Source organism: Triticum aestivum, chromosome 2A (genome assembly GCF_018294505.1).
Source record: "Triticum aestivum cultivar Chinese Spring chromosome 2A, IWGSC CS RefSeq v2.1, whole genome shotgun sequence".
Lineage (NCBI taxonomy): Eukaryota > Viridiplantae > Streptophyta > Magnoliopsida > Poales > Poaceae > Triticum > Triticum aestivum.
Genome location: NC_057797.1, coordinates 625487173 through 625559261, shown reverse-complemented (window position 1 = coordinate 625559261; position 72089 = coordinate 625487173).

Genomic DNA, 72089 nt, shown 5'->3' with positions numbered 1-72089 from the left:
CATGTAGTTTTGGAGGTGGACTTGCTCACCAGTAGGTTTTTAGTTGCCCAGAATTAGAGGTGGACTTGCTCAGCAGTAGGTTTTGTAGTTTTCCATAATCAGAGGTGGACTTGCTCACCAGTGGGTTTTTAGTTGCCCATAATCAGAGGTGGACTTGCTCACCAGTAGGTTTTGTAGTTGTCCATAATAGGAGGTGGGCTTGCTCTAATTACAGTTGGAATTGCCCATCTGCATAGTTGTAGTTGCCCTATTTTTGTAGTTGCTCATCAGCGGGGTACATTGGAGTTGTATGTTATTCAGTCCAAAGAGTTATTTATAGGGTTTTCCAGTTTTTAGTGTCCTTGTCCATGTAACAAGTGTTTTTGGAGTTGCCCAACAATATGCATGTTGTTGCCCTAATTTAGTCAGGCAGTTGCTAAACCTCACAATAAATATATTTTTTGTTGCCTGTTGATTTTAAATTTTCCCACTTTTTTCGAACTGTTGATTTGTCACACCTGCCCATTAACACAAACAGTTGAAATCTGAGTTCTCAAGGTGTGTTGTAGATAGCCTATTTGGGAGCATGGATCATATCCAGAAGTTTGTTGTTGCCAAGTTGCCCCATAATTATGACATCAATGTATGTTCTTTTCTTTTGCTTTCTAGTATCTGACACTTTTTTATGCGAAGTTGATAATGAAATGTATGTTTTTCTACGTAATCATCATTTCTACCGCTTTTTATTTTGTTTTTTTGCACAAACAGAAGAAATTGACGGTGCTGGTACACAACATGTGCTATGAAATATCTTCCCAAGTGGGGAAGTTTGTGCTAGGTGTTGGCAAGTTGGATGAGGAGGATGATGTGCCCGCCACGGGTGCTTTCAGGGGTCCAGATGCACGTCAACCAATGATGAAGGAAAGGCATAGAAGAGCAGCGGCAACTCCTAAATTGAAAAATGTTGCAAGGAAGAAGAAATGAAAGGGAAACAGAGCTCATGATGAGGAGAGGCTTTTGTTGTCTGATGACGAGGAGGAGGAAACGGAGGATGAGGAACTGATACATTCAGATGAAGAGGAAGAGGAGGAAGGAGATTACGACGACGAATCTGGAGATGAGGACGCATCTAATGGAGAAGGTGATGATGATGACGACGATGAAGATAATGATGATGATGATGATCATGTGATGATGATGATGATGATGATGATGATGATGATGATGATGATGATGATGATGATGATGATGACGACGGTTTAGACAGTTTCACCAATAGCAACAGAACCCGGTGACAATGAGCGCATGGATGTCGACGGGGATGAAAAGGAGGAAGAGGGGGTTGAGGGGGAGGGGGGAAGAGGGGGTGATGAGGAGGAGGAAGAAGAGGATGATGAGGAGGGGGAGAGGATGATAATGATGAGGAGGAGGAGGAAGAGGCAAATAGTGAAGACAAGGACAAAAATGAGGAACACAATAAGGGAAATGAGCAACAAGAAAATGAAGAGGTTGAAAAAGAGGAGAAACAGGGGGATGAAAAGAAGGAAGACGAGAAGGAAGATAAGGATGAACTCGGGAAGGATGAAGGTGAAGATGAAGAAGAGAAGGATGAGGAGGAAGAAGGAGGTGTGGGAGGGAAGAAGGGGAAAGATGACAAGGATGATGGCGGGGTGGGTGGCAATGCTAGTGCTGACAACACCACTAGGACGAGCGATCATGATGGAGGTGCAGAAACCCCGAGGTGGCGCATGGGCAATGATGATGATGAGGTCCCGCTGAGCACTATCATGGAGAAGCTGAAGCGTGCTGCCAAGGATCAGGAGCAATCACAATTGTGTACGTCCACTAGTGGAACACAGGGGAGCATGCAAAGTGTTGGCAGTTTTTTTCGCAGCGAGTTTGTTAAGATGGACATTCGAAAGGAACCATTCGAGGTAGACAGCACGCCCGTTGTGACTGCTGTAGAGGTGGTTAGAATTGGAGATTCAGCTTTCAAGCAGAAGAAGAGAGTGCCTGAGATGCGAGATATCCCTTTATTCTCGCTACCCGTGCTGCCACGTGAAGATTTCTTGCCATGTACGGACTTTTACTGCGAAGAAATGACTGTGGGAGATGGGTTGAAACATTTTACCGATGTCCGAAAAGACGGTAGTGGCACACAGTTTGGAAAAGGAGCCGAGGGGTGGGAAGAAGAAGGTCAAGAAAGTAACCAACAAGACGGTGAAGGCTAGCGTTGCATCCCCGGAAGCAAGGCAGGCAGCTAAGCAGCAAGCTCCCACACATGTGCAGAGTTTGGCAGCCGATTCAAAAAATAAGATAGTCACATCAGCTACAAAACCCAAGGTGTATCAAAAAAAAAGCAGCGAACAAGCAAAAAAGCAACTGTTGACACTTTGCAAACAACTACAGCTACATCTCAAGAAACTATGGTCAGCATGTAGGCAGAAGCCCCTCGCAAGCAACATACAGAGTCAGCGGCGAAGAGTGTGTCGGCATCCTGGGACCGAGGGTACCCAGACTTGCCTACCTGCGACCCATGGCGTGGCTCCATCAGCGGCCTAGTACGACCCAGCTTCAGGATCAACAACCCAAGACCCTCGCGAGGGGTCAAGCCTCGCGAGGCGGACGACACCAAGACCTCCTCGAGGGGAAGCCTCCCCAGGCTGGCTCCCAAGGAGCGGAGATATCTATGCAAGATGCACCTCGCGAGGTTCAGATGTCGTGAGTTGTGACGACCAAGGCCAGGCAACCGCCAGCGGACGCAGTGTAACAGTTTCCTCTTTGGTACTAAGGAGGTAACCGTAGGCGCGGGGTCCCAAGGAATCAAGCAAAGGTTTCCATTTCGGTGCAACAAGACCAAGACCGCCAGGACGGCAGAGCGGAGGTCATCGTCGAGCCCACCATGGCGTCACGATTAAGAGCCTTTGGCGGCGAAGACTACTTTTGTCAGGATAGCGCGTACTAGTTGTCTCCCTTCAAATTTGGTCGTTGTGGGATCCCTTCCAGCCTTACATCCGGGAAGAGGAACAAGGCCACTATAAATAGGAGTTAGCCACCGCCATAGAGGGGAAGGAGGGGGCATTCAGATCATCCTCTCACCCACCAGCTCATCGAGCTCATCGAGCACAAGAACACTTCTCCTCCTGAGGTTGTTCTCCACTATACTAGTTCATCCTCATCCCTTCGAGGCCAATCCACCACAAAGTAGGAGTAGGGTTTTACACCGCAAGGTGGCCCAAACCTGGGTAAACGGATGTGTCTTTTGTTCATCCAATTCGTCGAGGTAGGCTGTGGGCTTACGAGCGGGCAGACTGGGGTGGACGAGTTCTTTGCACGCACCCTAGAGTGTGAACCTCTCAAGGGTCTGCGGAACCCTGAATCCAACATTTGGCGCCCCAGGTAGGGGTGCGTCGGAGCTTCCCTTCTTCTAGTCATCCGCCATCACCCTGCAGTTCTCATGGCTATCGATTCGAGGGCTCATGCCGAGCACTGGGCTGCTTGGCCCGCCCGGGCGGTGCCGTCCACCCAAGAAGACCTCGACACCGCGCTCCAGGTGGCCCGCACGCCGCCCAACACCACCGGACGCAGGCGGCATGGGCCGGCACCGTCCGCCCTCGTGCCGTGACATACGTACGCCACCACACGATCTTCGAGCTACGCCGCGGCTATGGCACCACACACTTGTCGGGAGCAGGCAAACATGCAAGCCGCGCTCATCGTGGCACGAGAGATGTTATGTTGCAGGTTGGCAGAGGGCGGCCACGACGCCCTCCTGGAGCAGGTCGCCGAGCTGCTTGACACCGCCTGCAGGGGTGTGACACCCTTCTGCACCCTGCACATGCCGCAGGTTGTGGCAGGGGCGCACGCCGGACCCCAACATGCCCGCGCGCCCCTCGGAGCGCGTGGGGGATTCGACATCATCAAGGTGGCCCGCAGCGCCGCTCGTCCTACCACGACTGTGCCGCCTCAAGGCGAGGCAAGCTCTGGTGGTCCCTCATGGGGCCATGCCAGGATGTCACCCCACGGTTATCAGAGTCTGGCACTGGATCTTGGGGAACTAAAAATATCATCTTCATCAAACATAGCATCCCCAAGCTTATGGCTTTGCATATCATTAGCATCATGGATATTCAAAGAATTCACACTAATAACATTGCAATCATGCTCATAATTCAAATATTTTTTGCAAACATTTTATTGACTTCTTCTTCTAACAATTGAGCAAAATTTTCTGATCCATCATTTTCACGAAATACATTATAATGATGAACAATATGATGCAACCTCAATTCAATTTTTCTTTGTAGTTTTCTTTTTATAAACCAAACTAGTGATAAAGCAAGAAACTAAAAGATTCCATTACAAGATCTAAAGATATACCTTCAAGCACTCACCTACCCTGCAACGGCGCCAGAAAAGAGCTTCATTGACGGGATGTGAGTGCCGCTTACCTAGCCGCCTCTGCAATGGCGCTAGAAAAGAGCTTGATGTCTACTACGCAACTTTATTCTTGTAAACTCGTGTTGGGCCTCAAGCACAGAGTTTTGTAGGACGGTAGCAATTTTCACTCAATTGGATGACCTAAGGTTTATCAATCCATGGGAGGCATAGGATGATGATGGTCTCTCTTAAACAACCCTGCAATCAAATACAATAGGTGCACTAGTTCGGCGAAGGGATGGTGATAAAAGTTTAATATTGATGGTAGAAATATATTTTTACAATCTGAATAAATAAAAATAGCAAGGTAGCAAATAGTAAACGGGCACAAAACAGTATGGCAATGCTTGAAAATGAGGCCTAGGGTCCGTACTTTCGCTAGTGCAATCTCTCAACAGTGCTAATATAATTGGATCATATAACCATCCCTCAAAGTGTGATGAAGAATCACTCCAAAGTTCCTATCTAGTGGTGAACATAAGAATAAATTGTTTGTAGGGTACGAAACCACCTCAAAGCTATTCTTTCCATTCGATCTATTCAAGAGTTTGTACTAAAATACCACAAAGCTATTTTTTCCGTTTGATCTATCCTAGAGTTCGTAATAAAATAACACTAAAGCAAATTCATATTCATAATACTCAATCCAACACAAAGAACTTCAAAGAGTGCCCCAAGATTTCTACCGGAGAAACAAAGACAAGAACGTGCATCAGCCCCTATGCACAGATTACCCCAATGTCACCTCGGGAATCCGCGAGTTGAGTGCCAAAACATATATCAAATGAATCAATACGATACCCCATTGTCACCATGAGTATTCAATTGCAAGACATATATCAAGTGTTCTCAAATCCATAAAAGTATTCAATCCGATAACAACGAAATCTCAAAGGAAAAAATCAACTCATCACAACAAGATAGAGAGGGGAAAACACCATATGATTCGACTATATTAACAAAGCCCGCGATACATCAAGATCGTGACATCTCAAGAACACAAGAGAGAGAGAGAGTGAAATTAAACACATAGGTAATGGTACAAACCCTCAGCCCGAGGGTGGACTACTCCCTCCTCATTGTGGTGGCCGCCGGGATGATGAAGATGGCCACCGGAGATGATTCCCCCCTCCGGCAGGGTGCCGGAAAGGGTCTAGATTGGTTTTCGGTGGCTATAGAGCCTTGCAGCGATGGAACTTCTAATCTAGGGTTATTTCTGATTGTTTCTCTGTTTATAGGATTTTTTCGCGTCGGTTTCATGCTAATATGGGCCTCGAGGTGAGCACAACCCACCGGGGCAAGCTAGGCCCACCAGGCATGCCCTGGTGGGTTGTGCCCTCCTTGTGGCTCTTCTGGCCCTCCCACGAAGCTTCGGGGGTCTCTTTTGTTCCAAAAACATCGTCAGAATGTTTCAGCTTATTTGGAGAATTTTTATTTCTGCACAAAAAAAACACCACGGTAGTTATACTGAAAACAACGTCAGTCCGGGTTTGTTCCATGCAAATCATACCAAAACCATATAAAATTGTTGTAAACATGGCATGCATACTTCATAAATTATAGATACGTTGGAGACGTATCGGCATCCCCAAGCTTAATTCCTACTCGTCCTCGAGTATGTAAATAATAAAAGAAATAATATATGAAGTGTGAATGCTAGCAAAGTGCATAAGTTTGATCAATGATAATTTCAATCACTTTTCCTAGCATCATAACAACAACTCTTTCTCATAAAATTTGTCATTATAAAGTAGCAATGTAAACGGAATTTTTGTTGTGGAATCCTACATATCATATTCATCATATACTCTTTTGTTTTGCTCTCTTCGTTCCTAAATATAAGTCTTTTTAGACATTTCAAATGGAATACAACATACGGATGTATGTAGACATATTTTAGAGTGTAGATTCACTCATTTTGCTCCGTATGTAGTCATTTGTTGGAATCTCTAGAAAGACTTATATTTGGGAACAGAGGGAGTAGTATGGACATTTGGACTTTTATCTGGTTCAATGCAATAGTCTATTTTTTACATGAAGATTTCAATACTCAAGCATATCAATAAGCAACCATGTCTTTCAAAATATCAACACCAAAGAAAGTTATCCCTAGCCCATCATGCTCAATCATTGATACATTCAGGAAACACACTCGCATATCACCCAATGCTCAAGTACGATAATAGTGCCCCCTAGTTGGTGCTTTATAAGAGAAGATGGAGACTCAAATTAAAAATAAAAATTTCATAAAGTAAGAAAGAAAGGCCCTTCACGGAGGGAAGCAAGGATTTGTAGAGGTGCTAGAGCTCAAAGCGAAAATTGAGAGATAAAAACATTTTGAGAGGCATACTTTTCCCACCAATGAAAACGACTCAGAGCTCAAAACACTTTCCATGCTAGATATATCATAGGCAGTTCCCAAACAAAAAATAAAGTTTATTCCTTTTTGCATCATACTTTCACTTTCCATGGCTAACCGTATCCACGGGTGCCCTCCATACCAACACTTTCCAAGGAATTTATTATTTGACAACATAAAGTAAATTCATTTTTCATTTTGGGACTGGGCATCCCTAATAGCTTTGCCTTACTCTCGTGCAATGACAAGTGAATAAACACTCATCGTGAGAATAACACATCTAGCATGGAAAATATTGGCCACCCCTCACCGCCCCGCGAGTGGTACGAGCACACAAAAGAGAAATTTATTTTGAAAATTAGAGATGGCACATACAAATTTGCTTAGAACGGCAAAACAATACCACATATAGGTAGGTATAGTGGACTCATGTGGCAAAACTGGTTTAAAGGATTTTGGATGCACAAGTAGTGATCATACTTAGTGCAAAATGAAGGCTAGCAAAAGATTGAGAAGCGACCAACCAAGAAACGAATAATCTCATAAGCGAGCATTGAGCATAATTAACACCGAATAATGCACCACAAGTAGGATGTAATTTCATTGCATAACTATTGACTTTCGTGCTTGCATAGGGAATCACAAACCTTAACACCAATATTCTTACTAAAGCATAATTACTCCTCAACAGGACTCACATATCACATCATCATATGTTAAAACTATTACTAAGAATCAAGTTTATTTTGTCAAATGATCTTAATGGAAGTTTTTATTATATCCTTCTTGGATATCTATCACTTTGGAACTAATTTTCATGTGTTGCTTTTGATAAGCTCATACAAATATAAGTGAAGATCATGAGCATATATTTTTTCTCTCTCAAATTAATTTAAGTGAAGCAAGAGAGAATTTTTCTTGAAAACTTTACTAACTCTCAAATAAATCTAAGTGAAGCAAAAGAGAATTTCTTCAAAAATACTAAAGCACACCATGCTCAAAAAGATATAAGTGAAGCACTAGAGCAATCCCATAGAAAAGAGCTTCGTTGATGGGATGTGCGTGCCGCTTACCTAGCCTCCCTGGCAACTATTTGAGGACTCTAATTTATTAAAAAAACTTTCAGATCTAAGTATTTTATTAAAACACAAAATAAAATGACATTTCAAGTATAGCACAACTCATGTGAAGAAGCAAAAACTTAGGCTCAACCGATACTAACCGATAATTGTTGAAGAAGAAAGGTTGGGCCTACCGGGGCATCCGCAATCTTAGATGCTTGAGACTTCTTGAAATATTATCTTGGGGTGCCTTGGGAATCCCCAAGCTTGAGATTTGGTGTCTCCTTAATTCCTCTCATATCACGGTTTTCCTAAATCTCAAAAGCTTCGTCCACACAAAACTTAACAAGAACTCGTAAGATAAGTTAGTATAAACCAATGCAAAAACCTTATCATTCTATACTGTAGGAAATCACTAAAATCATTATTCAACATTTAATACTAAATGCCTATGCATATTTAATACTCCTGTCCTCAAATAGAATAATTAAACAAGCAAACATATGCAAACAATGCAAATATAAGAGCAATCTGCCAAAACAGTACAGTCTATAAAGAATGCAAGAGTATCAATACTTATTCAAATGAAAAGATTATGAAAATTTACCACAATGTAGAAAATTTATTAGATCTTATTTTACAAAAAAATTCAACATTTTATTGCATTCTGACTTTTCTAGGGAATTTTTGCAACAACAGTCAACTTTCTATTTTCAAACAGCAACATGTATAGTTGCAAAATAAGCATGGCAAAGGCTATCATTCCCACTTTTATTGAAATAAAAGATGCAAAAAATTATTCTAAATAACAGCAAGCAAATCCTAACAAAATAAAATGATTCTCCAAGTAAAACTCATATCATGTGATGAATGAAAACATAGCTCCGAGTGAGGTTACTGATAATGTTGGAGACGAAAGAGGGGATGCCTTCCGGGGCATCCCCAAGCTTAGTTGCTTGGATATTCCTTGAATATTATCTTTGGGGTGCCTTGGGAATCCCCAAGATTAGGGTCTTGTCACTACTTATTCTACTCATATCGACATCTCACCCAAAACTTGAAAACTTCAATCACACAAAACTTAATGGAACTCTGTGAGATAGGTTAATATGATAAAGAGCAAACCATTTCACTTTTGGTACTGTCAAAGACAAGATTCATAATTGATCTCACACAATGCCTACTTTAGCATATCATTTCCACAATTTATATTGAGCAATATAAGCCATGGAAACTAGAAAACAAGCAAACCATGCATTGAAAACAGAATCTGTTAAAAACAGAACAGTCTGTAGTAATCTGTACTCCGACCATAACTCTGCTACTCCAAAAATTCTGAAAATTTTGGAAAAACCTGGGAAATTTTTCTATTGATCTTATTCAAGAAGAATCAGTATTTTATCACGCTTCTGTTAAAAATGAGAATTGTTTTCCTGAGCGCAAAAGTTTCTCTTTTCATCAAGATCAAATCAACTATCACTGTAAGCCATCCCAAAGGTCTTATACTTGGCACTTTATTGAAAGAAAAGCAATAAAACATGATTACTACAGTAGCCTAATCATGTGAACACACAAAAATAGTAGGTAAAAGTGTTGGGTTGTCTCCTAACAAGCGCCTTTCTTTAATGCCTTTTAGCTAGGCAAGATGAGTTTAATGATGCTCGCATAAAAGATAAGAATTGAAACATAACAAGAGCATCATGAAACGCATGACAAGAACATTTAAGCCTAACCCACTTCCTATGCATAGGAATTTCGTGAGCAAACAATTCATGGGAGCAAGAATCAACTAGCATAGGAGGACAAAACAAGCAAAACTTCAAGATTTTCAACAAATAGAGAGAAAACTTGATATTATTGCAATACCTACAAGCATATGTTCCTCTCTCATAATTATTTTCAGTAGCATCATGAACGAATTCAACAATATAACTATCACATAAATCATTCTTTTCATGATGCATAAGCATAGAATTTTTTTTACTCTCCACATAAGCAAATTTATTCCCATCAATAGTAGTGGAAGCAAACTCAACAAAATAACTATCATGTGATTGAAATTAAAATCATGATGACAAGTTTCATGGTTATAATTATTCAATATAGCATACATGCCATCACCATAATCATCATAGATAGGAACTTTGTTGTCATAATCAATTGTGACTTCTTCCAACATAGTGGAATCATCATTAAATAAAGTCATGACCTCTCCAAATCCACTTTCATCAATATAATCATCATAAATAGGAGTCATACTTTCATTATAACAAATTTGCACTTCAAATCTTGGGGGACTAAAAATATCATCTTCATCAAACATATCATCCCCAAGCTTATGGCTTTGCATATCATTAGCATCATGGATATTCAAAGAATTCATACTAACAACATTGCAATCATGCTCATCATTTATACCAAACATTCTATAGAATTCTTCCTCTATCAATTGAGCACAATTTTCGAACCATCATTTTCAGGAAAGATATTATAAAGATTATCAATAATATGATGCAACCTCAATTCCATATATTTTAAGTTATTTTTACAAACCAAACTAGTGATAAAACAAGAAACTAAAAGATTCAATTGCAAGATCTAAAGATATACCGTCAAGCACTCACCTCCCCGGCAACGGCGCCAGAAAAGAGCTTGATGTCTAATACGCAACTTGTTCTTATAGACTTGTGTTGGGCCTCCAAGCGTAGAGTTTTGTAGGCCAGCAACAATTTTCCCTCAAGTGGATGACCTAAGGTTTTTCAATCCGTGGGAGGCGTAGGATGAAGATGGTCTCTCAAACAACCCTGCAACCAAATACAAGGAATCTCTTGTGTCCCCAACACACAAAATACAATGGTAATTTGTATAGGTGCACTAGTTCGGCGAAGAGATGGCGATAAAAGTGTAATATGGATGGTAGAAATATATTTTTATAATCTAAATAAATAAAAACAGCAAGGTAGCAAATAGTAAACAGGCAAAAACCGGTATTGCAATGGTTGAAAATGAGGTCTAGGGTTCATGCTTTCACTAGTGCAACCTCTCAACAATGCTAATATAATTGGGTCATATAACCACCCCTCACAATGCGATGAAGAATCACTCCAAAGTTCCAATCTAGCGGAGGACATAAGATAGAATTGTTTGTAGGGTACGAAACCACCTCAAAGCTATTCTTTCCGTTCAATCTATTCAAGAGTTTGTACTAAAATAACAAAAATATATTATTTTCGTTCAATCTATCCTAGAGTTCGTACTAAAATAACACCAAAGCAAATTCATATTCACAATACTCAATCCAACACAAAGAACCTCAAAGAGTGTCCCAAGATTTCTACCGGAGAAACAAAGACAAGAACGTGCATCAACCCCTATGCATAGATTACCCCAATGTCACCTCGGGAATCCACGAGTTGAGTGCCAAAACATATATCAAGTGAATCAATACGATACCCCATTGTCACCACGAGTATCCAATTTCAAGGCATATACCAAGTGATCTCAAATCCATAAAAGTATTCAATCCGGTAACAACAAAATCTCAAAGGGAAAAACTCATTTCATCACTACAAGATAGAGAGGGGAAAACACCATATGATCTGACTATATTAACAAAGCCCGCGATACATCAAGATCATGACATCACAAGAACACGAGAGAGAGGGAGATTGAACAAATAGCTACCGGTACAAACCCTTAGCCCTGAGGGTGGACTACTCCCTCCTCATCTTGGTGGCTGCCGGGATGATGAAGATGGCCACCAGAGATGATTCCCCCCTCCGGCAGGGTGCCGGAATGGGTTCTAGATTGGTTTTCAGTGGCTACTAAGCCTTGCGGCGGCGGAACTTCGGATCGAGGTTAACTTCTGATGGTTTCTCTATTTATAGGATTTTTTGGCGTTGGTTTCATGCGAAGATGGGCCTTGAGGTGAGCACAACCCACCAGGGCATGGACCGGGGCCCAGGCGCGCCCCGGTGTCTTGTGCCCTACTCCTTTACCTTCTAGTCCTTCGACGAAACTTCGGGGGTCTCTTTTGTTTCAAAAAAATTGTCAAAAATTTTCCGCTCATTTGGAGATTTCATTTCTGCACAAAAACAACACCACGGTAGTTCTGCTGAAAACAGCGTCAGTCCGGGTTAGTTCCATGAAAATCATACCAAAACCATATAAAATTGTTGTAAACATGGCATGCATACTTCATAAATTATAGATACGTTGGAGACGTATCACGCGCGGGCGCGGTGCTGTATGCCACGAGCTTCTCGGGGAGGTGATGGGTGTGCTGAGTCCGCTTGGAGAGGAGCTTGCTGACGTCGACGCCCGCCTTGAGATGGAGGACCTTCGCCTGGTGCACAAGTGGCACCAGTTGAAAGTCGCCATCAACCTTGGGCATCTTCAGCATGAGCGCACCGATGCGAAGGCCGTGGTGTCCCTTGCGACCTTGCACGAGGCTTGTGCCCGGGCCTTGGAGGAGGCGAGAGCAGCCGACCATCACCGTGAGGCTGCCGAGGAGCGTGAGCGGGAACTCCAAGCCTCGAACACTTCCCTTGAGCAACAGATTGAAGCGCACAGGGCCGCCTTGGCCGCATCACTAAGGGGAGCACCTTCCGAAGAGAAAGAGATCCAGAAACGTAGCCTAGAGCTTGAGCACCTGGAGGTGAGGGAGCGCCAGGTGGCCATGGCTGAGGACGCCGTCACCATGCAGGAAGCCAAGATCTAGGAGGAGGCTGATCGGAGGGTGGCGAAGGCTCATGCGGATATTTGCGATGAGCAACGCCTAAAGATGGAGTTCCTGGAAGCCAAGGTTAAGGGCAGGAACGCCGCCCTCAAGACAAAGTTGGACGAGGTATAGCAGCACGAGAGGGCCGCCAAGGAAGCTCAGGCCTTCGCCCAGGCTGACTTGGCTTCCACCCGCGCCGACTTGCTCTCACTCCAGTAGCAGATCGATGGTGCCGCGTCCCTTGCGAAGAAGAATGTGGATGAGGCGTGTCGTCGGCAGACGCTGCAACGTGAGCATGCTTCTATGCTCCAGGCTCTTAGGGTGAGAGCCAACTAAGCCTTGAGCACCATCTGCGAGGAGAGCTCCCCTCACCCACGCGAGGAAGATTACGCCATCCACCTCCGCTTCTTCACCGAGGTTGTGACCCACCTGGAGGATCGGGCCGCGAGGGCTCTCGAGCCCGTTGAAGATAGAAGCCGGTGCCTTCTTGGGCGCGCGCTCTCACGTGTCTTCAGTCACCTCCTGAACCTTGATCCCCACTTCGACTTCGACGCCGCCATAGCCCCTATGCCCAGGGTCATCCAGGACAGCATGGCGACCTGGGTGGATGACAACGTGGACGCGCTGGTCGCGGAATTCGCTCCCGAGGATGAGGCAGCCATGATCGCGACCGATGGGGATGATGCAGAGGGAGACGATGAAGAGGACGATGGTGACGACGCAGATGGTGTGGATGAAGACGGTGAGGATGGTGCGGAAGGCAGCGCCTGCGCCTCTGGCTAGACCTATATTTCCTTTTTCCTTAACCTGTATGAAAGAAAAACCTTGGGCACGGCCCTATGGGGTCTGAGAGCATTTTTTGAAGGGGGGCCCTTACAATGTATGAAATGAAATGTACAAACTGGTGAAATGCCTTTTAAGGACAGAGCTAGGACGCGTTGTCGCAGGCCCACGGGCCCCCGAGCGGGGTAACTGTTGCCACTTATCTTGGTTCTGTAGGTCTTGAGCGAGCCCTGACGTCCTGGTTGAACCTTCCTCCCGAGGTGAGCCCTTCGGGGCCGCGCTAGATTCCAGGTCTCCCGAGAAGCCTGCTGCCCGTCCAAGAGAGCCTCGCGACGAGCGAATGCCGGACTATGGCAAGGTATGCGTGCGGTGATCCTGCGGCGATTGCATCCTTGACCCTGGAGGGGTCCTGTCCCCGCCCGGGCTGGCCCAAACGTGTGTGGCGCACACATATCACACCCAGCCCCCGCTCGCGGGGCATTCGCTGGGGGGTAGCAGGTGTGATCCCCTCATAAAAACGCACAACCAGAAAGCGAGAAGCCGACACAAATCAAGAAAAAATTCACCCCATTTCTAATAAACACAAGGAACTTCAAATCTCAGTCCAAAAAGGCGGCAAGTTGAGCATAGTCATTGGGGGACAGTGTCGACGGCCAGCGCGGAGCATGGTGCTTTCACTGGGTGTGAGCATAGTCATTGGGGGATAGTGTCGACGGCCAGAGCGGAGCATGGTGCTTCCACTTGGATGTGGGCGGGAGCCCCCGTTAGGCCCGAGGGCGGCACTCAGGAGACTTCGGGGCGTGTACAGCCCCACTCATTATTACGTGAGAGTGTCACGAGCGGAGACCTTCATAGGCATGGGCCTTGCTTCATGTCGCCTGACGAGGGCCCCGCCCCGCGCCTCCCTCAACCACTGTTGGGGCATCCGGAAACCAGGACGGGGCCAAGGGGCAAGGGGGACGCTGGCGGCGCCCTCGACGACCTCGGCCCCCCCGCCGGGGGGAAGGTCTCGCCGGCGCCTTCTGATACGTCTCCAACGTATCTATAATTTATGAAGTATGCATGCCATGTTTAAAATAACTTTATATGGTTTTGGTATGATTTGCATGGAACTAACCCAGACTGACGTTGATTTCAGCAAAACTACCATGGTGTTGTTTTTTGTGCAGAAATGAAAGTTCTCCAAATGAGCTGAAACTTTTTGACGATTTTTTTGGAACAAAAGAGACCCCCGAAGCTTCGTGGGAGGGCCAAAAGAGCCATCACGAGGGCACAACCCACCAGGGTGCGCCTGGTGGGCCTGGCTTGCCCCAGTGGGTTGTGCTCACCTCGAGGCCCATCTTAGCGTGAAACCAACGCCAAAAATCCAATAAATAGAGAAACCATCAGAAATAAGCCAAGATCAGAAGTTCCGCCGCTGCAAGGCTCTGTAGCCACCGAAAACCAATCTAGACCCTTTTCGGCACCCGACAGGAGGGGGGAATAATTTCCGGTGGCCATCTTCATCATCTCGGCGGCCACCACAATGAGGAGGGAGTAGTCCACCCTCGGGCTGAGGGTTTGTACCATTACCTATGTGTTTAATTTCTCTCTCTCTCTCTCTCGTGTTCTTGAGATGTCACGATCTTGATGTATCGCGGGCTTTGTTAATATAGTCGGATCATATGGTGTTTTCCCCTCTCTATCTTGTTGTGATGAGTTGAGTTTTTCCCTTTGAGATTTCGTTGTTATCGGATTGAATACTTCTGTGGATTTGGGAACACTTGATATATGTCTTGCAATTGAATACTCATCGTGACAACTGGGTATCGTATTGATTCACTTGATATATATTTTGGCACTCAACTCGCGGATTCCCGAGGTGACATTGGGGTAATCTATGCATGAAAGAAGTCCACTTAACCCCTAGGATTTCACAAACCGGCCAGTTTACCCCCTAAGGCCTAAAACTGGGTATTTAACCCCCTTTTCCTTCCTATACCAGGAGAATCACCCCTAGCACCGATTAGAGTGGTTTTTCAGGCGGTTTTGAAGGTTGCAACAACTACTGTTGCTCATTTGCATTGCGGCCATGAATTACAGGCTCAGGTCATCCCACCCAAACCACATGCATTGTTGAGGTACTAGTCGGTAGTAGCACCAACCAGCAGCCAGCCATGAGGAATCTTAGCCCGGCATGGTTCAGAAGCGCCTTTCATAGAGCTCTGCCTGTGTCTGCCTCTGGTAAAAAAAGATGGCGTGTCAATGGGATGGCAAATTGGCAAGGCTCCCAGTTCCTTTGGGAAGCACCAGCTCCTCGTTCGGCATCGGGCTCTAGAAAGCATGCACATGCGACTATGGTTTGGCTCGCATGCAATCTCCATGACTGAGCCTCTCGTGCACGGTTGTCGCCGTAGTCGCCTCAGTAGTGCTCTCACCGGCCACGTCCACTTCATCCTTCATGGACAACATATGCACCGTGTATCGAGCTGGCGCCCGTGTCGCCAGCGCTACCACCGGTAGCTGTCGGGGTCCAGTGTTAGTTATTAAACATGATTAGCTTAGTCATCTCCATCTCAGACATGGTGGCACGTATTGTGTGTATGTGCGTGCTTGTCCAGGAGGGAATTGATCCAACAGTTCTATACTTGTGTATTGTCTTCTTTGGAGCTTGCGTTCATGCGTGATCTCGACCTTGTGTCAACATCCAGAAGTATGTGCGCCTCGCCGGCGACTCGCTCTAGCTCCTCGCTGCTTCCCGTATCCTTGTCCTGCTTATCACCATCGTCAACAACCTCGACCGCCCCACCATCATTCACCTCAGAGAGCTTCAGTATGGTAGCCGGTAGTGTAGGACGATCCCTTGCAAGAACTTGCTTGGTTGGCGGGTTGTGCCGGTGGGTGCACCCCAGCACGGGAGCCACAACTGCGCAACACAAACATGACGGCGTAGACATCTGGAAGGATCCCTCAAACCGCGGTGGCATATGCTGGGACACCCGGAGACCTGGAGGGTGACGTCGAGATGCGCACAATTAGAATAGAGGGACTAGGCGAGAGCTAGCTATTGGAACAACGCCGCTCGTGCTCGGAGGAGGATGGACGAGGCTGGGTGCACAACTATAGATCAAAAATGAGCTGCATCTTGCTATGTCCAACAAAACCGCTTGAAAAACTACTCTAATTGGTGTTAGGGGTGATTCACCTGGTTTAGGAAAGATCAGGGGGTTAAATAGCTCGTTTTAGACCTTAGGGGGTAAACTGGCCAGTCTGTGAAACCCCAGGGGGTTATGTGGACTTCTTTCTCTATGCATATGGGTTGATGCATGTTCTTGTCTTTGTTTCTCCGGTAGAAATCTTGGGGCGCTCTTTGAAGTTCTTTGTGTTGGATTGAGTATTATGAATATGAATTTCCTTTGGTGTTATTTTAGTACGAACTCTAGGATAGATCGAACGGAAAAACTAGCTTTGTGTTATTTTAGTATGAACTCTTGAATAGATCGAACGGAAAGAATAGCTTTGAGGTGGTTTCGTACCCTACAAATAATTAATTCTTATGTTCTCCGCTAGATAGGAACTTTGGAGTGATTCTTCATCGCACTTTGAGGGATGGTTATATGATCGAATTATATTAGCACTGTTGAGAGATTGCACTAGCGAAAGTACGGACCCTAGGCCTCATTTTCAAGCATTGCAATACTGTTTTTGTGCCTGTTTACTATTTGCCACCTTGCTGTTTTTATTTATTCAGATTATAAAAATATATTTCTACCATCAGTATTACACTTTTATCACCATCTCTTCGCCGAACTAGTGCACCTATACAATTTGCCATTGTATTGGGTGTGTTGGGGACACAAGAGATTTCTTATATTTGATTGCAGGGTTGTCTAAGAGAGACCATCTTCATCCTACGCCTCCCACAGATTGATAGACCTTAGGTCATCCACTTGACGGAAAATTGCTACTATCCTACAAAACTCTGCGCTTGGAGGCCCAACACAAGTCTACAAGAATAAAGTTGCGTAGTGGAGGCTAGGTAAGCGGCACTCACATCAATCTCTTTTCTGGCGCCGTTGCAGGGAGGCTAGGTAAGCGGCACTCACATCCCATCAACGAAGCTCTTTTCTAGCGCCGTTGCCGGGGAGGTGAGTGCTTGAAGGTATATCTTTAGATCTTGCAATTGAATCTTTTAGTTTCTTGTCTTATCACTAGTTTGGTTTATAAAAAGAAAACTACAAAGAAAAATCGAATTGAGGTTGCATCATGTTTTTCATCTTTATAATGTATTTCGTGAAAATGATGGATCGAAAAATTGTGCTCAATTGTTAGAAGAAGAAGTCAATAAAATGTTTGGCAAAAAATATTTGAATGATGAGCATGATTGCAATGTTATTTGTGTGAATTCTTTGAATATCCATGATGCTAATGATATGCAAAGCCATAAGCTTGGGGATGCTATGTTTGATGAAGATGATATTTTTAGTCCCCCGAGATTTGATGTGCAAATTTGTTATAATGATTGCATGCCTTATATTTATGGTGATTATAATGGTAAAAGTGGATTTGGAGAGGTCATGACTTTATTTAGTGATGAATCCACCATTTTGGATGAGGCTTCAATTGACTATGATAACAAAGTTGCTATCTATGATGATTATGGTGATGACATGTATGCTATAAAGAATAATGATAACCATGAAACTTGTCATCATGATTTTAATTTTCAATCTCATGATAGTTATTTTGTTGAATTTGCTCCCACTACCATTCATGAGAATACATTTTCTTATGTGGAGAGTAATAAAAAAATTGTGCATGTGGATCATGAAAAGAATGCTTTATGTAACAGCTATATTGTTGAATTCATTCATGATGCTACTAAAAATTGTTATGAGAGAGGAACATATGCTTCTACATATTGCAATAATATCAAGTTTCCTCTCTATGTGTTGAAAATCTTGAAGGTGTGCTTGTCTTGCCTTCCTATGCTATTTGATTCTTATTCCCATAAATTATTTGCTCACAAAATCCCTATGCATAGAAAATGGGTTAGATTTAAATATGCGTGCCATGTGATTCGTGATGCTCTTGTTATGTTTCAATTCTTATCTTTTATGCGAGCATCATTGAAATCATCATGCCTAGCTTAAAAGGCATTAAAGAAAAGCGCTTGTTGGGAGACAATCCAACATTTACTCCTACTGTTTTTGTGTGTTCACATGATTAAACTACTGTAGCAATCATGTTTTATAGCTTTCGTTTCAATAAAGTGACAAGTAAGATCTTTGGGATGGTCTATGGTGATGGTTGATTTGATCCTGCTGAAAAATAGAAACTTTTGCGCTCAGGAAAATAATTCTATTTGTAAAAGAAGCGTGATAAAATACTGATTCTTTTTGCAGAATATTAGTAGACAAACTGCCCAGGTTTTCATATTTTTTCAGAATTTTTGGAGTAGTAGAAATATGGTTGGAGTAAAGATTACTACAGACTGTTCTTTTTTTTACAGATTCTGTTTTCAATGCATAGTTTGCTTGTTTTGTAGTTTCTATGGCTTATATTGCTCAATATAAATTGTAGAAATGATATGCTACAGTATTAATTGTGTGGAAACAATTATGAATCATGTCTTTTACAGTACCAAAGTGAAATGGTTTGCTCTTTATCATACTAACCTATCTCATGAAGTTCCGTTAAGTTTTGTGTGACTGAAGTTTTCAAGTTTTGGGTGTGATGTCGATATGAGGAGAATAAGGAGTGAAAAGACCCTAATCTTGGGGATTCCCAAGGCACCCTAAGTTAATATCTAAGGAAGATCCAAGCAACTAAGCTTGGGGATGCCCCAGAAGGCATCCCCTCTTTCGTCTCCAACATTATCGGTAACCTCACTTGGAGCTATGTTTTCATTCATCACATGATATGAGTTTTGCTTGGAGCGTCAATTTATTTTGTTAGGATTTGATTGCTGGTATTTAGAATAATGTTTTCCATATTTTATTTCAATAAAAGTGGCAATGATAGCCTTTACTATCCTTATTTTGCAAGCCTACATGTTGATGTTTGAAAACAGAAAGTTAACGATGTTGCAAAAATTCCCTAGAAAAGTAAGAATGTGATAAAATATTAAAACTTTTTGCAAAATGAGATCTAGTAAATTTTATACAGTGTGGCAAATTTTCATAACTTTTGGAGTTAGGGAGGTATTGATACTCTTGCATTCTTTACAGATTGTATTGTTTTGTCAGATTGCTGTTATGTTTGCATTGTTTGCATATGTTTGCTTGTTTAATGATTCTATTTGAGGATAGGAGTATTAAATATGCAGAGTCATTTATTATGCAATGTTGAATAATAATTTTAGTGATTTGCTACAGTAGATAATGATAAGGTTTTTGCATTGGTTTATACTAACTTATCTCACGAGTTCTTGTTGAGTTTTGTGTGGATGAAACTTTTGAGATTTAGGAAAACCGTGATATGAGAAGAATTAAGGAGACACAAAAGCTCAAGATTGGGGATGCCCAAGGCATCCAAGGTAGTATTTCAAGAAGTCTCAAGCATCTAAGCTTGGGGATGCCCCGGTAGGCATCCCACCTTTCTTCTTCAACAATTATCGGTTAGTATCGGTTGAGCCTAAGTTTTTGCTTCTTCACATTATGTGTGCTATTCTTGGAATGTCATTTTACTTTGTTTTGCTTGATGTTTTAATAAAATGCTTAGATCTTAAAGTTTTTGAATAAGAGAGATTCCTCAAATAGCTACCTATTTACTTAACTACTCGCTTGATCTTCATTTATATGTTTTTTGGAGTAGCCTGTCATTTGCTCTAGTGCTTCACTTATATCTTTTTGAGCATGGTGTTCTTTAGTATTTTTGAAGAAATTCTATCTTGCTTCACTTAAATTAATTGGAGAGAAAGAAATATTATGCTCATGATATTCACTTATATTTATTTGAGCTTATCAAAAGCAATACATGAAAATTAGTTCCAAAGTGATAGATATCCAAGAAGGATATAATAAAAACTTTCGTGAAGATCATTGGACAAAATAAACTTGATTCCTCATAATAGTTTTGAGATATGATGATGTGATATGTGAGTCATGTTGATGAGTAATTATGCTTTAGTAAGAATATTGGTGTTAAGATTTGTGATTCCCTATGCAAGCACGAAAGTCAATAGTTGTGCAATGAAATTACATCCTACTTGTTGTGCATTATTCGGTGTTAATTATGCTCAATGCTCGCTTATGAGATTATTCATTTCTTGGTTGGTCGCTTCTCAATCTTTTTCTAGCCTTCATTTTGCACTAAGTATGATCACTACTTTCATATCCAAAATCCTTTAAACCAGTTTTGCCACATGAGTCCACTATACCTACCTATATGCGGTACTCTTTTGCCGTTCTAAGCAAATTTGTATGTGCCATCTCTAATTTTCAAAATAAATTTCTCTTTTGTGTGCTCCTACCTGTCGTGAGGCAGTGAGGGGTGGCCAATATTTTCCCTGCTAGATGCGTTATTCTCATGATGAGTGTTTATTCACTTGTCATTGCACGCGAGTAAGGCAAAGATATTAGGGATGCCTAGTCCCGAAATGAAAAATGAATTTACTTTGTGTTGTAAAATAATAGATTCCTTGGAAAGTGTTGGTATGGAGGGCACCCGTGGATACGGTTAGCCATGGAAAGTGAAAGTATGGTGGAAAAAGGAATAAACTTTATTTTATGTTTGGGAACCCGTGGATACGGTCAGCGCACCCACCCCCTCCCAGAAAAGCTCGTGGCGTATAGTGCCGCGCCCGCGCATAATATGTCTCGAACGTATTTATAATTTATGAAGTATGCATGCCATGTTTACAACAATTTTATATGGGTTTGGTATGATTTGCATGGAACTAACCCGGACTGACGCTATTTTTAGCAAAACTACCGTGGTGTTGTTTTTGTGCAGAAATGAAAGTTCTCCAAATGAGTTGAAACTTTTTGATGATTTTTTTTGGAACAAAAGAGACCACCAAAGCTTTGTGGAAGGACCAGAAGGTGAAGGAGTAGGGCACAAGACACCGGTGCGTGCCTGGACCCTGGTCTGTGCCCCGGTGGGTTGTGCTCAACTCGAGGCCCATCTTCGCATGAAACCAACGCCAAAAAATCCTATAAATAGGGAAACCATCAAAATTTAACCTAGATCAGAAGTTCCGCCGCCACAAGGCTTTGTAGCCACCGAAAACCAATCTAGACCACGTTCCGGCACCCTGCAGGAGGGGGAATCATCTCCGATGGCCATCTTCATCATCCCGGCAGCCACCATGATGAGGAGGGAGTAGTCCACCCTCAGGGCTAAGGGTTTGTACCAGTAGCTATGTGTTCAATCTATCTCTCTCTCTCTCTCGTGTTCTTGAGATGTCATGATCTTGATGTATCACGGGCTTATATTCGGATCATATGGTGTCTTCCCCTCTCTATCTTGTTGTGATGAAATGAGTTTTTCCCTTTGAGATTTCGTTGTTATTGGATTGAATACTTTTATGGATTTGAGATCATTTGATATATGTATTGCAATTGAATACTCGTGGTGACAATGGGGTATCGTATTGATTCACTTGATATATGTTTTGGCACTCAACTCGTGGATTCCCAAGGTGACATTGGGGTAATCTATGCACAGGGGTTGATGCATGTTCTTGTCTTTGTTTCTCCGATAGAAATCTTGGTGCACTCTTTGAAGTTCTTTGTGTTGGATTGAGTATTATGAATATGAATTTTCTATGGTGTTATTTTAGTAAGAACTCTAGGATAGATCGAACGGAAAGAATAGCCTTGTGTTATTTTAGTACGAACTCTTGAATAGATCGAACGGAAAGACTAGCTTTGAGGTGGTTTCATACCCTACAAACAATTTATTCTTATGTTCCCCACTAGATAGGAACTTTGGAGTGATTCTTCATCGCACTGGAGGGGTGGTTATGTGATCCAATTATATTAGCATTCTTGAGAGGTTGCACTAGTGAAAGTACGGACCCTAGGCCTCATTTTCAAGCATTGCAATACTGTTTTTATGCCCGTTTACTATTTGCCACCTTGCTGTTTTTATTTATTCAGATTATAAAAATATATTTCTACCATCAATATTACACTTTTATCACCATCTCTTCGCCGAACTAGTGCACCTATACAAATTACCATTGTATTTGGTGTGTTGGGTACACAAGAGATTTCTTGTATTTGGTTGCAGGGTTGTTTGAGAGAGACCATCTTCATCCTATGCCTTCCACAGAATGATAAACCTTAGGTCATCCAGTTGAGGTAAAATTGCTACTATCCTACAAAACTCTACGCTTGGAGGCCCAATACAAGTCTACAGGAACAAGTTGCGTAGTAGACATCAGCGTGCAAGCTCCAGCGCATGGCCAAGCCCATCCTTCTCACCGGGGGTTGTTGGGGAAGCTTGGGGTGGCCCACCTACCCCTGGCAGGGGGCTGAAGGCCGGTGCCTTCCCCGCCACCTTTCGGATCTCGGCGGATGTGCTGGGTGGCATGGCCTTGCTGCTTGAAGATGAAGCTGGTGTTGGGATTACCCAGCCACCAGCGATGAGCAATGGAGGAGCCCTCAGCAAGCCTTCTGCACCCCAGGTCGGACCATGAAGGAAGGGCGACAGGAACACAGGATCGAGACCCCCCATCGGCGCATCCGCCTCTTGGACAGACCCCGTGCCTTGTGCAAGGGTCCAGCATGGGGAGCTTGAAACCAAGAGTGAGCCAAGGACTGGTGGAGACCGCTCCTCAGGAGACCTCACCGCCACAGTCGAACGGATCCTGAAGAGCCATTGTCAAGAAAGGATGCAATGCGTAGGGAATCAAGAAGATAAGGTACTTACTCGTCTATGGCTATGTACTTCCTCTGCTTTAGCGGTCGGTATGCACCACCATTGCAGCTCAGAGGCCCCTTCCTCTTGTGGAGTACTTCAAGGTTCAGGCGAAGATGGCCGAAGTCCGGAGCGTGATCGTCAGCATCGGGGACACTCGGTGGAACCCCTGGAGTGGCAGCCTCGGGAGCCTCGAATCGCGCCATCTCTCCGGCCGACCCATCAGGAGAGCTCGCCCGAGCCTCGGGGGCTGCCATCTCGGGAGCGCCGGACCGTGTGATCTCTTCAGCAGCCGCCCTGGCAGCACTCGGCGATGCTCGCCCCCTGCATCCACCTATGGGGCACGCGCCGTAGGGTCAGCGGGCAAAGGGACCACGAGGACGGGGTTCTCACGGGGCCCTTCAAGGCCGGCCGGGCACAACCCCCACTCATCAAAAAGGGGCATCTGCCTCACGAACTCCTCCTTTTTCGAGCAACAGTACAGGAGGCATCCCTCCTCCAGAAGTGTGCCTGGCGCCGGGTCACCCGTCAAGAGCTTGAGCACCATGCACAGCGTCTCGGGAGGAAGCACAGGCACCTGGAACCTCATGGGGTCCCCGTGGCCACTGAAGGCCCACATTTGTCGAGAATGACACTGAAGCAGAGCAACGCGACACCGGATGAACTCCTTCACCACCATGGGTGCCGTCAACCCGAGCTTCTTCAACCTGGCCAGCCGGCGCGAAACGTGAGCAAGCCGATGGTCGACGAGCTCTGCGTGCCCCTGGTCGGAGCTAGGTACAGCCGACACCCATGGGAGTGAGAGCAGGGATTTGAGCACGCCGGCATCCACGAACACCCACCGCTTCTGGAATCCACTTACAACTCGCGAGAGCTCGAAGTCGATGCCCGTGTCGGCCGTCGCCGCCACGGCCTGAAAGGCCATGCACCCTGAGTGCTGGCGGGCATCGACCAGGTGAAGCGAGAAGAAATGGCGAAACAAGGCCATGGAAGGGGCAATGCCCACCATGGCCTCGCAGACGAAGGCGAAGACAACAGGTAGACTGATGGATTGAGGATCCAGATGCAACGCGTGGACTTGGTAATGCGAGAGTATGGCTTTGAAGAAATCGGAGAAAGGAGGGATCATGTCGGCCAAGACGGCGTGAAGATGGATGGTGATCTCAGTGGATGCCATGTCGACCATGGCCCGGGAACCAGGCCAAACCATCGTCGCCTTCCACTCATTAGAATCGGCGCGAGTGCCGGACGGATCTTGTCCAGGCCCTCTTGGTTGACCACCGTTGACTGCTCGAGGACAGGCTCAAAGGCTAGCAGAGGTTCGACTGGAGCGCAGGTTTTCCCCTTCTTCCTCGACCTCGGCGCCATAGCAGCAAGGGAAGACCGGCACCGGCGTCAAATCCAAGAAGAGAGCCGTTGTCTCTCGGATAGATGAAGAAGCCAAGGGTGAGCACGAAAAATGGTGAAGGCGGGGCTGCGTTGGCAACAGGCGGCCGCCGAGCCAGGCGGATATCAAGTTTTTGTGGGGAAGTGGAGGCACCCACATCCCATCAATCACATGCATCAACCGAGGCCACAGGCGGTTAGGGCCCGTGGTGCTCCACACTTGCCCCCTGGCTTCGTCTGGAAACCAAATTCGAGCGCGCCTTAGGCCCAGGGGCTACTGTCGGCGTCATGGGACCAGGGGTACCCAGACTTGCCTACCTGCGGCCCATGGCGTGGCTCCATCAGCGGCCTGGTATGACCCAACTTCAGGATCAACAACCCAAGATCCTCGCGAGGGGCCAAGCCTCGTGAGGCGGACGACACCAAGACCTCCTCGAGGGCCAGCCTCCCCAAGCTGGCTCCCGAGGAGTGTAGATATATATGCAAGATGCATCTCGCAAGGTTCAGATGACGTGAGCCATGACAACCAAGGCTAGGCGGGCGCCAGCGGGCGTAGTGTACCAGTTTCCTCTTTGGTGTTAAGGAGGCAAGCGCAGGCGCGAGGTCCCGAGGAATCAAGCAAAGGTTTCCATTTCAGTGCAACAAGACCAAGACCGCCAAGAAGGCAGAGCGGAGGTCATCGTCGAGCCCACCACGGCGTCACGACTCGGAGCTTTTGGCAGGCAAAGACTACTTTTGTTAGGATAGCGTGTACTAGTTGTCTCCCTTCAAATTTCATCGTTGTGGGATCCCTTCCCACCTTACATTTGGGAAGAGGACCAAGGCCACTATAAATAGGACTTAGACACACCATAGAAGGGGAGGAGGGGCATTCAGATCATCCTCTCACCCACCAGCTCATCGAGCACAAGAACACCTCTCCTCCTGAGGTTGTCATCCACTGTACTAGTTCATCCTCGGCCCTTCGAGGCTAATCCACCACAAAGCAGGAGTAGGGTTTTACACGGCAAGGTGGCCTCAACCTGGGTAAACTTTTGTGTCTTTTGTTCATCCAGTTCGTCGAGCTAGGCTGTGGGATTAGCATGCAGGCAGACTGGGGAGGACGAGTTCTTCGCACGCATCCCAGAGTTTGAACCTCTCAAGGGTCTGCGAAACCCTGAATTCGACAGAGTGCACTTGTATCTGGACAGGATAAGCATGGAGGGAAAGGTCCGAAACAAGCAGAGCCCAGCAAAACACGGCCAACATAGACTTGCGAGTAGTCGAAACAACCAGGAGTCACCAACAGTGCCAAAGAGGATATCAAGGGGAAAGCAACTGCAGTGCTGAAGGAAGCAACTCTTGTATTAAACCAGACATCTATAGAGGAAGTTGCAGCCCAGACAACAAAGAAGCCTCATGTTGTTCCCACCAAGCAAGCGTGCTTTGGACAAAGGAAAGAAATATCATTTGTTGTTATCAGGGGCATGAACCAGCTGCTGGAAAAGTGTGTGAATCCAGGGTCAATGCCATCGCTCATGAGAAGTAAGTCTGCCGACACTATACCAGTAATACAGGCATTTCCCAATCTTAATCAGGCAGCAAGCAAAGAACTTTCTGATTCAAGCGAAGCACCACAATCACTCCAAAGATCCAAGTCTGGAAGCGCTGTTTGGGATAATTATTGCCTAGCCCCACCTTTCGATCTTGGAATAGATGAAATGACAGAAAACAAAGTGGGGGACGACAAGGAGGTGTCAAAGGAAAAGGGGTGGCAAACGAACCTGCCACTACAGACTTTGAGTGGGGGATTGATTGGGCCAACTTGGATTTTGATGGAGTTGTTGAAGGGGTAGAGAAAAGTGTTGCAGGTGAGGGGTCGGGGCACATGTCACCTTCCAAATTTGCATTCTAATTGGAGAGGCAAAAAATTCCGGTGAAGGGGAGTCTAGCCAAGGTAGTGCTAGCAACCACGGTGAGCCCATTGTACAGAAGCATGAGAGGAGAATACTAACACCACCTCCATCAGAAAGGTTGCTGTATGTGAACTTAGAAGTAAAAAAGGACTTCAATTGCTCAGCAGAAGTAAACAGGTTGTATGCATTGGTTCTGTTGCTCGGAGGAGTAGGAACGGGGGCAACAAGGACATCAAGTGAGGAGGATAAAATGTGTGTTTTCCTTTTTCAGTAACAACATGTTTTGGCATCACACTATCTTCTCTGTTGGTCTTTCTGAAATACAGCCTTTTTCTGTTTCTACATGCCGCGTATCATAAATAACCATGGCTATTTTGCACAATGAAGGAGCTAGCTCAATCAATGAAGAGGAATGGGTGGCTGAAGACCCATGTCTTTGAGCTAGTGATCGAGGCAATCATGTTCAATAGATGACAGGGTCCAAGAAGTAATTACGCCTCTAAGGTTTTTGGTAAGAATAATAAACTTCTAGTATCTTTTTTTAATTCTTGATTTATTTTATTTGGCACTGATATTTTATTGGTCCTTGCTTTTCCCAGATTGCACTTCAAAAAGTTGATTTGAGCGGGGCTGAGTTGACGAACATGTTTAAGGCAGAAAACCTTCTGGATGAGCAAGACATGGTATGTTTCCACACAGAGGTGCTTACCACCACAGCAACAATTCTTCTTTTTTTAGATATTTAAGTTGCTTTCAACTACATCCAGAGTTGCTTTTGTTAAATACCTAAGTTTCCTACAACCACACCTAGAGTTGCTCAAAACCAGACTCAAAGAAAATTAGTAGCTGGTCACAGCTACCTTCAGAGGTGCTTACAACCACACTCAAAGATTGTTTGCTAGTTGCTTATAACCACACTCAAATTCGAAGCACAATCAATGTAAGTTTCATAGGGATTTGCTACATTTTTTGTTTATCACTTGCTCTTTTTAATTATTAAAATTGCCTATGACCAGTCTCAGAGTTGCCTCAAGTTTTGTTGATTATAACCATTTTTTCTTCTACATGTCATGATCCCTATGCTTGAAAACCTAGAACCAGAGAGACCTAATGGCACAGGCTATTGGGAATCATTGCATGGAAACCAAAAAAATTCTATGCACACGCAACGATCTATCCATGGAGATGCATAGCAACGAGAGGGGGAGAGTGTGTCTACATACCCTCGTAGACCGTAAGAGGAAGCGTTTGTTAACGCAGTTGATATAGTCGAACTTTCTTCGCGCTCTTACCAATCTAGTAAAAGCATGGCACCTCCATGTTCTGCACACGTTCAGCTCGGTGACGTCCTCCGCCTTCTTGATCCAGAAAGATAGCGAGGTAGTAGATGAGTTCCGGAAGCATGATGGTGTGGTGACGGTGATGGTGATGTGATCTCTGCAGGGCTTTGCCTAAGCACTACGAAAATATGACCGAGGGAGTAAATGGTGGACGGGGGCGCCGCACACGGATAAGACAATGTTGTTGTGTGCTAGGCGCCCCCTCCCACATATATGTAGGTGAGAGGGAGGGAGGAGTAGCCAAAGGGGGCGCCCAAGTTAGAGGAAGACTACTTGGGGTCCCTCCCAAGCTACCCCTGCCAAATATAGGTGCGGGGGAAAGGCATGGGAGGGTGGTCCCCCTTTCCTTCCTCACTTGAGGAGGGAAAGGAAGGAGGGGCCACCACTCCCCTTTCCTTCCCGTAGGACCTACTGTCCGAAGAAAGGGTGCACTAGGGGCTGGTCTGTCCCCCCACCTTCGGCCCATTAGGCCCATACACTTATCGGGGGTGTCCGGAACCCCTTCCGGTGACCCCATGACTACATGCTGCACTCTGAAACTCTTTCGGTGTCTGAATACCATCGTCCTATCTATAAATCTTTACCTCTCGACCATTTCACGACTCCTCGTCATGTCTGTGATCTCCTCTTGGACTCCGAACAACATTCGGTCACCAAATCATATAATACTATATCGTCAACAAACATTAAGCATGTGGACCCTGCGGGTTCGAGAACTAAGTAGACATGACCGAGACACCTCTTCAGTCAATAACCAATAGCGTAACCTGGATGCCCATATTTGCTCATTCATATTCTACGAAGATCATTATCGGTCGAACCTTATGACAACATACGTAATTCCCTTTGTCCACCGGTATGTTACTTTCCCGAGATTCGATCGTCGGTATATTCATACCTAGTTCAATCTCATTACTGGCAAGTCTCTTTACTCATTCCGGAATACATCATCCTTCAACTAACTCATTAGTCACTTTGCTTGCAAGGCTTCTTATGATGTGTATTACTGAGAGGGCCCGGAGATACCTCTCTGATACTCGGAGTGACAAATCCTAATCTCGATCTATGCCAACTCAACAAACATCTTCGGAGATACATGTACAACATCTTTATGATCATCCAGTTCTGCCGTGGCGTTTGATATCACACAAGGTATTCCTATCGTATCCGGGAGTTGCATAATCTCATAGTCGAAGGAATATGTATTTGACATGAAGAAAGCAATAGCAATAAACTGATCGATCAATATGCTAAGCTAACAGATGGGTCTTGTCCATCACATCATTCTCCTAATGATGTGGTCCCGTGATCAAATGACAACTCATGTCTATGGTTAGGAAACCTTAACCATCTTTTATCAACGAACTAGTCTAGTAGAGGCTCACTAGGGACACGATATTTATTTATGTATCCACACATGTATTTAAGTTTCCGGTCAATACAATTCTAGCATGAATAATAAACCTTTATCATGATTAAGGAAATATAATAATAACCATTTTATTGTTGCCTCTAGGGCATATTTCCATTAGTTTCCCACTTGTAATAGAGTCAATAATCTAGTTCACACCGCCATGTGATTAATACCCATAGTTCACATCACCATGTGACAAACACCCAAAGAGTTTACTAGAGTCAATAACCTAGTTCACATCGCCGTGTGATTAACTCCCAAAGAGTACTAAGGTGTGATCTTTTTTTGCTCGTGAGAGAAGTTTAGTGAACAGGTCTGCTACATTTAGATCCGTATGTATCTTGCAAATTTCTATGTCTCCATCCTTGACTTGTTCACGAATGGAGTTGAAGCATCTCTTGATGTGTTTGGTTCTCTTGTGAAATATGGATTCCTTCACCAAGGCAATTGCTCCAGTACTGCCACAAAATATTTTCATGTGCTGCTTTCGAAGCATCTATGTACTATGCTTCACATGTAGATCCTGCCACGGCGCTTTGGTTGGAACTACACCAACTGACAGCTACACCATTCAATATAAACACATATCTAGTTTGTGACTTAGAGTCATCCGGATTAGTGTCGAAGCTAGCATCGATGTAGCAATTTACGACGAGCTCTTCGTCACCTCCATAAACGAGAAACATATCCTTGGTCCTTTTCTGGTACTTCAGGATGTTCTTGACCGCTGTCCAGTGATCCACTCCTGGATTACTTTGGTACCTCCCTGCGAAACTAATGGCAAGGCATACATCAGGTCTGGTTCACAGCATAGCATACATGATAGATCCTATGGCTGAGGCATAGGGAATGACTTTCATTTTCTCTCTATCTTCTGCAGTGGTGGGGCTTTGAGTCTGACTCAATTTCACACCTTGTAACAGAGGAAAGAACCCTTTCTTTGACTGGTCCATTTTGAACTTCTTCAAATCTTTGTCAAGGTATGTGCTTTGTGAAAGTCCTATTAAGCGTCTCGATCTATCTCTATAGATCTTGATGCCTAATATATAAGTAGTACTACTTCTTGAGCATGCGTTGGTTTTCCCTTGAAGAGGAAAGGGTGATGCAGCAAAGTAGAGATAAGTATTTCCCTTAGTTTTAGAACCAAGGTATCTATCTAGTAGGAGTCAATGCACAAGTCACCGAATACCTGCACAAACAAACAACAACTTGCACCCAACGCGATAAAGGGGTTGTCAATCCCTTCACGGTTACTTGCAAAAGTGAGATCTGTTAGAGATAGATAAATGGTAACGTAAATATTTTCGGTATTTTTGGTCTATAGATCGGAAAGTAAAAGATTGCAAAGTAGTAGATTGGAAACTTATATGATGGAAAATAGAACTTGTATGATGGAAAATAGACCCGGGGGCCATATGTTTCACTAGAGGCTTCTCTTAAGATAGAAAATAATAGGGTGGGTAAACAAATTACTACTGAGCAATTGGTAGAAAAGCGCGAAGTTATCAGGATATATAAGGTAATGATCATGAATATAGGCATCATGTCTGTGTCAAGTAGACCGAAACGATTCTACATCTACTACTATTACTTCACACATCGACCGCTATCCAGCATGCATCTAGAGTAATAATTTCATAAAGAACGGAGTAACACATTAAGAAAGATGACATGATGTAGAGGAATTAACTCAAGCAATATGATGAAAACCCCATCTTTTTATCCTCGATGGCAATACAATACATGACTTGCTGCCCCTATTGTCACTAGGAAAGTACCCCGCAAGATTGAACCCAAAGCTAAGCACTTCTCCCATTGCAAGAAAAACTAATCTAGTTGGCCAAACCAAACCGATAGTTCGAAGAGAATTACAAAGATATCAAATCATGCATATAAGAATTCAGAGGAGATTCAAATAATATTCATAGATAAGCTGATCATAAATCCACAATTCATCAGATCTCGACAAACAAACCGCAAAAGAGTATTACATCGAATAGATCTCCAAGAACATCAAGGAGAACATGGTATTGAGAATCAAAGAGAGAGAAGAAGCCATCTAGCTACTAGCTATGAACTCATAGGTCAGAGGTAAACTACTCATGATTCATCGGAATGGCAATAGAGGTGATGTAGAAGCCCTCCATGATCGAATCCCCCTCTGGCAGGATGCCGAAAAAGGTCCCTAGATGGGATCTCACGGGTACAGAAGGTTGTGGCGGTGGAAAAGTGTTTTCGTGGCTTGTTCTGGTGGTTTGGGGACATAAGAGTATAAATAGGTGAAAGAATTAGGTCAGGAGGTGCACGAGGGGCCCACAAGGGAGGAGGCGCGCCCAGGATCTCCAAGTCTCCTGGTTGTCTTCTGGTCCAAGAAAAATCATCGCGGAGGTTTTATTCCATTTGGATTCCGTTTGGTATTCCTTTTCTGTGAAACTCAAAAACAGGGAAAAACAGGAACTGACACTTGGCTCTAGGTTAATAGGTTAGTCCCAAAAATAATATAAAATAGCATATTAATGCATATAAAACATCCAAAACAGATAATATAATATCATGGAACAATCAAAAATTATAGATACGTTGGAGACGTATCAAGCAGCTTCACCGAGGCCATTCATTGAAAAATTCTTATTCAAGTATCCTTTTATGCCATCCAAAACTTATATATCATTTCCAATCAACAATATGTCATCCACATTTAATACTAGAAATGCTACAGAGCTCCCACTCACTTTCTTGTAAATACGGGCTTCACCACAAGTCTTTATAAAACCATATGCTTTGATCATCTCATCAAAGCGTATATTCCAACTCTGAGATGCTTGCATCAGTCCATAGATGGATCACAGGAGTTTGCACACTTTGTTAGCACCTTTAGGATCGACAAAACCTTCTGGTTGTATCATATACAACTCTTCTTTAAGAAATCCATTAAGGAATACAATTTTAACATCCATTTGCTAGATTTCATAGTTATAAAATGTGGCAATTGCTAACATGATTCGGACTGACTTAAGCACCGCTATGGGTGAGAAGGTCTCATCATAGTCAACCCCTTAAACTTGTCGAAAACCTTTCGCGACAAGTCGAGCTTTGTAGATGGTGACATTACCATCAGCGTCTATCTTCTTCTTGAAGATCCATTTATTCTCAATGGCTTGCTGATCATCGGGCAAGTCCACTAAAGTCCACACTTTGTTCTCATACATGGATCCTATCTCAGATTTCATGCTCTCAAGCCATTTATTGGAATCTGGGCTCATCATAGCTGCTTCATAGTTTGTAGGTTCACCTTGGTCTAGTAACATGACTTCTAGTATAGGATTACTGTACCACTCTGGTGCGGATCATGCTCTAATTGACCTACGAGGTTTAGTAGAAACTTGATCTGAAGTTTCATGATCATCATCATTAGCTTCCTCTCTAGTTGGTTTAGGCATCATGGGAACGGATTTCATTGATGTGCTACTTTCCAATTCGAGAGAAGGTACAATTACCTCATCAAGTTCTACTTTCCTCCCACTCACTTCTTTCGAGAGAAACTCCTTCTCTAGAAAGTTTCCATTCTCGGCAAGAAATATCTTGCCTTCGGATTTGTGATAGAAGGTATACCCAATTGTTTCCTTAAGGTATCCTATGAAGACGCACTTCTCTGATTTGGGTTCGAGCTTATCAGGCTGAAGCCTTTTGACATAAGTGTCGCAACCCCAAACTTCAAGAAACGACAACTTAGGCTTCTGGCCAAACCATAGTTCATACAGTGTCATCTCAACGGATTTAGTTGGTGCCCTATTTATCGTCAATGTGGCTGTCTCTAATGCATAACCCCAAATCGATAGTGGTAAATCGGTAAGAGACATCATAGAACGCACCATATCTAATAAAGTACAGTTACGATGTTCAGACACACCATTACGCTATGGTGTTCCAGGTGGCGTGAGTTGTGAAACAATTCCACATTGTTTTAAATGAAGGCCAAACTCGTAACTAAAATATTCGCCTCCGCAATCAGATCATAGAAACTTTATTTTCTTGTTACGATGATTCTCTACTTCACTCTAAAATTCTTTGAACTTTTCAAATGTCTCAGACTTGTGTTTCATTCAGTAAATATACACATATCTACTTAAATCATCTGTGAAGGTCGGAAAATAACGATACCCACCGCGTGCCTCAACACTCATCGGACTGCATACATCGGCATGTATTATTTCCAATAAGTCATTAGTTCGCTCCACTGTTCCAGAGAACGAAGTTTTAGTCATATTGCCCATGAGGCATGGTTCGCAAGTATCAAATGATTCATAATCAAGTGAATCCAAAAGTCCATCAGCATGGAGTTTCTTCATGCGCTTTACACCAATATGACCTAAATGGCAGTGCTACAAATATGTTGCACTATCGTTAACAGCTTTGCATCTTTTGGCATCAATATTATGAATATGTGTGTCACTACTATCGAGATTCAACAAGAATAGACCACTCTTCAAAGGTGCATGACCATAAAAGATATTACTCATATAAATAGAACAACCATTATTATTTGATTTAAATGAATAACCGTCTCGCACTAAAGAAGATCTAGATATAATGTTCATGCTCAACACTGGCACCAAATAACAATTATTTAGGTCTAAAACTAATCCCGAAGGTAGATGAGGGAGTCCTGGATTAGGGAGTCTCCGGACAGCCGGACTATATCCTTTGGTCGGACTGTTGGACTATGAAGATACAAGATTGAAGACTTCGTCCCGTGTCCGGATGGGACTCTACTTGGCGTGGAAGGCAAGCTAGGAAATGCAGATATGTATATCTCCTTGTTTGTAACCGACCTTGTGTAACCCTAGCTGTCGGTGTCAAAACCGGCGGATCTCGGGTAGGGGGTCCCGAACTATGCGTCTAGGCGGATGGTAACAGGAGGCAGGGGACACAATGTTTTACCCAAGTTCGGGCCCTCTTGATGGAGGTAAAACCCTACGTCCTGCTTGATTAATATTGATGATATGGGTTGTACAAGAGTAAATCTACCACGAGATCAAGGAGGCTAAACCCTAGAAGCTAGCCTATGGTATGATTGTATGTTCGTCCTACGGACTAAAACCCTCCGGTTTATATAGACAACGGAGAGGGCTAGGGTTACACAGAGTCGATTACAATGGTAGGAGATCTACATATCCGTATCACCAAGCTTGCCTTCCACGCCAAGAAAAGTCCCTTTCGGACACGGGACGAAGTCTTCAATCTTGTATCTTCATAGTTCAGGAGTCCGACCAAAGGTATAGTCCGGCTATCCGGACACCCCCAAATCCAGGACTCCCTCAGTAGCCCCTAAACCAGGCTTCAATGACGACGAGTCCGGCGCGCAGATTGTCTTCGGCATTGCAAGGCGGGTTCCTCCTCCAAGTACTTCATAGAAGATTTTGAACACAAAGGTAATGTCCGGCTCTGCAAAATAAGTTTCCACATATTGCCATAGAGAGAATAATATTTACACAAATCTAATCTACTGACGTATTCCGTAGCGTGACATCACACCACGACCAAGTCTTTATTCGAATCGTTTTACTGTCCCACCTCAGCGCGTTTAGCAATGCGGTCTCCTTGGCATGTCTTGTCAAAGAAGAGATCGTGTCCCCTTATTCCGGGATTCTCATCAATACAGGCGTGGGTAACCCAACCGCGCCATTGGTTACGTCGCTTGGGAGATAAGCGAGTTTTTTACTAGGCTGGTGGGGATGCATAGTCGCGTCCACCCATATAAGGGGAAAAGGATCCACCTTTTCATCCACGCCTTCTTCCTCCTTTGCCTATCCATTTCCGCGCACTCGAGCTCCAGCGCCCAAGTCCGCACACCCCACCTCAACCTTCTCCAGCCATGTTCGGAGCGGGAGGCAAGTGGATGGTCTCCTCCATTACGGAGGGACACATCAAAAAACTGAGGAAGGCCGGATACTTGTCTAACGACATTGCGCACCGGCTTCCCAAAGAGGGGCAGCTCATCCCCACCCCTAGGCCCCATGAGAGGGTGGTGTTCCTCCCCCATTTCCTCCGCGGACTGGGTTTCCCTCTCCACCCATTTGTCCGGGGGCTCATGTTCTACTATGGCCTGGATTTCCACGATCTGGCCCCGAACTTTGTCCTCAACATCTCGGCGTTTATCGTCGTGTGCGAGGCTTTCTTCTGCATCCGCCCCCATTTCAGCCTATGGCTCAAGACTTTCAATGTCAAGCCGAAGGTGGTGCGCGGCACCCAGGCGGAGTGCGGGGGCGCCATGGTGGGCAAGATGCCCAACGTCCTATGGCTCGAGGGCTCCTTCATGGAGTCCCTAAAGGGGTGGCAATCGGGGTGGTTTTACATCACCGAGCCGCGCGACCCTGAATGGGTCGCAACCCCCGAGTTCCGGTCTGGACCCCCTACACGGCTCACCTCCTGGAAAGAGACGGGCCTGTCGTGGGGTAAAAAGGAGAGCTAACCGGACTCCAAACATGCGTCCAAACCCTGGTGGACAAGAAGCTTAAACTTGTCAACGTAGTCCAGGTTATGCTCATCCGCTGGATCCTCCCGTGTCCACAACGGGCTTTCAACCTGTGGGAGTTCGACCCAGCATGGCACCGAACTCTGAGCAGGCTCTTCAACACGACGTACGAAGATGCCTGGAAGGTGCTCTTCAAGGGCGCCGAGGCCCACGCATCTGCTACCGAGGATCGCGGATTCAGCACGCAGCGTAACGCTCGTGCGGTAAGCTGTTTTTACCTTTTACAGGGTATTAGTTTTTCATAGTTTGACTCCATGCGGGATCTAAGCTCCCTTACCTTTGACAGGATTGGCAGGAGACGTCCGGACAGATCAACTGTCCGGCTCCTTTGCCCGAAGGCCCAGTGGACGCTCGTTTGGCGAAGCTGCTAGTGCCGACACCCTATGTGGTGCCGGAGAAGAAGGCCAAGAAGAAGGCCACGGGGACTCGAAAGAGTGCCCGGCGCCAGGAGGTGTCGGATTCATCATCCGACGACTCCAAGACACACTCCTCCATGAAGACGAGGAGGAGGAAGAAGAGACCTCTCCCCCTCCAGCGGGGGGAGGGAAGAAAAGGAAGGTCGCCCCAACTGGGGAGGCCGAAGGGTCCAAGAAGGGGAAGGCCCCTCCTCCGGACTACTCCACCAACGTCGACGACGGCGAAGAGGAGTGGTCGCACAGGGCCAAGCCCCTGGCGAGATCATAAGTATCAGGATACCAGAGTGATTCATAGTCTTCCCCCATTGCACAGCTTTTCCTTACGTCGAACATGTTTATACAGTCCACCCAAAGACCGGCTCGACGTGTCGTCGAGCGGTTCCCTGGATTCGTCGGATGTGAATTCGCTTCCGACGGCTACCTCCCCCCATCCTATGGACGACGCCGCGGTGGCGTCCCAACAGGTTGCAAGCCAGGAGGAGGTGGTCCTAGAGGCGCCGCAAGGCGACCTATCGGACTCCAGGCATAAAGGGGATAGAACCCCCAAGGGCTCCAAGTCCGGCCTTGAGTCGGACACCGCGCCGGAACCTTCAACGGTTCCGGACTCCGGTAGGCAGCCTCCTTCCAAGAGGAGCAAGCCTACCGAGCCGGCGACCTCCCTCCAACCGGAGGCACCGGACAATTTGCTGGAGGTGCTTAACGGCGCCTCCATCAACGAGGAGCACCGCACTATTATGAGTGCGGTGATCCAGAAGGTTCAGTCCGCCAAGAGCGGACTAACTGAAGCCTATGCCAGCCTTCTAACAGGCTTTGAGGTAAGTAAAGAATATGTAAAAATATTACCACATAGACAGTAGCCCCTGATGCTCTGTTCGGCGTTCAGAAAGAAAAGCCGAAGAGAGGATCTAATAACATTCGCAGGAGTCTAACATAATCAAGTCAATATGCGTATACAGGCTTCGCTGCTGGCCTCCGCCGCACTGACTGCGGAGGTGGACGCTGAAGCAAAACCTTGCGCGGTCCGAGAACGAGCTCGGCCATGCCAAGAGGCAACTCGAGGAGAAGGAAGGTAAGTAATACCTTGCACAAGTATATAGAGAAGATGTGGTTGCAAAAAATGACAGGATCAACGTGCTATTATAGGGTCCACGACCGAGGTGGCAACCCTTAAGAAAGCGCTGTCCGAGGCCGAAAACAGAGTGGCCGCGGAGCGCACAGAGAGAGGGAAGCAGGAGGCGCGGGTGGAGGAGGTGCAGAAAGAGCTCTAGGCTCTCGTGAAAAAACACGAGAGTTTGGAGCTTGACTCAAGGATGCAAGTGTCCGAGCTTGCGGCAGCCCTTGAAAGCGCGAAGTCTGCCAAGGACGAAGCCCAGAAAGCCCTCCAAGAAATTGAAGAGATGAAGAAGATAGCGGCGGGTAAGGCATTCAATATGCAAAGCAAGCACGTGAAAGTGAATTACTTGTTACTTACCCGAGTCCGGAGCTCTCCAGGAGCATTCGCAGATTTGCCCCGTAGTGCGTCTGATGCCGCCGCCTACTACCGATCCGAGGAGGGGAGCTCGATGGAGAAGGTGTTCTGGTCTCAGTATGCTGAGGCCGGAGACCTAGTGCCTTCGAGCGACCAGCTGAAGCAAATGGTCGAGCTCCACAAGGTGGCCGAACAGGCCATAAAGGGCCTCTTAGTTCGGCTTTGGCCTGGAGAGGCTCTGCCTGCGAGCTACTTCGGGCTGGTGAGGCGGCTGGTGGATGCCTGTCCACGGCTTGAAGTAATCAAGTGCTCCGTTTGCATCGAAGGTGCCCGTAGGGCGCTTGCCCGTGCTAAAGTGCACTGGGGCAAGATGGATGCGGAGAAGCTGGTGAAGGACGGGCCACCGCCGGGCAAGGAGCATCACGTCCTGGAAGCGTATTATGAGGGCGTCCTGAAGGTCGCCTGCCTTATAGCGGATGAATGCTCCAAAGATGTAATTTTTGAGTAAACTCGCATTTGTGATCCTGTACGCTAAATAATTGTTCATATGCGCTAAGCAACGCTTTGGAATTTAAAATATTACCTTTTGTGCGGCCGTTTATCAAATTTGAGAGATGGCGAGTCGCCGGCTTCTACCCCCATGCCACGAGTGCTGGGGTGTTCGGGATAAACATGAGCGCTCTTTTTCCCATTCTTGGGTCCTTCGAGGGAGGCGCTCAACACAACGAACAAGGAAATCAGACTATAATGCTTGAACACTCTCACTTAGCCATAGAATTCTATAATTTTAAATTTCGGCGAAGCCCCTAGTGTTCGGAAGACCGAGTTTGGGGCGCTATCCACGCCTAGGCCGGACAAAGCCGACTCCTCGCTCTAAGCGGCATAAGTCTTTAGGGACTCGAAAACCTCTCGAACAGCGACCAGCTCTCGCCTCATCATGACGGTCAGTTTTAGCTTTCTCTACTGAGGTGCTTAGCCCAGCTCAACTGGGGCACAATCGCAGTAGTTCTCCTAGTGCTACCTTAGCCGATATAACGGAACGTAAGGTACCAAAACATAGGAGCCAGGCAAACCCAACTATTGACCCAAGACATGATTCGGAGCCGATGCATATAATGCTATAAGTTCGGGGTGCCGCACTTGTGAAAGTGTTTGGACTTCTCACACCGTATTGTGGGGTACTTAAGCCCCTGGCGTATTGGCCGTACCAAAGTGTACGGGTGCAACATGTCATTAATGAACATATATTCGTAAAAAAGAGTAATGCAATAATAGACGGAAGCTATGCATTGTTTATTTAAAAAAGGTGCGATCAAAGCAGAACGATACAAATAGTGCAATAAGCAAAAGATGGGACTATTTAACATGTCCTCTCCAGGGGCGAGCTACGGAATGTTATGTGAAACAGGTATACTGCTCGTTATAGAGACCACCTTAGAGTTCCATAGTGCGGCGTAGCTTTCTGCTTCCCTGGTTGTATCGTTTGTGCGGCAATTGTACTACTGGACAAGCCTTCCGAAGAATGGAGTCCTGAAAATAAGAGAAAATTAAGAAATCGGCAGCCCCTAGTGTGGTTTAAGCCACGTTTCGGGCGTGCCATGATGGTGCCCCTCCCCCTATGCCCATGGTATTTCCAGAGCGTAGTTATGTACGCGCAACACTGGTTTCGCAAGTTCGCGAGGGCTGGGGTTGGGGCCGCATTTCTATGCTTGCTCGGAACGTGCCTGGCGGTCTTATTGTAGGTTACTCCGGGCGCGCTTGATGGTGTCCAGACGTTTAATGGCCGGACTGGAGAATTGCCTTGAGAGGCTACTTTGTACTTCCGCTGCGATAGCCGCCGTATGCTCCTCCGTTCGGAGAGAGTGTTCGGTGTTTCCATTGACCGTGATGACTCCTCGAGGGCCTGGCATCTTGAGCTTGAGGTATGCGTAGTGAGGCACCGCATTGAACTTGGCAAATGCGGTTCGCCCGAGCAGTGCGTGATAGCCACTGCGGAACGGGACTGTGTCGAAGATTAACTCCTCGCTTTGGAAATTATCCAGAGATCCGAAGACCACTTCAAGTGTAACTGAGCCTGTTCAATGCCCATTTGGTATGACGCCTTTAAAGGTCGTTTTAGTGGGTTTAATCCTCGAGGGATCGATGCCCATTTTCCACACTGTATCCTGGTAAAGCAGGTTTAGGCTACTGCCGCCGTCCATAAGGACTCTAGTGAGGTGAAATCCATCAATAATTGGGTCTAGAACCAATGCGGCGAATCCGCCATGACGGGTGCTAGTGGGGTGGTCCCTTCGATCAAAAGTGATCGGGCAGGAAGACCATGCGTTGAACTTTGGGGCGAATGGCTCCATCGCGTATACGTCCCTTAGCGCACGCTTCCGCTCCCTCTTGGGGATGTGGGTTGCGTATATCATGTTCACCGTCTGCACTTGTGGGGGAAAACCTTTCTGTCCACTGTTGTTCGGCGGCCGGGGCTCCTCCTCGTCATTGCTATGCAGCCCCTTGTCTCTGCTTTCGGCATTTAACTTGCCTGCCTGCTTGAACACCCAACAATCCCTGTTGGTGTGATTGGCTGGTTTTTCGGGAGTGCCATGTATCTGGCATGAGCGGTCGAGTATTCGGTCCAAACTGGACGGGCCCAGAGTATTTCTTTTGAATGGCTTTTTCCGCTGACCGGGTTTAGAGCCTCTGAATCCGGCATTAACTGTCGTATCCTCAGCATTGTCGCCGTTAATGCGGCACTTTTGCTTGTTGCGACGCGACCTGCCACTGTTGTCCTTGGTATTCGAATTACCAGGGCTCTTGGTCATGTTATTGCTGCGAGCTAGCCAACTGTCTTCTCCCGCGCAAAAGCGGGTCATAAGTGTCGTGGGGGCTGCAATAGATTTCGGCTTTTCCTGTCCTAGGTGTCGTGCAAGCCACTCGTCGCGGATGTTATGCTTGAAGGCTGCTAGGGCCTCTGCGTCCGGATAGTCGACGATTTGATTTTTCTTGGTTAGGAACCGTGTCCAGAATTGTCTGGCCAATTCCTCTGGCTGCTGAATTATGTGGCTAAGGTCATCGGCGTTTGGTGGTCACACATAAGTGCCCTGGAAATTGTCGAGGAATGCGGTTTCCAGGTCCTCCCAACAACCAATTGATTCTGTTGGCAAGCTGTTAAGCCAATGCCGAGCTGGTCCTTTAAGCTTGAGTGGGAGGTATTTGATGGCGTGTAGGTCATCACCGCGGGCCATGTGGATATGAAGGAGATAGTCCTCGATCCATACCGCAGGATCTGTTGTGCCATCGTATGATTCAATGTTCACGGGTTTGAAACCCTCGGGGATTTGATGATCCATTACTTCATCTGTGAAGCATAGTGGGTGTGCGGCACCTCTGTATAGGGCTATATCACGACGCAGCTCAAACGCGCTTTGTTTACTGTGTTCGGCCCGGCCGGATTTACTGTATCCGGAGTGACGATTACCGTCTCATGCCGTGGGGCGCCCACGCGATCCGTAGATCGATCTTGTTTGCCTTGCCTTGTCCTCCAATATATCTCGCAGGTTTGGCGCATTTTCCCGTGCCTTGGTATTTTTTGAGCGGCGTCGGGGTGCGGCTTGAGTGGAGGGCCAAGAGGCCTCTCTGTCACGGCCACGGGGTGGCCGGTCGGTCGCATCATGCGCTGGTGATGTAGGTTTAGGTGCTTCCTCCTCTAATCGGGGTAGCAACCTATGCTTTGGGTAGCTCTTGGAGGGGCGTTCGAGTTCATACTCTTCGGCTGCAAGGACTTCAGTCCATCTGTCGGCTAGCAAATCTTGATCAGCTCTAAGCTGTTGCTGTTTTTTCTTGAGGCTACTCGTCATGGCCATTAGGCTGCGTTTGAAATGCTCTTGTTCAACGGGATCCTCCGGCACGACAAATTCGTCATTGTCAAGGCTTGCCTCGTCTTCGGAGGGAGGCATATAATTATCGTCCTCGACCTCTCTGTCTGCCACTCTCTCATGAGGGCTGGCTTCTCCATCCTCCTGTGCTGAATCTTGCTGGAGGTGGTTGTCTTTGGCACTGTCCGGGGTGTTATTATCTCCCGTGCCGGAATCACCATTTTTGCTTTGGCGGGATTTAGAGCGGCGCCGCTGACGCCGGCGCTTAGGCTGCTTCTTGGAGGGGTCATCCTCCACTGTTCCATCGCCATTGCCTTATTTTGGGGTGTCCACCTTGTATATATCATACGACGAGGTGGCTTTCCAGTGCCCTATAGGCGCTGGTTCTTGATCGTCTCCTGCATCGGCGTCCATACCGTCGATGTCTTCGGAGTCGAAGTCGAGCATGTCGGTTAAATCATCGACAGTGGCTACGAAGTGGGTGGTGGGTGGGCTTTGAATTTCTTCATCATCCGCATCCCAACCTTGCTGACCATAGTCCGGCCAGGGCTCTCCTGATAAAGAGAGAGACTTTAGTGAATTCAGAATATCGCCGAAGGGTGAGTGCTGAAAGATGTCCGCGGCGGTGAACTCCATGATCGGCACCCAATCGGGTTCGATCGGTAGGGGCGCGGAGGGCTCGGAGTCTGGAGAGGAGTCCGGCTCCTTGGAGTCACGGGCTTCGCAGGGAATAGGGTTGGTGTTTGGCTCGATCGCCGTAGAGATTGCAGCCCCTGAGGCGGTGTCCAACCACCCATCCTCGATTGGCGTAGTTGGCTCCGAATTAAGGGTCAGAGCTGATGCGGGTGCGGCCTCCAGGGCACTGTTCGGCGGCAGAGCTAGATCATGCCCATCGTGACAGTGCGGCGTGCTCGGCTGCGGCTCGGATCCGTCGAAGATCAAGTCTCCGCGGAGGTCGGCCGTGTAGTTCAAACTTCCAAATCTGACCTGATGGCCACGGGCGTAGCTTTCGATCTGCTCCAGATGGCCAAGCGAATTGGCCCGCAGTGCAAAGCCACCAAATACGAAGATCTGTCCGGGGAGAAAAGTCTCACCCTGGATCGCATCGTCGTTGATGATCGGAGGAGCCATCGGGCCTAAAAGTGAAGACACAGAGGAACTCTCAATGAAAGCACCAATGTTGGTGTCAAAACCGGCGGATCTCGGGTAGGGGGTCCCGAACTGTGCGTCTAGGCGGATGGTAATAGGAGGCAGGGGACACAATGTTTTACCCAGGTTCGGGCCCTCTTGATGGAGGTAAAACCCTACGTCCTGCTTGATTAATATTGATGATATGGGTAGTACAAGAGTAAATCTACCACGAGATCAAGGAGGCTAAACCCTAGAAGCTAGCCTATGGTATGATTGTATGTTCGTCCTATGGACTAAAACCCTCTGGTTTATATAGACACCGGAGAGGGATAGGGTTACACAGAGTCGGTTACAATGGTAGGAGATCTACATATCCGTATCGCCAAGCTTGCCTTCCATGCCAAGAAAAGTCCCTTCCGGACACGGGACGAAGTCTTCAATCTTGTATCTTCATAGTCCAGGAGTCCGGCCAAAGGTATAGTCCGGCTATCCGGACATCCCCTAATCCAGGAGTCCCTCACTAGCCCCCTCTGGTGTCTATATAAACCAGAGGGTTTTTGTCCGTAGGACAACATACAATCATACCATAGGCTAGCTTCTAGGGTTTAGCTTCTTTAATCTCGTGGTAGATCAACTCTTGTAATACTCATATCATCAAGAACAATCAAGCAGGACGTAGGGTTTTACCTCCATAAAGAGGGCCTAAACCTGGGTAAACATTGTGTCCCCTGCCTCCTGTTACCATCCGCCTTGGACGCACAGTTCGGGACCCCCTACCCGAGATCCGCCGGTTTTGACACCGACATTTGGTGCTTTCATTGAGAGTTCCACTGTGTCGTCACCATAAGGCTTGATGGCTCCTTCAATCATCGCTAGCAATGCGGTCCAGGGTGAGGCTTTCCTCCCCGGACAAATCTTCATATTCGGCGGCTTTGCACTGCGAGCTAATTCTCTTGGCCATCTGGAGAAGATTGAGAGCTACGCCCCTGGCCATCAGGTCAGATTTGGAAACTTGAACTACACGGCCGACATCCGCGGAGACTTGATCTTCGACGGATTCGGGCCCATGTCGGACGCACCGTACAGTCTTGACGAGCATGACGTAACTCTGCCGTCGGACAGTGTTCGGGAGATCGCATCCGCAACTACTCCGTCCATCAATCCGGAGCAAGTCGTGCCATCCGAGAGCGGAGGGATGGACCCCGCCACGGAGGCCGCACTCTCAGTGGTGATGGAGCCGGATACTGACTTCACCCCTTACGAGAGCCGTGTCGCTGAACCACTGGATTCATCTCCGGCCACGGACTCCGAGCCGCTCATATCCATGCCCATCGAGTCCGACTGGGCGCCGATCATGGAGTTCACCTCCGCGGACATCTTTCAGCATTCACCTTTCGGAGATGTGCTAAATTCATTAAGGTCTCTCTCCTTGTTAGGAGAACCTTGGCCGAACTATGTCTGGCTAGAATGGGATGCAGACGACGAAGAAATTCGCTGCCCACCCACCACCCACTTAGTAGCCACTGTCGATGACTTAACCAACATGCTCGACTTCGACTTCAAAGACTTCGACGGTATGGACGGCGAAGCCGGAGACAAACAGGAAACACTGCCCTCGGGGCACTGGACCGCCACTTCATCACATGACGTATACAAGGTGGACACCCCAAACGAAGCCAATGGCGATGAGAAAGCGGAGGATGGCCCCTCCAAGAAGCAACTCAAGCGCCGACGTCAGCGGTGCCACTCTAAGTCCCGCCATAGCAAAAACAGCGATAATAATAGTCCACACGACTCTGGAGGAGACGACAACTGCACCAGCCCGGTGGCAGAACACGATCAAGATGCAAACTGCAAAAATAGTACGGATTCGACATCCTAACACGATGACGCCAAAGATAAGCCTCATCAATCCCAGTCTAGGGAAGAAAACAGTCCGGACGAAGACGCACCCATCATCCCAGAAACACACTTGGAGCAAGAGAACCTCCGCAGAAGGCTTATTGCCATAGCAAGAAGCCTGAAGAAATAGAAGCAAAGGCTCAAGGTCGCACAAAATACGCTCAACAACAAGTGGAATGAAGTAACAAAGTATGGTGGAAGTTACCATCCAAATAGATATCCGAAGCGCAAGCTATTACCAGAATTCGACGATGAGGCCTTAGAGCCCATACAGCCGAAAAGTGATACAGCCGACCGGCTGGATCCACCACCATGTGAACGCGATAGAGCGGCTAACAAAGTCACGCATAAGTCAACACACGACCTACGTGAGAACTTGCGTCAAAAATCCGGCGCGACCAGATCTATCTATGGATCTAGGAAGCGTGCTACGGTACACAACCAACACCGAATACTACAACCGTCCGAACACCATGGCGCATCCCAATATAGGGGTGCTGCACACCCCTTATGTTTCACTGATGAGGTGCTGGACCATGAATTCCCAGAGGGATTCAAACCGGTGAACATAGAGGCGTACAACGGAACCACAGACCCTAGAGTCTGGATAGAGGACTTCATCCTCCACATCCATATGGCTCGTGGAGACGATCTCCATGCCATTAAATACTTGCCCCTCAAGCTTAAAGGGCCAGCTTGGCACTGGCTGAAAAGCCTCCCCGAAAACTCAATTGGAAGTTGGGAGGAGCTCGAGGACGCTTTCCGGGCCAATTTTTAAGGGACTTATGTCCGACCTCCGGATGCAGACGATTTAAGTCATATAATCCAACAGTCCAGAGAGTCCGCCCAAAAGCTTTGGAACAGGTTCCTCACCAAGAAGAACCAAATTGTTGACTGTCCAGACGCCAAAGCCTTAGCAGCTTTCAAACACAGCGTCTGAGATGAATGGCTCGCCAGACACCTCGGTCAAGAAAAACCAAGAACAATGGCAGCCCTAACAAGCCTCATGACCCGCTTTTGTGCGGGTGAGGACAACTGGTTGGCCCGTAGCAGCACCAGCGACCCAAGCACATCCGAAGTCAGGGATGGCAATGGTAAACCACTACGCAACAAAAACAAGCGTCGAAATAAAGAAGGTAGCCCAGATAACACGGCGGTAAACGCCGGATTCAGGGGCTCTCGACCAGGTCAGCAGAAAAAGCCTTTCAAAGGCAGCAGAGATGGACAATCTGGCCTAAACAAAATTCTTGACAAACTCAGTCAGATTCACTGCACCCCAGGCAAACCTGCAAATCATACCCATAGAGAATGTTGGGTCTTCAAGCAGGCCGGTAAGCTAAACGCCGAACACAAAGGGGAAGAGACACCAAGTGAAGACGAGGATGAACCTCGCCAGCAAAGCGCTGGAGGACAGAAAAAGTTCCCACCAGAGGTTAAAACAGTAAACGTGATCCAGGTGACAAAGAGGATAAGCAATCACACACTCCAATGCACATGCGCCATAGAGCCCGTCACCCTAGGCCCAACCCCTGGTCGGCCTGCCCGATCACTTCGATCGCAGGGATCACGATACACATATCCGGCGCGAAGGACTGACGACCTTGGTGTTAGACCCAATAATAAATGGTTACCATTTCACACGGGTCCTCATGGACGGTGGCAGTGATCTAAATCTGATATATCAGGACACAGTCCGCAAAATGGAGATAGACTCGACACAAATAAGCCACAATAATACTACCTTCAAGGGAGTAATACCAGGCCAAGAGGCCCACTGCACGGGCTCTCTACTACTAAAGGTGGTATTCGGTTCTCCCGATAACTTTCGAAGCGAAACATTAACTTTTCACATCGCTCTATTCCTAATTGATTTTCAAGCACTACTCGGAAGGGCGGCTTTCACTTGTTTTAACGCAATACCGCATTATGCTTTTCTCAAGCTCAAAATGCCCATTCCACGAGGCGTCATTACAGTTAGCAGAAATACCAACTGTTCTTTACGTGCGGAAGAGGACGCGGTGGCTCTAACAGCCGCACACTAGACGGCCTCACCAACCAGAAAAAATGGCAGATCATCAAGACCACGGACACAGTTAGACGAGTCCGGCGTTCCATCATACATGCATGAGATTGGTTTTCGAACCCTCATAAAATGATACCAGGGGCTTCCTGCGTGTAATCAGGGGCTCAACTAGGCCTCTCTGGAATTTTGATAATTCACTCTTCTTTGTGGCACGACAACTTTCACCTAAGTTCTTTCCTTTTGTAGGTGACAATCGTGCTACACCCGTCCAGGACATGGCACAACGGAGACACAGGCGCAGACGTGCAACAGGGACCCGCCCAAAGGTTTCTTTTTAGATTAAGGCCCTGCGTAAACCTTTTTTACTGTCTCTTGTTGCTCACATCCTCCGGATACTCCACATAACCGAGAAGGATGCCAGCGTTATTGGCATGTGGCCACGCCAGGATTTTGCACGTACCTGGACACATGGGGTTTCTTATAAAGGGCATTGTTTAGCCCGGTATATGTTATAAAGACCAAGCACCTTAGGGAGTATTCGGCGTCGCGAGTTTGGCCCTATATGCATCAGCTCCGAATCATGTCTTTGGTCAAATGTTGGGTTTTCCCGGCTCCCACGTTTTGGTACCTTATGTTCCGTTATATCGGCTAAGGTAGCACTGGGAGAACTACTGCGATTGTGCCCTGGTTCATCTGGATGACCACCTCAGTAGAGAAAGCCGAAAACTGACTGTCATGATATAGCGAGAGACTGGTCAACCACTCGATGACTAATCGGAATCTTCGGGATTCCTCCACATTAACGAAGGGCCGTTTCCTGGTCATGTACGTACGCGCCCCGTATTCGGACGAGCGCAGAAGTACCAGGGGCTATATAGTAGCCCCACTGTCAAACTCCTATGGCTAAGTGAAAGTGTTAAAGCAATATAGTCTGATTGCCTCGTTCGCGACGCTATCACCTCCTTAACGGACCAAGACGTTGGATCAAGTGTGGATATGCATCTTTTGCGAACACCCCCGCATTATATGCGTGGGGGCGGAAGCCGACGACTGCAAACTTTCAGGTTATATACATATATACATAAACGGGTGCACAAGAGGCATCATATTACTGTCGGGCAAAAGTATAAATACAGCCTTGATTAATTTAGAAAAACAGTGTTTGTACAATGGGACTACATGTCACTGGAAAATAATATTCTTCGAGCACTGAGCCTCTATCGTATGAGCGCCTTCAAGGACTTCTTCAAAGTAGTGCTCGGCAGCCACTCGGCCTATGGCCGAACCCTGTGCCGCAACAGTGGTGGCCTCCATCTCCGCCCAGTATGTTTTGACACGGGCAAGGGCCATCCGCGCACCTTCTATGCACGTTGATCTCTTTACAGCATCGATGCGTGACACAGCATCAACGAATTGTTGCACTAAGCTAAAGTAGCTATTCAGCCTTGGCCCTCCCGGCCACAGGTGATCCACAACGAACCTCATGGCAAGTCCAGACAACCTATGGAGCTTGGCCCAACCGGTCAATCGCTCATTCAGCAGCAGCAGACGGACTGGAGCGTGAAACTGTGACTAGAACAACTTTTCCACTTTGGGACCTTTCTGATCCCTGAAGTACTCGGCTGCATCAGCAGCACTTGCAGCCAAATCCATGTACGCGTCCGCAGAACTCCATAACCGGTCCAGAGGAGCATACTTCGGATCTCCGAACTTAGTTCGCAACAAGAAGGGCTTCCCAGACACGATATCTGTAGCTTGATTCAGCTCCTCCTTCGTCGCTCTAATTTTGGAGTGGGCTTCCTTGGTAGCCACCCGGGCCTTCTCCAGGTCCGTTGCCTTCGCCCGGTTTTCTTCTTCAAGAAGCTGGTAACGGTCAGTAGCATCTTTTAACTCTACAGCCATCTTGGCTATTTTTTCCTTGCTCTGGCAATGCGCGGCCTGTTCGGCCCTTAACTCTTCGGCCACCTTTAAAGTGGCCGCATTGCTACTCCTTGCTTACTCCTTGGCTCGGGCAAGCTCTGCCCGAAGGGTCTCCATGGTGGTAGCTCCATCTGCAGTCACAACATATTAAAGATACTGGCATCATGCTGCTCTTATTATGTGATGATCACCAGAAAAATCACTCACCCTGTGCCTCGTCAAGCCGCTTGTTGACAAGCACGATGTCGGCATCTGCCGCATCGAGTTGCTGCTTTAGTTCGGCAAACCCATTAGTCCGGCTAGCCACCAGAGCTTCAACCACCTGCACATAAAGGCGGTCTGGTTATTACCTGGGACTATGATCCTCTGTTTGCCGCCGTTCTCGACGACAACCAGAGTCTCGGAGGCTACTATCTGCATGGGCATACCTAACGTATGTGGCACTGTTAAAAGCATACATTATTTCACGTACCTCGATGCCTTTCAGCAGACTCATAAAAGCTTCATGCAAACCGCTTTCAGTGGATGAAATCCTTTCAATTACCATTCCCATTAGCGTATGATGCACTTCCGAGATGGAAGCTTGCCCCAGAAGATCCTTCAGCGCATCCGACCGCACACCGTACGGACCCTTGATGTTGCTCTCCTTAGGAGCCGGATACTGGGGATTCCGGGCAGCCAAAGGGTTCTCCTATGGCCCTAGTGGATCCGGAGATACCCTTCGCGACGACACTTGAAGGTCACCCGCTTCTTGAGCTGGGGAGTCCGGGGGAGGCGTTTCGCTCTCCATCATCTCCGGAAGAAGATCCCCCGAAGATGAACTCTGTCAAGAAGGGCTGCGATACGGACTACAATTTATAAGCATTGGTTATTGTCTTCGGAAGTAAGGTAGGATATCTTCACCAGTAAGTACTTTTTGATTACTTACAGCTTGGTAGAGGGCTGATCCCCGCGCAGACATTGTGCGGCAAGAATACCCTCCGAGGCAGGACCCTATGGCGGAGATTTCTTCTCCCATTTGGAAACCTTAGTTTCCGGATCTTCAGAGGTAGTCCTCTTCCTTCCCCCGGGGGGAGAGAATGTCAGATTCTTCCCCTGTGTTATCCTCCCTCGCAGAGGCACTCATTCCCTCGGTTGGAATAAGTAGCGAAGGAGGCCCGCTTTCGCCCTCTTTATTCCCCCCTTCATCTTCCTTTGAGGGCACTAGACAAGGTGCTGGCTCGAGCATCTTTTCCAGCACCGGATTGTCCAAGCCCTCAGGAAGGGGGGCCGAACACCGGATCATCTTCGCCTTTGTTATCCAGTCGTGGTCCAAGAGCGATTCTTCAGAATGATGTCATAAAAGGACAGTGTGTTCGGCCATGGGATTACTTACTTGGGCAGCGGGGCGGTTGCAACTTAGGCCCACGTCCTCGGTGGTGTCCGGACACTCTATTTGGGGTCCGAAAAATGGTTTGTACATCTCCTCGTATGTCATGCCGAGGAAATACTGAATAGTGCGCGGTCCTTCCGGGTTGAATTCCCACATGCGGAGGGGTCGGCATTTGCAAGGCTGGACTCGACGAACCAGCATAACTTGCATTACCATAACCAGACTGAAATCTCCCTCGAAGAGATCTCGGATACGGCTCTGCAGTATTGGCACGTCCTTGGCTGGACCCCAGCTCAGCCCCCGGCTGATCCATGACATCAGTTGTGGTGGGGGGCCCGAGCGAAAGGTGGGGCAGCTGCCCATTTGGCACTTCGAGGAGCTGTGATGTAAAACCACTCCCGCTGCCACAATCCGGACACCTCTCGAAAGGAACCCTTTGGCCATGGAGCGTCAGCAATTTTTCTTATTAAAGCACCTCTGCACGCTGCGTACTGCCCCTCGATTGTCTTCGGCTTCACCTCAAAGGTCTTGAGCCACATGCCAAAGTGAGGGGTAATGCGGAGGAAGGCCTCACATACGACAATGAATGACGAGATGTGAAGAAGGGAATCCGGGGCCAAATCATGAAAATCCAGCCCGTAATAAAACATAAGACCCCTAACAAAGGGATCCAGAGCGAGGCCTAGTCCTCGGAGGAAGTGGGAGACGAACACAACACTCTCGTTGGGTTCGGGAGTAGGGACGACCTGCCCTCGGGCGGGCAGCCTATGTGAAATTTCGGCGGTCAGATATCAGGCCTCCCTCAACTTCTTGATGTCCTCCTCTATGATGGAGGAAGGCATCCACCGGCCTTGAAGGCTGGATCCGGACATGATTGAAGGTCTGAAGCACCTAACCTGAGCTTTGGGTGTTAGAACTCGTGCCTGGGGAAGGATTCGATTGAGCGCGGGAGGGGAAAAGAAAAGGCCTTGTCCCCTTTATAAAGAGGGTGAATATCATGCGTCCTCCTCATGGCCGTTTGAGACTTACCTAAGATCTAGGAGTCATACCAACAGGCACGGTTGGGTTACCCACGTTTGTATTGATGAGAATCATGTGATAAGGGGAACACGATCTGTGCTTTGACAAGATGTGTCAAGGAAACCGCCTCGCGTTATGTGCGGGGCTGGTTAAAGAAAAACGGTTCAAATAATTACCGGGCCATGGCGTGATGTCATGTTGCCAAAACGTGTCAGGAGATTAGATTTTTGGAGATATTATTCTCTCTACGGTGGTATCTGGAACATATTTTGCAGGGTCGGACACTATCCTTATATTCAAACTCTTCCGTGGTGTATTCGGAGGAGGAACCCGCCTTGCAATGCCGAAGACAACACTGCACGCCGGACTCATCGTCATTGAAGCCTAGTTCAGGGGCTACTGAGGGAGTCCTGGATTAGGGGGTCTCCGGACAGCCAGACTATATCCTTTGGCTAGACTATTGGACTATGAAGATACAAGATTGAAGACTTCGTCCCGTGTCCGGATGGGACTCTACTTGGCGTTGAAGGCAAGCTAGGCAATACGGGTATGTATATCTCCTTTGTAACCGACCTTGTGTAACCCTAGCACCCTCCGGTGTCTATATAAACCGGAGGGTTTTAGTCCGTAGGACTACATACAATCATACCATAGGCTAGCTTCTAGGGTTTGGCCTCTCTGATCTCGTGGTAGATCAACTCTTGTAATACTCATATCATCAAGAACAATCAAGCAGGACGTAGGGTTTTACCTCCATCAAGAGGGCCCGAACCTGGGTAAACATCGTGTCCCCTGCCTCCTATTACCATCCGCCTTAGACGCACAGTTCGGGAACCCTACCCGAGATCCTCCGGTTTTGACACCGACAGTAGATGTAAAGGTAGTGTGCCCACGGCAATTGCTACGTCTTGAGCTTGCGTTGGTTTTCCCCGAAGAGGAAGGGATGATGCAGCAGAGTAGCGTAAGTATTTCCCTCAGTTTTTGAGAACCAAGGTATCAATCCAGTAGGAGGCCAAGCTCAAGTCCCTCGTACCTGCACAAAACGATAGCTACTCGCAACCAACGTGATTAGGGGTTGTCAAGCCCTTCACGGTCACTTACGAGAGTGAGATCTGATAGATAGAATATTTTTGGTATTTTTGGTATAAAGATGCAAAGTAAAAAGTAAAGGCAAAGTAAATAGCAAAACAATATTAAAGTGATGGAGATTGATATGATGAGAATAGACCCGGGGGCCATAGGTTTTACTAGTGACTTCTCTCAAGAGCATAACTATTCTACGGTGGGTGAACAAATTACTGTTGAGCAATTGACAGAATTGAGCATAATTATGAGAATATCTAGGCAAGATCATGTATATAGGCATCACGTCCGTGACCAGTAGACCGAAACGATTCTGCATCTACTATTATTACTCCACTCATCGACCGCTATCTAGCATGCATCTAGAGTATTAAGTTAAAAATAGAGTAACGCCTTAAGCAAGATGACATGATGTAGAGAGATAAATTTATGCAATATGAAATAAACTCCATCTTGTTATCCTCGATGGCAACGATGCAATACGTGCCTTGCTACCCCTTCTGTCACTGGGAAAGGACACCGCAAGATCGAACCCAAAGCTAAGCACTTCTCCCATGGCAAGAACTACCAATCTAGTTGGCCAAACCAAACGGATAATTCGAAGAGACTTGCAAAGATAACCAATCATACATAAAAGAATTCAGAGAAGATTCAAATATTATTCATAGATAGACTTGATCATAAACCCACAATTAATCAATCTCAACGAACACACCGCAAAAAGAAGATTACATCGAATAGATCTCCACGAGAGAGCGGGAGAACTTTGTATTGAGATTCAAAGAGAGAGAAGAAGCCATCTCGCTACTAACTATGGACCGGAAGGTCTGAGGTAAACTACTCACACTTCATCGAAGGGGCTAGGATGATGTAGAAGCCCACCGTGATGACAGCCCTCTTCCGGCGGAGCTCCGAAACAGGCCCCAAGATGGGATCTCGTGGATACAGAAAGTTGTGGCGGTGGAATTAGGTTTTTGGCTCCTGTTCTGATCGTTTGGGGGTACGTGTGTATATATAGGAGGAAGGAGTACGTCGGTGGAGCAACGAGGGGCCCACGAGGCAGGGGGCGCGCCCTAGTGGGGGCGCCCCCACCCTCGTGACCGCCTCTTTTGTTCCTTGGAGCATGGTCCAAGTCTCCTGGATCATGTTCGGTGAGAAAATCACGTTCCCGAAGATTTTATTCCGTTTGGACTCCGATTGATATTATGTTTCTCCGAAACACTTAAATAGGCAAAAACAACAATTCTGGGTTGGGCCTCCAGTTAATAGGTTAGTCCCAAAAATAATATAAAAGTGGAAAATAAAGCCCAATATAGTCCAAAACAGTAGATAATATAGCATGGAGCAATCAAAAATTATAGATGTGTTGGAGACGTATCAGGCATCCCCAAGCTTAATTCCTGCTCGTCCTCGAGTAGGTAAATGATAAAAAGAGAATTTTTGATGCGGAGTGCTACTTGGCATAATTTCAATGCAAATCTTCTTAATTGTGGTATGAATATTCAGATTAGAAAGATTCAAGACAAAAGTTTATATTGACATAAAAAAAATAATACTTCAGGCATACTAATAAAGCAATTATGTCTTCTCAAAATAACATGGCCAAAGAAAGTTATCCCTACAAAATCATATAGTCTGGCTATGCTCTATCTTCACCACACAAAGTATTTAAATCATGCACAACCCCGATGACAAGCCAAGCAATTGTTTCATACTCTAACTTTTTCAAAACTTTTTCAATCTTCACGCAATACATGAGCGTGAGCCATGGACATAGCACTATAGGTGGAATAGAATGGTGGTTGTGGAGAAGACAAAAAGGAGAAGATAGTCTCACATCAACTAGGCGTATGAACGGGCTATGGAGATGCCCATCAATAGATATCAATGTGAGTGAGTAGGGATTGCCATGCAACGGATGCACTAGAGCTATAAGTATATGAAAGCTCAAAAAGAAACTAAGTGGGTGTGCATCCAACTTGCTTGCTCATGAAGACCTAGGGCAATTTGAGGAAGCCCATCATTGGAATATACAAGCCAAGTTCTATAATGTAAAATTCCCACTAGTATATGAAAGTGATAACATGAGAGACTCTCTACTATGAAGATCATGGTGCTACTTTGAAGCACAAGTGTGGAAAAAGGATAGTAACATTGTCCCTTCTCTCTTTTTCTCTCATTTATATATATATATATATATATATATTTATGGCCTTTCTCTTTTTTATGGACTTTCTCTTTTTTTTATTTGGGCTTCTTTGGCCTCTTTTTTTATTTTTCGTCCGGAGTCTCATCCCGACTTGTGGGGGAATCATAGTCTCCATCATTCTTTCCTCACTTGGACAATGCTCTAATAATGATGATCATCACACTTTTATTTTTCTTACAACTCAACAATTACAACTCGATACTTAGAACAAAATATGACTCTATATGAATGCCTCCGGCGGTGTACCGGGATATGCAATGAATCAAGAGTGACAAGTATGAAAATTATGAACGGTGGCTTTGCCACAAATACTATGTCAACTACATGATCATGCTAAGCAATATGACAATGATGGATGTGTCATGATGAACTATATGATGGAAAGTTTCATGGCAATATATCTCGGAATGGCTATGGAAATGCCATAATAGGTAGGTATGGTGGCTGTTTTGAGGAAGGTATATGGTAGGTGTATGATACCGGTGAAAGTTGCGCGGTATTAGAGAGGCTAGCAAAGGTGGAAGGGTGAGAGTGCGTATAATCCATGGACTCAACATTAGTCATAAAGAACTCATATACTTATTGCAAAAATCTAAAAGTTATCAGAGCAAAGTACTACGCGCATGCTCCTAGGGGGATAGATTGGTAGGAAAAGACCATCGCTCGTCCCCGACCGCCACTCATAAGGAAGACAATCAATAAATAAATCATGCTCCGACTTCATCACATAATGGTTCACCATACGTGCATGCTACGGGAATCACAAACTTCAACACAAGTATTCTTTAAATTCACAACTACTCCACTAGCATGACTTTAATATTATCACCTCCATATCTCAAAACAATTATCATGCTTCAATATTTTCTTAGTATTCAACACACTAAAAAGAAAGTTTCACAAATCTTGAATACCAAGCATATTATTATTAAGCAAATTACCATGCTATTAAGAGACTCTCAAAATAATTTAGGTGAAGCATGAGAGATCAATAGTTTCTTTAAAACAAATCCACCACCGTCCTCTAAAAGATCTAAGTGAAGCACATAGAGCAAAATTACTTAGCTCAAAAGATATAAGTGAAGCACATAGAGAAAAATTACTTAGCTCAAAAGATATAAGTGAAGCACATAGAGCAAAATTATTACGCTCAAAAGATATAAGTGAAGCAACAAACTATAGCAAGTATAATGGTCTAGAATTCAAATTTTAATTCATGTATGGCTCTCTCAAAAGGTGTGTACAGCAAGGATGATTGTGGCATACTAACAAACAAATACACAAATAATACAAGACGCTCCAAGCAAAACACATATCATGTTGGTGAATAAAAATATAGCTCCAAGTAAAGTTACCGATGGAAGTGGACGAAAGAGGGGATGCCTTCCGGGGCATCCCCAAGCTTTGACTTTTTGGTGTCCTTGGATTATCTTGGGGGTGCCATGGGCATCCCCAAGCTTAGGCTCTTGCCACTCCTTGTTCCATAATCCATCAAAATTCTTACCCAAAACTTGAAAACTTCACAACACAAAACTCAAAATAGAAAACTCGTGAGCTCCGTTAGCGAAAGAAAACAAAAGACCACTTCAAGGTACTGTAATGAACTCATTCTTTATTTATATTGGTGTTAAACCTACTGTATTCCAACTTCTCTATGGATTATAAACTATTTTACTAGCCATAGATTCATCAAAATAAGCAAACAACACACGAAAAACAGAATCTGTCAAAAACAGAACAGTCTGTAGTAATCTGTATCTAGCGCAAGATCTGGATCCCCAAAAATTCTAAAATAAATAGTTGTACGTGGGGAATTTATCTATTAATCATCTGCAAAAAGAATTAACTAAATAGCGCTCTTCAAATACAAATGACAGCAGTTCTCGTGAGCGCTAAAGTTTCTGTTTTTTACAGCAAGTTCAACAAGACTTTCCCCAAGTCTTCCCAACGGTTCTACTTGGCACAAACACTAATTAAACACAAAAAACACAACCAAAACAGAGGATAGATAATTTATTTATTACTAAACAGGAGAAAATAGCAATGAATAAAAATAAAATTGGGTTGCCTCCCAACAAACGCTATCGTTTAACGCCCCTAGCTAGGCATAACAAGCGAGGATAGATCTAGGTATTGCCATCTTTGGTAGGCAATCCATAAGTGGCTCTCATGATAGTTTCGTATGGTAAAATAATTTGATTTTATTTCTTGGAAAGTGTTCCATGCCCTTTTTTAATGGAAATTTAAATCTAATATTCCCTTCCTTCATATCAATAATCGCACCAACCATTCTAAGGAAAGGTCTACCAAGAATAATAGGGCAAGAAGGATTGCAATCTATATCAAGAACAATGAAATCTACGGGAACATAATTCCTATTTGCAACAATAAGAACATCATTAATTCTTCCCATAGGTTTCTTAATAGTGGAATCCTCAAGATGCAAGTTTTAGAGAGCAATCATCAAAATTACGAAAATCTAGTAAATCACACAAAGTCTTGGGAAGAGCAGAGACACTAGCACCCAAATCACACAAAGCATAAAACTCATAATCTTTAATTTTAATTTTAATAGTTGGTTCCCACTCATCATAGAGTTTTCTAGGGATAGAAACTTTCAACTCAAGTTTTTCTTCATAAGATTGCATCAAGGCATCAACAATATGTTCGGTGAAGGCTTTATTTCGACTATAAGCATGTTGAGAATTTAGCACGGATTGCAACAAGGAAATACAATCAATTAAAGAGCAACTTTCATAATTAAATTCCTTGAAATCCAATATAGCGGGTTTAGCAACATCTAGATTTTTATTTCTTTCAATCCCACTTTCGACAATTTCATCATTAAGATCTAAATACTCCGAATTTTTAGAACGCCTTCTAGGTAAAGGAAGATCATATTCAGTTTAATCAAGATTCATATTGCAAAATAAAGATTTAATTGGAGACACATCAATAACTTTTAGATCTTCCTCTTGATTTTCATAGGAATTGGAAGAACACGCTTTAATAAAGGCATCTTTGGAAGCACGCATCCTAGCGGTTCTTTCTTTACACTCATCAATTGAAATTCTCATGGCTTTTAGAGACTCATTGATATCATGCTTAGGTGGAATAGATCTAAGTTTTAAAGCATCAACATCAAGAGCAATTCTATCAACGTTCCTAGCCAAATCATCAATCTTAAGCAATTTTTCTTCAATCATAGCATTAAAATTCTTTTGCGAAGAAATAAATTCTTTAATATTAGATTCAAAATCAGAGGGCATCTTATTATAATTTCCATAAGAGTTGTTGTAGGAATTACCATAATTATTAGAAGGATTACTAGGATATGGCCTAGGATTAAAACTCCCTCTATAAGCGTTGTTACTAAAATTATTCCTACCCACAAAATTCACATCCATAGATTCATTATTATTCTCAATCAAAGTAGACAAAGGCATATCATTAAGATCAGAAGAAACACTCTTAGTAGCAAATAATTTCATAAGTTCATCCATCTTTCCACTCAACACATTGATTTCTTCTATCGCATGCACTTTTTTATTAGAAGTTCTTTCAGTATGCCATTGAGAATAATTAACCATAATATTATCTAGGAGTTTAGTAGCATCTCCTAAAGTGATTTCCATAAAAGTGCCTCCCGTGGCCGAATCTAAAAGATTTCTAGAAGCAAAATTCAATCCGGCATAAAAATTCTGTATAATCATCCACAAATTCAAACCATGAGTAGGGCAATTACGTATCATTAATTTCATTATCTCCCAAGCTTGTGCAACATGTTCATGATCAAGTTGTTTAAAGTTCATAATATCGTTTCTAAGAGAGATGATCTTAGTGGGAGGAAAATACTTAGAGATAAAAGCATCTTTGCACTTGTTCCATGAATCAATACTATTCTTAGGAAAAGACGAAAACCAAGCTTCAGCACGATCCCTAAGCGAAAAAAGAAATAGCTTCAGTTTAATGACATCATTATTGACATCTTTTTTCTTTTGCATATCACATAAATCAACGAAGCTATTCAGATGAGTAGCGGCATCTTCACTGGGAAGGCCGGCGAATTGATCTTTCATAACAAGATTCAACAAAGCAGTATTAATTTCACAAGATTCAGCATCGGTAAGAGGAGCAATCGGAGTGCTAAGGAAATCATTATTATTGGTATGGGTGAAGTCACACAATTTAGTAGTATCTTGAGCCATCGCGACAAACAAGCAATCTAACACACGAGCAAACAAGAGCAAACGGGCAAAGGAGGCAAACAAAGAGGGAGGATAGAGAGAAAGAGGGCGAATAAAACGGCAAGGGTGAAGTGAGGGAGAGGAAAACGAGAGGCAAATGGCAAATAATGTAATGCGAGAGATAGGGATTGTGATGGGTACTTGGTATATTGACTTTTGCGTAGACTCCCCAACAACGGCGCCAGAAATCCTTCTTGCTACGTCTTGAGCTTGCGTTGGTTTTCCCCGAAGAGGAAGGGATGATGCAGCAGAGTAGCGTAAGTATTTCCCTCAGTTTTTGAGAATCAAGGTATCAATCCAGTAGGAGCCCACGCTCAAGTCCTTCATACCTGCACAAAACGATAGCTACTCGCAACCAACGCGATTAGGGGTTGTCAAGCCCTTCATGGTCACTTACGAGAGTGAGATCTGATAGATAGAATATTTTTGATATTTTTGGTATAAAGATGCAAAGTAAAAAGTAAAGGCAAAGTAAATAGCAAAACAATATTAAAGTGATGGAGATTGATATGATGAAATAGACCCGGGGGCCATAGGTTTCACTAGTGGCTTCTCTCAAGACCATAAGTATTCTATGGTGGGTGAACAAACTATTGTTGAGCAATTGACAGAATTGAGCATAATTATGAGAATATCTAGGCATGATCATGTATATAGGCATCACGTCCGTGACAAGTAGACCGAAATGATTCTGCATCTACTACTATTACTCCACTCATCGACCGCTATCCAGCATGCATCTAGAGTATTAAGTTAAAAACAGAGTAACTCCTTAAGCAAGATGACATGATGTAGAGAGATAAATTAATGCAATATGAAATAAACCCCATCTTGTTATCCTCGATGGCAACGATGCAATACGTGCCTTGCTGCCCCTTCTGTCACTGGGAAAGGACACCGCAAGATCGAACCCAAAGCTAAGCACTTCTCCCACGGCAAGAACTACCAATCTAGTTGGCCAAACCAAACGGATAATTCTAAGAGACTTGCAAAGATAACCAATCATACATAAAAGAATTCAGAGAAGATTCAAATATTATTCATAGATAGACTTGATCATAAACCCACAATTCATCGATCTCAACAAACACACCGCAAAAACAAGATTACATCGAATAGATCTCCACGAGAGAGGGGAGAACTTTGTATTGAGATTCAAAGAGAGAGAAGAAGCCATCTAGCTACTAACTATGGACCCGAAGGTCTGAGGTAAACTACTCACACTTCATCAGAGGGGCTAGGATGATGTAGAAGCCCTCCGTGATGACGGCCCTCTTCCGGCGGAGCTCCGGAACAGGCCCCAAGATGGGATCTCGTGGATACAGAAAGTTGCGGCGGTGGAATTAGGTTTTTGGCTCCTATTCTGATCGTTAGGGGGTACGTGTGTATATATAGGAGGAAGGAGTACGTCGGTGGAGCAACGAGGGGCCCACGAGGCAGGGGGCGCGCCCTAGGGGGGTGGCGCCCCCCACCGTCGTGACCGCCTCTTTTGTTCCTTGGAGCAGGGTCCAAGTCTCCTGGATCACGTTCGGTGAGAAAATCACGTTCCTGAAGATTTTATTCCGTTTGGACTCCGTTTGATATTCTGTTTCTCCGAAACACTGAAATAGGCAAAAAAACAACAATTCTAGCTGGGCCTCCGGTTAATAGGTTAGTCCCAAAAATAATATAAAAGTGGAATATAAAGCCCAATATAGTCCAAAACAGTAGATAATATAGCATGGAGCAATCAAATATTATAGATACGTTGGAGACGTATCAGCGATCACATCGACCTTAGAACCATTCCCAACGCGCATCGTAACCTCGTCCTTAGACAATCGTTGTTTAATCTGTAGCTCCTGTTTCTTGTTACAAATATGAGCAACCGAACCAGTATCAAATACCCAGGCGCTACTACGAGCATTAGTAAGGTACACATCAATAACATGTATATCAAATATACCTTTGTTCACTTTGCCATCCTTCTTATCCGCCAAGTATTTAGGGAAGTTCCACTTCTAGTGACCAGACCCTTTATAGTAGAAGCACTCAGTTTCAGGCTTGGGTCCAGCTTTGGGCTTCTTCCCGAGAGTGGCAACTTGCTGGCCATTCTTCTTGAATTTCCCTTTCTTTCCATTGCCCTTTTTCTTGAAACTAGTGGTCTTGTTTAACCATCAACACTTGATGCTCTTACTTGATTTCTACCTTTGTCGATTTCAGCATCGCGAAGAGCTCGGGAATCGTTTTTGTCATCCCTTGGATATTATAGTTCATCACAAAGTTATAGTAGCTTGGTGATAGTGAAGAGAGAACTTTGTCAATCACTATCTTATCTGGAAGATTAACTACCACTTGATTCAAGCGATTGTAGTACCCAGACATTCTGAGCACATGCTCATTGGCTGGGCTATTCTCCTCCATGTTGTAGGCAAAGTACTTGTCACAAGTCTCATACCTCTCGACACGGGCATGAGTCTGAAATACCAATTTCATCTCTTGGAACATCTCATATGTTTTTTGGCGTTCAAAACATTTTGAATTCCTGGTTCTTAGCCGTAAAGCATGGTGCACTAAACTATTAAGTAGTCATCATATCGAGCTTGCCAAAATGTTCATAGCATCTGCATTTGCTCATGCAATAGGTCTGTCACCTAGAGGTGCATCAATGAAATAATTCTTCTATGCGGCAGTGAGGATAATCCTCAGATCACGGTGAAGGAAATATGCCCTAGAGGCAATAATAAAGTTATTATTTATTTCCTTATATCATGATAAATGTTTATTATTCATGCTAGAATTGTATTAACCGGAAACATAATACATGTGTGAATACATAGACAAACAGAGTGTCACTAGTATGCCTCTACTTGACTAGCTCGTTAATCAAAGATGGTTATGTTTCCTAACCATGAACAAGGAGTTGTTATTTTATTAACGAGATCACATCATTAGGTGAATGATCTGATTGACATGACCCATTCCATTAGCTTAGCACTCGATCGTTTAGTATGTTGCTATTTCTTTCTTCATGACTTATACATGTTCCTATGACTATGAGATTATGCAACTCCCGTTTGTCGGAGGAACACTTTGTGTGCTACCAAACGTCACAACGTAAATGAGTGATTATAAAGGTGCTCTACAGGTGTCTCCAAAGGTACATGTTGGGTTGGCGTATTTCGAGATTAGGATTTGTCACTCCGATTGTCGGAGAGGTATCTCTGGGCCCACTCGGTAATGCACATCACATAAGCCTTGCAAGCATTGCCACTAAAGAGTTAGTTGCGAGATGATGTATTACGAAACGAGTAAAGAGACTTGCCGGTAACGAGATTGAACTAGGTATTGAGATACCGACGATCGAATCTCGGGCAAGTAACATACCGATGACAAAGGGAACAACATATGTTGTTATGCGGTCTGACCGATAAAGATCTTCGTAGAATATGTAGGAGCCAATATGAGCATCCAGGTTCCGCTATTGGTTATTGACCGGAGACGTGTCTCGGTCATGTCTACATTGTTCTCGAACCCGTAGGGTCCGCACGCTTAAGGTTTAGATGACAGTTATATTATGAGTTTATGAGTTTTGATGTACCGAAGTTAGTTCGGAGTCCCGGATGTGATCACGGACATGACGAGGAGTCTCGAAATGGTCGAGACATAAAGATTGATATATTGGACGGCTATATTCGGACACTGGAAGTGTTCCGGGTGATTTCAGAGAAAACCGGAGAGCCGGAGGGTTACCGGAACCCCCCCGGGAGAAGTAATGGGCCATATGGGCCTTAGTGGAGAGAGAGAGGGGCAGCCAGAGGTGGGCTGTGCGCCTCCTCGCCCCTGGTCCGAATTGGACTAGGAGAGGGGGGCGGCGCCCCCCCTTTCCCTCTCCCTCCCCACTTCTTTCCCACTCCTAGTAGGAGTCCTACTCCTACTAGGAGGAGGACTCCTCCTGGCGCTCCTCTAGGGGCCGACCGGCCTCCTCCCCTTGCTCCTTTATATACGGGGGCAGGGGGGCACCCCTAGACACACAAGTTGATCTTCATGATCATTCCTTAGCCGTATGCGGTGCCCCCCTCCACCATATTCCACCTCGGTCATATTGTAGCGGTGCTTAGGCGAAGCCCTGCGATGGTAGTACATCAAGATCGTCACCACACCGTCGTGCTGATGGAACTCTTCCCCGACACTTTGCTGGATCGGAGTCCGGGGATCGTCATCGAGCTGAACGTGTGCTAGAACTCGGAGGTGTCGTAGTTTCGGTACTTGATCGGTCGGGCCGTGGAGACGTACGACTACATCAACCAAACGCTTCCATTGTCGATCTACAAGGGTACGTAGATCACACCCTCCCCTCTCGTTGTTATGCATCACCATGATCTTGCGTGTGCGTAGGAATTTTTTTGAAATTACTACGTTCCCCAACAGTGCCATCCAAGCCTAGGTTTTATATGTTGATGTTATATGCACGAGTAGAACACAAGTGAGTTTTGGGCGATATAAGTCATACTAATTACCAGCATGTCATACTTTGGTTCGGCGGTATTGTTGGATGAAGCGGCCCGGACCGACATTACGCGTACGCTTACGCGAGACCGGTTCTCCCGACGTGCTTTGCACATAGGTGGCTTGCGGGTGACAGTTTCTCCAACTTTTGTTGAACCGAGTGTGGCTACGCCTGGTCCTTGTGAAGGTTAAACAGCACCAACTTGACAAACTATCATTGTGGTTTTGATGCGTAGGTAAGATTGGTTATTGCTTAAGCCCATAGCAGCCACGTAAAACTTGCAACAACAAAGTAGAGGACGTCTAACTTGTTTTTGCAGGGCATGTTGTGATGTGATATGGTCAAGACATGATGCTAAATTTTATTGTATGAGATGATCATGTTTTGTAACCGAGTTGTCGGCAATTGGCAGGAGCCATATGGTTGTCGCTTTATTGCATGCAATGCAATCGCGCTGTAATGCTTTACTTTATCACTAAGCAGTAGCGATAGTCATGGAAGCATAAGATTGGCGAGACGACAACGATGCTACGATGGAGATCAAGGTGTCGCGCCGGTGACGATGGTGATCACGACGGTGCTTCGAAGATGGAGATCACAAGCACAAGATGATGATGGCCATATCATATCACTTATATTGATTGCATGTGATGTTTATCTTTTATGCATCTTATCTTGCTTTGATTGACGGTAGCATTATAAGATGATCTCTCACTAATTATCAAGAAGTGTTCTCCCTGAGTATGCACCATTGCGAAAGTTCTTCGTGCTGAGACACCACGTGATGATTGGGTGTGATAGGCTCTAGGTTCAAATACAACGGGTGCAAAACAGTTGCACACGCGGAATACTCAGGTTATACTTGACGAGCCAAGCATATACAGATATGGCCTCGGAACACGGAGACCGAAAGGTCGAGCATGAATCATATAGTAGATATGATCAACATAGTGATGTTCACCAATGAAACTACTCCATCTCACGTGATGATCGGACATGGTTTAGTTGATTTGGATCACGTAATCACTTAGAGGATTAGAGGGATATCTATCTAAGTGGGAGTTCTTTAAGTAAATTAATTGAACCTAAATTTATCATGAAACTTAGTACCTGATAGTATCTTGCTTGTTTATGCTTCATTGTAGATAGATGGCTCGTGCTGTTGTTCCATTGAATTTTAATGTGTTCCTTGAGAAAGCAAAGTTGAAAGATGATGGTAGCAATTACACGGACTGGGTCCATAACTTGAGGATTATCCTCATTGCTGCACAGAAGAATTACGTCCTGGAAGCACCGCTGGGTGCCAGGCCTGCTGCTGGAGCAACACCAAATGTTGTGAATGTCTGGCATAGCAAAGCTGATGACTACTCGATAGTTCAGTGTGCCATGCTTTATGGCTTAGAATCGGGACTTCAACGACGTTTTGAACGTCATGGAGCATATGAGATGTTCCAGGAGTTGAAGTTAATATTTCAAGCAAATGCCCGGATTGAGAGATATGAAGTCTCTAATAAGTTCTATAGCTGCAAGATGGAGGAGAACAGTTCTGTCAGTGAGCATATACTCAAAATGTCTGGGTATAATAATCACTTGATTCAATTGGGAGTTAATCTTCCAGATGATTGCGTCATTGACAGAATTCTCCAATCACTGCCACCAAGCTACAAGAGCTTCGTGATGAACTATAATATGCAAGGGATGAATAAGACTATTCCCGAGCTCTTCGCAATGCATAAAGCTGCGGAGGTAGAAATCAAGAAGGAGCATCAAGTGTTGATGGTCAACAAGACCACTAGTTTCAAGAAAATGGGCAAAGGGAAGAAGAAGGGGAACTTCAAAAAGAACGGCAAGCAAGTTGCTACTCAAGAGAAGAAACCCAAACCTGGACCTAAAGCCTGAAACTGAGTGCTTCTACTGCAAGCAGACTGGTCACTAGAAGCGGAACTGCCCCAAGTATTTGGCGGATAAGAAGGATGGCAAGGTGAACAAAGGTATATGTGATATACATGTTATTGATGTGTACCTTACTAATGCTCGCAGTAGCACCTGGGTATTTTATACTGGTTCTGTTGCTAATATTTGCAACTCGAAACAGGGACTACGGATTAAGCGAAGATTGGCTAAGGACGAGGTGACGATGCGCGTGGGAAACGGTTCCAAAGTCGATGTGATCGCAGTCGGCATGCTACCTCTACATCTACCTTCGGGATTAATATTAGACCTAAATAATTGTTATTTGGTGCCAGCGTTAAGCATGAACATTATATCTGGATCTTGTTTGATGCGAGACGGTTATTCATTTAAATCTAAGAATAATGGTTGTTCTATTTATATGAGTAATATCTTTTATGGTCATGCACCCTTAAAGAGTGGTCTATTTTTATTGAATCTCGATAGTAGTGACACACATATTCATAGTGTTGAAGCCAAAAGATGCAGAGTTGATAATGATAGTGCAACTTATTTGTGGCACTGTCATTTAGGTCATATCGGTGTAAAGCGCATGAAGAAACTCCATACTGATGGACTTTTGGAACCACTTGATTATGAATCACTTGGTACTTGTGAACCGTGCCTCATGGGCAAGATGACTAAAACACCATTCTCCGGTACTATGGAGAGAGCAACGGATTTATTGGAAATCATACATATAGATGTATGTGGTCCGATGAATATTGAGGCTCGTGGCGGATATCCTTATTTTCTCACCTTCACAGATGACTTAAGCAGATATGGGTATATCTACTTAATGAAACATAAATCTGAAACATTTGAAAAGTTCAAAGAATTTCAGAGTGAAGTTGAAAATCATCGTAACAAGAAAATAAAGTTTCTATGATCTGATCATGGAGGAGAATATTTGAGTTACGAGTTTGGTGTACATTTGAAAAATTGTGGAATAGTTTCGCAACTCACGCCACCCGGAACACCACAGCGTAATGGTGTGTCCGAACGTCGTAATCGTACTTTACTAGATATGGTGCGATCTATGATGTCTCTTACTGATTTACCGCTATCATTTTGGGGACACGCTCTAGAGACGGCCGCATTCACGTTAAATAGGGCACCATCAAAATCCATTGAGACGATGCCTTATGAACTGTGGTTTGGCAAGAAACCAAAGTTGTCATTCCTGAAAGTTTGGGGCTGCGATGCTTATGTGAAAAAGCTTCAACCTGATAAGCTCGAACCCAAATCGGAGAAATGTTTCTTCATAGGATATCCAAAGGAAACTATTGGATACACCTTCTATCACAGATCCGAAGGCAAAACTTTTGTTGCTAAGTTCGGAAACTTTCTAGAGAAGGAGTTTCTCTCGAAAGAAGTGAGTGGGAGGAAAGTAGAACTTGACGAGGTAACTGTACCTGCTCCCTTATTGGAAAGTAGTGCATCACAGAAAACTGTTTCTGTGACACCTACACCAGTTAGTGAGGAAGCTAATGATGATGATCATGAAGCTTCAGAACAAGATACTACTGAACCTCGTAGATCAACCAGAGTGAGATCCGCGCAAGAGTGGTACGGTAATCCTGTTCTGGAAGTCATGCTACTAGATCATGATGAACCTACGAACTATGAAGAAGCGATGGTGAGCCCAGATTCTGCAAAATGGCTTGAAGCCATGAAATCTAGATGGGATCCATGTATGAGAACAAAGTATGGACTTTGGTTGACTTGCCTGATAATCGGCAAGCAATTGAGAATTAATGGATCTTTAAGAAGAAGACTGGCGCTGACGGTAATATTACTGTCTACAAAGCTCGACTTGTTGCAAAAGGTTTTCGGCAAGTTCAAGGGATTGACTACGATGAGACCTCACCCGTAGCGATGCTTAAGTCTGTCCGAATCATGTTAGCAATTGCCGCATTTTATGATTATGAAATTTGGCAGATGGATGTCAAAACTGCATTCTTGAATGGATTTCTGGAAGAAGAGTTGTATATGATGCAACCATAAGGTTTTGTCGATCCAAAGGGAGCTAACAAAGTGTGCAAGCTCCAGCGATCCATTTATGGACTGGTGCAAGCCTCTCGGAGTTGGAATAAACGCTTTGATAGTGTGATCAAAGCATTTGGTTTTATACAGACTTTTGGAGAAGCCTGTATTTACAAGAAAGTGAGTGGGAGCTCTGTAGCATTTCTGATATTATATGTAGATGACATATTACTAATTGGAAATGATATAGAATTTCTGGATAGCATAAAGGGATACTTGAATAAGAGTTTTTCAATGAAAGACCTCGGTGAAGCTGCTTACATATTAGGCATTAAGATCTATAGAGATAGATCAAGACGCTTAATTGGACTTTCACAAAGCACATACCTTGACAAAGTTTTGAAGAAGTTCAAAATGGATCAAGCAAAGAAAGGGTTCTTGCCTGTGTTACAAGGTGTGAAGTTGAGTAAGACTCAATGCCCGACCACTGTAGAAGATAGAGAGAATATGAAAGATGTTCCCTATGCTTCAGCCATAGGCTCTATCATGTATGCAATGCTGTGTACCAGACCTGATGTGTGCCTTGTTATAAGTCTAGCTGGGAGGTACCAAAGTAATCCAGGAGTGGATCACTGGACAGCGGTCAAGAACATCCTGAAATACCTGAAAAGGACTAAGGATATGTTTCTCATATATGGAGGTGACAAAGAGGTCATCGTAAAAGGTTACGTTGATGCAAGCTTTGACACTGATCCGGACGATTCTAAATCACAAACCGGATACATGTTTACATTAAACGGTGGAGCTGTCAGTTGGTGTAGTTCTAAACAAAGCGTTGTAGCGGGATCTACATGTGAAGCGGAGTACATAGCTGCTTCGGAAGCAGCAATTGAAGGAGTCTGGATGAAGGAGTTCATATCCGATCGAGGTGCCATACCTAGTGCATCGAGTCCAATGAAAATCTTTTGTGACAATACTGGTGCAATTGCCTTGGGAAAGGAATCCAGATTTCACAAGAGAACCAAGCACATCAAGAGACGCTTCAATTCCATCCGGGGTCTAGTCCAGGTGGGAGACATAGAGATTTGCAAGATACATACGGATCTGAATGTTGCAGACCCGTTGACTAAGCCTCTTCCACGAGCAAAACATGATCAGCACCAAGGCTCCATGGGTGTTAGAATCATTACTGTGTAATACTAGATTATTGACTCTAGTGCAAGTGGGAGACTGAAGGAAATATGCCCTAGAGGCAATAATAAAGTTATTATTTATTTCCTTATATCATGATAAATGTTTATTATTCATGCTAGAATTGTATTAACCGGAAACATAATACATGTGTGAATACATAGACAAACAGAGTGTCACTAGTATGCCTCTACTTGACTAGCTCGTTAATCAAAGATGGTTATGTTTCCTAACCATGAACAAGGAGTTGTTATTTGATTAACGAGATCACATCATTAGGTGAATGATCTGATTGACATGACCCATTCCATTAGCTTAGCACTCGATCGTTTAGTATGTTGCTATTGCTTTCTTCATGACTTATACATGTTCCTATGACTATGAGATTATGCAACTCCCGTTTGCCGGAGGAACACTTTGTGTGCTACCAAATGTCACAACGTAAATGGGTGATTATAAAGGTTCTCTACAGGTGTCTCCAAAGGTACATGTTGGGTTGGCGTATTTCGAGATTAGGATTTGTCACTCCGATTGTCGGAGAGGTATCTCTGGGCCCACTCGGTAATGCACATCACATAAGCCTTGCAAGCATTGCCACTAAAGAGTTAGTTGCGAGATGATGTATTACAGAACGAGTAAAGAGACTTGCTGGTAACGAGATTGAACTAGGTATTGAGATACCGACGATCGAATCTCGGGCAAGTAACATACCGATGACAAAGGGAACAACGTATGTTGTTATGCGGTCTGACTGATAAAGATCTTCATAGAATATGTAGGAGCCAATATGAGCATCTAGGTTCCACTATTGGTTATTGACCGGAGACATGTCTCGGTCATGTCTACATTGTTCTCGAACCCGTAGGGTCTGCACGCTTAAGGTTTCGATGACAGTTATATTATGAGTTTATGAGTTTTGATGTACCGAAGTTAGTTCGGAGTCCCGGATGTGATCACGGACATGACGAGGAGTCTCGAAATGGTCGAGACATAAAGATTGATATATTGGACGGCTATATTCGGACACTGGAAGTGTTCCGGGTGATTTCGGAGAAAACCGGAGAGCCGGAGGGTTACCGGAACCCTCCCCCCCGGAGAAGTAATGGGCCATATGGGCCTTAGTGGAGAAAGAGAGGGGCAGCCAGAGGTGGGCTGCGCGCCTCCTCCCCCTGGTCCGAATTGGACTAGGAGAGGGGGGCGGCACCCCCCTTTCCCTCTCCCTCCCCACCTCTTTCCCCCTCCTAGTAGGAGTCCTACTCCTACTAGGAGGAGGACTCCTCCTGGCGCGCCTATAGGGGCCGGCCGGCCTCCTCCCCTTGCTCCTTTATATACGGGGGCAGGGGGGCACCCCTAGACACACAAGTTGATCTTCGTGATTGTTCCTTAGCCGTGTGCGGTGCCCCCCTCCACCATATTCCACCTCGGTCATATTGTAGCGGTGCTTAGGTGAAGCCCTGCGACGGTAGTACATCAAGATCATCACCATGTCGTCGTGCTGACGGAACTCTTCCCTGACACTTTGCTGGATCGGAGTCCGGGGATCGTCATCGAGCTGAACATGTGCTAGAACTCGGAGGTGCCATAGTTTTGGTACTTGATCGGTCGGGCCGTGGAGACGTACGACTACATCAACCAAACGCTTCTGTTGTCGATCTACAAGGGTACGTAGATCACACTCTCCCCTCTCGTTGCTATGCATCACCATGATCTTGCATGTGCGTAGGAATTTTTTTGAAATTACTACGTTCCCCAACACACGGACCCAGTCCACATCATTGCTAATATCATCTTTCAACTTAGTTTTCTCTAGGAACATGTTAAAATTCAGGGGAACGGTAGCTCGGGCCATTGATCTACAACATGGATATGCAAAACTTTAAGACTATGTTCATGATAAATTAAGTTCAATTAATCAAATTACTAAAGAACTCCCACTTAAATAGACATCCCTCAAGTCATCTAAGTGATACATGATTCAAATCAACTAACCCATGTTTGATCATCACGTGAGATGGGGTAGTCATCAATGGTGAACACTCTATGTTGATCATATCTACTATATGACTCACGTTCGACCTTTCGGTCTCCAGTGTTCCGAGACCATGTCTGTACATGCTAGGCTCATTAAGTTTAACCCAAGTATTCTGCATGTGCAAAACTGTCTTACACCCATTGTATGTGAACGTAGAGTCTATCACACCCGATCATCACGTGGTGTCTCAAAACGATGAACCGTAGCAACGATGCATACTTAGGGAGAACACTTTTATATTCAAATTAAGTGAAGGGATCATCTTATAATTCTACCACCGTTCTAAGCAAAATAATATGCATAAAATATAAACATCACATGCAATCAAAATATGTGACATGATATGGCCATCATCTTGTGCTTTTGATCTCCATCTCCAAAGCATTGTCATGATCTCCATCATCACCGGCTTGACACCCTGATCTCCGTCATAGCGTTCCATCAAGTTTGTTGTTTTAACCTTTTCGAGGACCGGGCATAGTCAAATTCGATTCAACTAAAGTAGGAGAAACACACACCCGCCAGCCACCTTTATGCAAAACTAGTTGCATGTATGTCGGTGGAACCGGTCTCATGTGCATGGACATGTAAGGTTGGTCTGGGCCACTTCATCCCACAATACAGCCGAATCAAAATAAGACGTTGGTGGTAAGAAGTATGACTATCACCGCCCACAACCCCTTTGTGTTCTACTCATGCATATCATTGATACGTCTCCAATGTATCTGTAATTTTTGATTGTACCATGCTATTATATTATCCATCTAGGATGTTTTATAAGCATTTATATGCTATTTTATATGATTTTTGGGACTAACCTATTAACCTAGAGCCCAGTGCCAGTTTCTGGTTTTTCCTTGTTTTCGAGTTTTACAAAAAAGAATACCAAATGGAGTCCAATTGACCTGCCAATTTTTGTGGATTTTTTATGAACCAAAAGAAGCCCCCGAAGTAAAAGAGTTGGGCCAGAAGAGTCCCGAGCCATCCACGAGGGTGGAGGGCGCGCCCTACCCCCCTAGGCTCGCCCCTATCTCGTGGATGACTCAGAGACCCCCCACCCCACCCCACCGGCGTGAGACCGATGCAAAAAATTCCTATAAATACAGAAACCCCCAAAACAAAACCTAGATCAAGAGTTCCGCCGCTGCAAGCCTCTGTAGCCACTAAAAACCAATCGGGACCCTGTTCCGGCACCCTACCGGAGGGGGATCCATCACCGTTGGCCATCTTCATCATCTCGGCGCTCTCCATGACAAGGAGGGAGTAGTTCAACCTCAGGGTTGAGGGTATGTACCAATAGCTATGTGTTTGGTCTCTCTCTCTCTCTCTCTCTCTCTCTCTCTCGTATTCTTGATATGGCACGATCTTGGTATATCGCGAGCTTTGCTATTATAGTTGGATCTTATGATGTTTCTCCCCCTCCACATTCTAGTAATGGATTGAGTTTTCCCTTTGAAGTTATCTTATCGGATTGAGTCTTTAAGGATTTGAGAACACTTGGTGTATGTCTTGCATGTGCTTATCTGTGGTGACAATGGGATATTCATGTGATCTACTTGATGTATGTTTTGGTGATCAACTTGCGGGTTCAGTGACCTTGTGAACTTATGCATAGGGGTTGGCACACGTTTTCGCCTTGACTCTCCGGTAGAAACTTTGGGGCACTCTTTGAAGTTCTTTGTGTTGGTTTGAATAGATGAATCTGAGATTGTGTGATGCATATCGTATAATCATACCCACGGATACTTGAGGTGACATTGGAGTATCTAGGTGACATTAGGGTTTTGGTTGATTTGTGTCTTAAGGTGTTATTCTAGTACGAACTCTAGGGCTGTTTGTGACACTTATAGGAATAGTCCAATGGATTGATCGGAAAGAATAACTTTGAGGTGGTTTCGTACCCTACAGTAATCTCTTCGTTTGTTCTCCGCTATTAGTGACTTTGGAGTGACTCTTTGTTGCATGTTGAGGGATAGTTATATGATCCAATTATGTTATTATTGTCAAGAGAACTTGCACTAGTGAAAGT